A 65,962-nucleotide genomic window follows, 5' to 3' on the forward strand; every position below is an offset into this window, starting at 1 on the left:
GCTCAGGTACACGTAGGGCTTCCCAGGTGGCAGCAGTGGTAAAGAATCCGCCAATGCAGGAGATACAAGAGAGGTGGGTTGGACTCCTGGGTTGAAAAGATCTGGAGAAGGAAATGGCAACCCACTTCAGTATTCTTGCCTGGGAAACCCCATGGACAGAGGAACCAGGCAGGCTGTATCCCATGGGGTTGCAGAGAGTTAGACATGTCTTAGCACAGGTTCACACAGCATGTCAGAGGTGGCAGGGGATAGTCTCAGGGAGAGGTTGGTGGTGCTCAATCCTGTAACACTCTCTCTCTCGTCTTTAAACAGGCAGGAGAGAGTCTTGGCAGTTCATCCGGCTAGGATTCAAAACACAGCGCTGTTTTCACTGGGCCTGCAATGCTCGTCTCCTCTCATTCATCGATTCCGTACACTTGTCAGTCAACAAACATCTACCGTGCCAGGCATCTTCCAAGTGCTGGGGACCCAGAGTGCCTGAGACAAACAGGTCAGCTTTCTGGGAGCTGACAGATAATAAAAGAGGTAAATACATGCTCTTCCACCTCCGGCGGCCATAAATGAGGAATAAATCAGGAAGATGACAGCGGGGTGTCGAGGGTATTGTAATCATCATCATCATCAATTTACTGAGGAAAGATGGTTGTGCAAAGAGTTAGGGAGGAAGAGAAGGGGCCTAGCAGATCGGGGGCAGCAGGACTGGGCCAGTCAGCCCAGGAGGCTGGGAGCAGGCACTGTAGAGATAGGAAGGTGGACTTTCTATCTACCAATTTAAAAAATATTAAAAAAAAATTTTTAAGTTTTTATTTATTTGGTTGTGCCAGGTCTTACTTGCAGCATGTGGGATTTAGTTGCCTGACCAGGGATCAAACCGAGGGTCCGTGTACTGGGAGCACAGAGTCCTAACCACTGGACCACCAGGGAAGTCTCCCCCCAAAAATATTTTAAGTTGGAAAGAATTTAAAAAAATAGTTGTCACAGAGGCAGCTAAGAACAATGTCAGGAAGGAAGTACTCAATTCGAGAGATAGAACAGCTAGGGCACAGCCACTGTGATGCAGTTTCTTGGAAAGGCCTGAGGAGACCTTGGTTCTGATGACCTCCAATGAAAAACGTGCCCTCTGTGAACTTCGCCTGCCAAAGGCAGCGAAACCTCGGTGTCCTCAGAGCTCTCGTGCTGTAATTGCTCCCAGGATGAGAGGACAGCTGGTCCTTTGGTGCCCAGCAGGGGCCACTCCAGCTGTGACCTAGTTTGTGAACTCCAGCCTCTCCCAACGCAGGGCGGGCCTGTCATCTTCTCTGCAGGGGGTGGGCGGACTCGCAACTGGGCTGGCGCTGCCTCCCAGACTAGGGTTCTGGCCCCTCCATGGTGGGAAGGGATTCTGGGACCTTGACTGCCTCCAGTAGCTGCGTTCACTCACACTCCTGGATGTTGGGGCTGGGAAGTGGGAGAGCTCGGGGGAGGGCTGAGGGTGACAGAACTGAGCTGAGATGCCCAAATGCCCTGCAACCCTGCCGCTCTCGGATAATCAAGGGCCGGGTACCCTGAGCAAGTGAGTCACCCTCTCTGGGCCTGTTTCCTCGCCTGGAGGCCTGGGCTTTGCAATGGGGTTAGAAGGCCGGGTTCCCAGGCCCTGATTACGGTGCTCACAGTCAGTCGTGTCTGACTCTTTGTGACCCCGTGTCTGCAGCCCACCAGGCTCCTCTGTCCATGGGATTATCCCAGGCAAGAATACTGGAGTGGGTTCCCATTCCCTTCTCCAGGGGATCGTCCTGACCCAGGGATCAAACCTGAATCTCCTGCATTGGTAGGTGGATTCTTTACCGCTGAGCCACCAGGGAAGCCCCCCAGTTAGGCTGGGAGTCTAATTCTAGTCCCGCTTCTGCTGCTAAGTTTTCAGGGCATCAGGTCCACTTCCTGAAAGGCGGTGAGAACACCAGCTGTGGATGGTGGTGGGAAGGGCAGGCTGGGCAGGGAGGACAGGATGGGCAAAGGTTGTGGAGTGGGGGCCATGCTAAATGGCAAAGTGAGGCTGCGTGGACAGGCTGCTGTTGAGTCCACACTTTCTCTGCCCCTTCCCTCCTCCGTGAGGCTGTGGCCTTGGGGGAGGTGACCCCCACAGGGCTGTCAAGGTCCCCACCTGCCCTCCAGACCCTCCGTTTTCCCCCAGGGACCCGCCTCCTACCTGGGGCCTCACCTCCCGTCTGCTCAGGACTAGACACCATCTGCTCACTGATGACTCCCAGTCTTGTGTCTCTTCTGAGCTCCAGCCCCAGGGACTGGAGCCACATCCCTGACATCACCCGGAGGCCCTGCAGCGTCCCAACTTCAGCCTCCCCTGGCAGCTCCTTGCTCACACCCCCGGCCCATCCGTCACCAGGTGCAGTCAGCTTCACCTCCAAATATATCCCAGATCCACCTTGTTCTGCAGCTCTGCCACCGCCAGGCCCCCGCCTGCCAGCATGGGCTCCAGCTCACTCCCCAGCGTTCAGCAGACACCCTGCCTTCTCAGGCTTCAGTGTTCCTGCCTGCAGAATGGACTGGAGTTGTGCGAGGGTCTCTTGACCCTGCTGACCTTTGGGGCCAGGTCATTCTCTCTGTGTGTGTGTAGGGGTGCTGTCCTGGGTGCTGTAGGGTGTGGAGCAGCCTCCCTGGCCCCCACTCCCTTGACACCAGGAGCCCCCTAGTCGTGACAACCACAGATGTCTCCAGACATCAGCCAGGTAAGATCCATGTTGTAGAAGGTGCTGGACACAGAGCAGGCATCCAGCTGATGCCCCAAGAAGAAACAGGCTGATTATCTGTTTGTGTTATCAGTGAGGAAGCAGAGGTCTGGGGAGGGGAAGTGACTCACCCAAGAGGAGAGAGTACATGTGAGATTCAAACCCAAGGCTTCATACCCTCTTCTCCCATGGCTCTCTCTGGGTCAGGGCGAGGGGACCCCCAACTCTGTGGAACCCTGACTTCTGCCAGCTCTGCAGACCCAGGAGCTGCCCTGTGTCAGTCGGCCAGAAACGAGACACCCCAGAGCTGCCTAAGAGCATGGCTCCCTCCTCCCATGGTATGGAGGCTTTGGGGTCAGTGAGCACATGACCTGTGGCCGGGGTGGAGGAGGCCCTGGGTCCAGCCTGGCCGTTCCTGGGTCCCCTGCCCCCGTGTGGCTGCCAATGCCAGAAAAACTCCTCACCACATGATCGAACACTGCTCATGCTGAGCATGGTTAGACCAGATCCCCTGAATACTCAGGCCCCTATGCAGAGCCAGGGCCCCCTACACTCATTTTCCAGGCTTGGGATCCAGAGCCTGGGGGGTGGTGGCTGATAACTTACCCATCTCCTTCCCCAGCAAGGGGCAGGTCCCATGGGGGCAGGGCTCTACCAGCCACAGTCCAAACCTCTGTCTGTCCCTCTAAACCCCAGCGGGCCAAGCATGGGTGCTGGGGGCGCAGCGGCACCACAGCTTTCCTCGGCACTTTTTTCCCCTATTTCAAGTGTTCAGTGGTTTTTTGGTGTGTTCACAACTGTGTGTAGTCATCACCACTACCTAATTCCAGAACATTCCATCCCCAAAACAAGCCCTGTGCCCATCAGCAGTCACGCCCTCCCAGCCCCTGCCAACAGGAACCCACTCTCTGTCTGTGGAGCTGCCTGTTCTGGACGTTTCCCATCAGTGGAGTCACATCCTGTGTGTGCTTCTGTGTCTGCTTTTCTCACTGAGCATCGTGTGGGGCAGGCAAGCAGGCAAGAGATGCAAACACATCCGTGAAGTATATCGTTTGGGAGAAGCAGGGGTCTGCTATGGTCTGATGCTTTGTCCAGCATGGCTGGAAAGGTGTGTCTGAGTTGAGTCTTGAGTGGGGGTGGGTGGGCAGGAGTGAGCCTGGAGGAAGGCTGGGAGATGGTGTTCTGGGTGGAGGGGCCCACCAGGGGAAGAGCCTGAGGTGGGGGGGAAGGGCTGGTGCTGGGGGTGACTGGAGGCTGAGGGCACATCTGAGTTTGGGGCTGGGAGTTGGGGTTGGCAAGGGTGGAACCATGCAGGGTGCTGAACCCACAGTGAGGTGTAGGGACTTGATTCTGAGAGCGATGGGAAGGTTTGAGAAGGAACATGATGGAGCTGAGTTGGCATCTGAAGATGCATCTGGGTTTGTGTGTTCTGGGCCTGTCACCCTACATTACATGAACCCGGACAGTCAGTCTCCTGGACAGCGCTGTCCTGAGGGGGGGACCACGTCAGTCCCTTTACGCCCCACCACCAGCATGCACAGAGCTGGGTGCTCTGTGGGCCAATGAGGGAAGCAGAGAGATTCCAGCAACAGACGAGACCTCCAGGGTCCCCACGGGAGCCTGCCCCTGACTACCTTGGAAGAGACTTGTAAAGCACTGAACCAGCTTCCTGTTCTGCAAAAAGGACTCAGGTGACCAACAACCGCCCTCCAGGCGCTGACTGAGTAGCAGGTGAAAACTCAGAGAGAGAAGGTACTTTATAACCTGGGGCCTTCGGAAAAGTCTCCACTGGGTGCCGGCTGGGGTCAGGTGCCCTGAGTCCTAGGCCTTGTTCTGCTCTCAGCCATTCATTCCACATGCATTTAATGGGCACCTTCTGTGTACCATGCACTGTTCTAGTTCTTAAGGGAAAAATACAGACAGAATCCCTGCCAGTCATCCACAGGTGATAAAGAGAAGAAAGAGTACCAGAGGTGCAACAGAGAATAATGGGGAGGTGGGGCCTGTGGTCGGCCAAAGAACAGCCCCTCCAAAGATGCCCACAGCCTGACCCCTGGAACCTGCAAATGTTACTTTCTGTGGCAAAGAGAGATGAAATTAAGGATGCTGATTGGTTCACCCTGAGGTGGGGACAATCCTGGATTCCCCGGGGGCCAAGTGACATCACAGTGTCCTTATAAGAGGAAGGCGGAAGGGTCAGAGGCACAGAGAGATGGCAGATGCTGGGCTGCTGACTGTGAGGATGGAGGGAGGGGCCATGAGCCAGGGATGAGGCGCCTCTAGAAGCTAGAAAAGACAGGAGCCGGTGCTTCCCAGGAGCCTCCGGAGGGACCAGCCCTGCCCACGCCTGGGTTTAGCCGTGTGAGGCCCGAGCTGGACTCCTGATCTGCAGGATTGTGAGAGAATCAATGTGTGTGGTTTGAGCACTAGGTTTGTGGCAATCTGTGTGGCAGCACCCCTGGGAGCCCTGCGCAGGGTCTTTGCAGATTTGAAGAGGAGGTGGGCGGAGGCCTCTGCAGAGCTGTGCGCCCACTCTGGGGGCTGGAAGGGGGAGGGGGCCCTGCTCCCTGCAGTATCTGCCATCAGTATCAGCGGCAGTGCAGGAAGCTATCTGGGGGAGGAACCCAAAATCTGTCTGTCCAGGGCAACAGACAGAGAATCTCCTCTCCAGAGCCCCTAGCAGGCCTTAACCCAAATTTACCATGAAGTTCTTAACCCAGACGGTGGGGTGGTGGCTGGGGTTGCTGGGGCCCCGCCCCAGGATCAGAGGCAGCCCAACTCCTCCCTGCCCCACCCCATGGAGAGAGCTTTGCCCCCACAGACACATGGGACAAGTCGTCCCGTTCCCTCCCAGGCTGGGGGATGCTGAACACTGCTTTGGGTGAGACTGAGCCAAGCCCCCTGAAGGAAACAGCTAAACCCATAGGAGGATAGGGAGGGGGGTGAATAGATGCAGCTGGCCCCTCTGTCCCCTCCCCCTACTCCACCACAGCTGGGGCCAGAGGGACCCAGGGCAGTGTTGTTTGGTGGGCCCTCAGAGTGTTCCCTGTTCAGGCTTCCAGATGGACTTGGGAGGTGGGGACCGGCCCCAAGCAGCACACAGCCCTCTGAGGCCCGTTTTTGGGGACATACTGCCAAACCCCTTCAGGACTGGTGTATCCTTCGTCCTAGATCTGGCCCTTGCGGGACTTTCATCCACGACAATTCATTAAGCCCTAATTAGTCTCTGTCAGCCATTAGTCCCTTTTAACCCTTCAGGGGACTGGGGGGCCTCCCGACCCACTTTCCTTGGCCGCCTTCGGCAGGTGAGGCCTCTAGAACCACATTTTGAATGTGTTCCATCTACCACAGCCACTCAGCCACTAGCCCAGCCCAGCCCCGCAGGCGGGAACAGTGAAGCCCAGTTGGAGAAAATGAGACTGAGGGTCAGAGTGGTCCCCAGTTCACCTGGCAGCACTCAGCTTGAGAATCAACATTTGAACCCTGGTCCAATGCCAGCTCCCTTTCGCTGAGTCCCAGAGCCCTATTGGAAGGTCCTCTTCAGAGGCCCAGGATTGACATGTGGTGGTGGGCAGCTCGCCCTGGGCCCACCAGGAACGAGCTTTGCTTGGAGAGTTCTCTGAGAGGCTCTCTACCTGGTGAGTAGGTGATGACTCAGGGGCACCCAAGAATGACAGCCTTGTGGGAAGAGAAATCAAGCTGATGCCTGAGATCTGCTTTATGTTCCCACTAAGCAAGGTACCTTCAGATCCTGGGCGCCCTGTGGGGGTGGCTGGGAACAGCCACCCCCATTCTACAGATGAACACACTGAGGCCGAGCTGCTATGTTAACAGTGGGGATGATCATGGCTGCCCTGCCTTCACACAATATCTAGCTAATGGCAGCCCCATGCTGGGGGCACAATGCACCTACATTTCTTACACCCTGTGTTGATGTCCATCTCACGCAAGGGCTGTCTTTTGTCAGAAGTCACCAGCGAGGATGGGGAACAGAGAGGCAGGCTGAGGAAGTCTGGCTTTAGCCCTTTCGAGCCCTCATCCCATGGTGGGCAGCCCCTTCCCACCACTCCATGCCATCCAGGTAGAAGGAGGAGGAGCTGCAACACCTGTGGGGGAAGCCTACGGGGTCTTGCAACTCAGATCCTGTCTCAGATGGCTGCCACTCTGGCTCAGAGGGGGAATGGAGCAAGGCAGGACACTCACAGCCCAACGGCTCCAGACCTCTCCCTACCTGCCTGCACCTGGCTTCCACCAACCTCACCCACAGAAACCCCATGTGACCTCTGCCTCTGGGTACTCACACACCACAGCCTTCCCAGCCTCCACACCTCCTCGAGGGAGCCCTCCTGTGTTGCTCCAGGTTTTAGAGCCCTACTCTCTCTGAAAGTTCCCCCCCTCGCCCCGATCAAACCCCAGATGGTCCCTCTGTCTGCTGCCATGCTGCCGCAGACACCCCCTCCCCACGCCTCCGCCAGAAGCAAGAGGTTCTCAACCATCTCTGTACAAACGTGGATTCACCGGGGACTGCTTGTTAACAATGCAGGCTCCTGGGCACAAACCCCAGAAGTCCTGATTCCTCAGAACTGGGGGGCTGGGGTGCCTGTACTGTTAGTGCCTGGGGCACGTGGTCTGGAAAATAAGGACCAGGTCTTTTCCTGCACTGGGATCAGGGCACAAGGTGCTGCCCTCCCCAACTTGTTGAATGGGGCTCAGTGGCCTCCCGGGCCAGGCCCTGGGAGGCACCTATGCCAAGCTTCAGGGGACAGAGAGAAGCCCCCACCCCACCCCACCCCACCCTTGCTGCTGACTGGACACAGGCCTGCGGGGCAGGGGGCCTGGCCCTGCGCTCCCAAATCCTCCCACCTGGCTGGACTGTCCCCACCCCAGCGATGCAGCAGGTCCTAGTGTTAACGCCTCCTGCGCCTTCCTGGCGCAGCCCCCCAGGCTGGACCAGACCTCACCGGAAGGGAGGGCGGAAAGGCTCCGGACCCAACCGTCCTCGATTCCCAGACCCAGCCAGTGCCCTATCCTAACCCCCTTTGGAGGGGAGCGCATTCCTCCAGGCGTCCCCACTGCCTCCAGAGAGACGACCACTGGGCTCCTTGCTCCTCGGCGCCCCGGGAAGGGACAGGGGGACCTCAGCATGGCGAGTGGCCCCCCAAAGTTTCCAGGGGGAGTGCTGGGGGCCTGGCGAGGAGCAACGCACCCGGGAGGGGCGCTCAGGGAGAGTGGCCCCCCAGGCGAGGATGGGGGGCGCGCGTGGGGGCTACGGCGCGCAGGTGGTGCGGGGTCACCGGGCCCGGCGCGGACACTCACCTGGGCGGCTCCGCCGTGGACACGGCGCGGGCTGCGGCGCGGGGGCCGCCCGGAGCCGACAGGAGCCGCCGCCACCGCCGCCTCCCGGGTCCGCCGTGCGCGCCCCCACCGGCGCGTGCCCGCCGCCGCCCTCCTCGGCGCGCGGGACTGCGCTCCGCCGTGCGCGCGGCCCGCCGGCCGGGGTGCGCGGCGTCCCAACCGCAGGTGTGCGAGGCTGCAGGAAGCCAGGACACGTGCGCGCAGGTGCCGGGACGCGCGCCAGGGCGGCGGGCGGGGGCAGGGCGTCCAGGCTCTGGGAGCCTGTGCTGCCCCGTGCACACCCGCCCGCGGACCCAGGCCTTTGTGGACCTGCAGAGGCTGCGGTGCGGGAAACGCAGGGCTCCCCATCTGCGCTTGTCTGGCCTCTGCCCCTCCTCGCTGCCCCCACTCCTGGTCTCCAGCACCTGATACCTGGACCCCTGCCCTAGCCTCTTCCGCTCCTGCCAGCCCTTCAGGTCCATTCCCCATGCAGGTCGCAGAGGCTGCTTAACCACTGGCCTCTGGAATTGACTATGGCTCCCTGTTGAACCTGGATTCATGTCTAACCGCGGTGTCTGTTTCTGGATTTTCGTACCCGTGCCTTCCTCCCGCCGCCTCACTCGTGCCTCACTCCTTCCCCGGAAGGTCCCCTTGCTCCTCTTTGAACACACCAAGAGGGCCCTGCCGGGCTCAGGGCCTTTCCCCTTACTGTTCCCTCTGCCTTTCCCTGCATCCTTCTTGGCCAGTGTGTAGTTACTCGTGTTTATGCAGCAGTCTGCTCAGTGGATGTTAGTGGAAAGAATGACTCTTACTTTTACGTACTGTGATGTATGTAGTTTCCTGATCCCCCGGTACTGGGTCTGCCCAGGGTCGGCCCCGTTTAGGGATCTTATGCTGTGGAGGCTGGGGTGGGAGGTAGATGGTACTCCAGTGTGGGGGGGCGCAGGGGCAGAGGAGGGGGGCACCTCCCAACCCCCCCAACCATCATGCTAAGACATGATTAGTAGCAAGATTACTGAATGCTCACTATATGCTGGGATATATTGTGTGTGTGTGTGTGTGTGTGTGTTTATTTGGCTGCACTGGGTCTTAGTTGTAGCACGTGGGATCTAGTTGCCTGACCAGGAATCGAACCAGGGCCTCCTGCATCAGTAGTGTGGAGTCTTAGCCACTGGACCACCAGTGAAGTCCCTGGGCTCTGTTCTTAACATGAGCCCTCTGGTGCTTGCTGTAGCCCCACCCGTTACAGGTGGAGGCTAATTATCCCCATTTCACAAATCAGCAAGTTGAGGCTCAAAGATGCCATCTTTCCCAAGCAAGGGGCTCCGGGTGGGCCTGGCTGCTCTAGGAGGCTAGGTGTGTAACCTTGCAAGATCCCACCCCCAGCCCTTCCCACCCGCTATGCCCTCCTAGCTGCTCCCATGGTGGCTTGGCGTCAACTCAGCCACCTGTGACTCAAGCAGGCTCCGTTCCCAGACTGTCGCATTGGCCCGAGGCCCAGAAACTGCATCCCGGGAGGCTGCAGGCCAGGTGCCCAAGGGACAAGAGGACGGATCCCTTCCTGGCCTGCAGAGGTCCAAGAGGAGGACATGGGGTCCCCTCCTTGGTGGTTCTCCATCCCCACGGGCAGCCCAGCCCCCACACAGAGGAATCACTGCTGTAGAGGCTGTGTGATCTCGGGGTAGTCGCTTTCCCTCTCTGAGCTTCTGTCTCCTGTGAAATGAGGTTCTGGTAACTGCCACCCAGGGGCTCTTAGAGGAAAGTGTTTATTGAGTACCTACTGTGTACCAGGTCAAGCACCAGAAGGAGAAGATGCGGCAGGGGGCTCGCCATGGTCCTGGGGGAGCAGACCAGTGAGACAGCCACAAAAGGGTGTGGTGGGAGACTCAGCAGAGAGCTGGTACCCAATCTAGGGTGGGAGTCAGTGATGCTTTTCCAAGGAAGGGGCTCTTGAGATGAGTCCTGCAGGCAGCAGGGGTAACTGATGTGGTGGCCAGGATTGGAACCCACTTCCAAGCTGTGGAACTGTGGGAGACTCCCCTCCAGCCTCAGTTTCCATATCTGTAAAATGGGAACTCAAACTGTAGACCCATCTTCTAGGATAGCAAGGACTCCACTCTGACACAGGGGAAAACCAGGGCTCTCAGTGGCCCTGCCCAGCTCTCATTCATTGTTCCAGAAGCCTGGTTGAAGGGCAGGATGAGGCCTTGGATGCTGCCCACCTCAGGACCTTTGCATGGCTCTTCCCTCCAAGGCAGCACCTTTCTCCCAGCCACCAGCCCAGTTCACCCCTTTCTGACTCATGTCTCCACCCCTTGCCTCCTCTGTCCCCTCCCTGCCTCCTCGGCACTCTCCTCACTTAAGACACCATGTAATTTACTGATTTATCCTGTTAATCATGGGCTTTTCCTTCTTTGGAAACGGCTGTGGAACGGCTCCAGTAGATACAGAGTAGGTGTCCAGTAAGTGCTGGCTAAATAAACAAATGGTCCAGTGATGCTGAGGGCTGTAGGTTTTGCCCCTGGAAGTGGGGGTTCTAGGGGGGTCTGAGTGGGGAAGTGTCTGTTGCTGCCTGGAACCACTGTCTTATCATCTCTCCATTCCTGGTCAGTGTCAGCCTGCTCTGCCAAAAGGAAGCCTGGGAGCATGTAGTAGGCCCTCAGTAACCAGCAAGAATGTGCACATTGGCATTGCTGTTCTATTGCATTTAGCAGGGACATGGAGGTGGGCTCAGCCACTGAATGGCCTCTCTGGGCCCAGCATCCCCAGTGGGATGCTGCCGTGAGGGCAGAGGTGGGTGTGGGAACGGGGTGTAGCTAGGGATTCCAGCCTCCCAGGTGGTGGGGTGGCAGTACCTGGTTGCCAAGGTTACGAACACCTGCGATGGGGATGTTGCCATGGAGACAGACCCCTGGGAGGAGAGGGCAGCTCCAGATGGGGGAGCTGTAGGTTGGGCAGGGGGCCTGGAGGTGGCTGCCAGCCCCAGGGGCTTCCCTAGCACCCTGTGTACCGTGCCCCCAGCTGTGAGTGCAGAAGGGCCCTGACTCTCCCCATCCTGTGTCCTTGTACCTGGGAAAGCCCGCAGGAGCCCTTAGGCAGCAGTAATGATTTCTAAAATTAAAGGCCTTCTCTTCTCTCCTTTCTCTGGCGAGATGTGTAGGACTGGCAGTTGGGGCCGGGGGAAGCAGAGGTCACACGGCCTGGGAAGCTCAGCTGTGGTCTCAGACAAGTGGCTTTCCCACTGTAATGGGAGTGGAATCCTGGGTTTCTGGGAGACAAGAGTGCAGAGGGATTGAGGCCTTGGACTCCAGAACCCAGGGGCTACCCCAGGCAGGTCCCTGCTGGGACCTAGGAGGTTGACACGGGCCTGTGCTGTTTACAGGTCTGCCGGACCCACAATAAACAGTGGTGTTATTTACTTAGTCAACATTTCCTTGGGCTGTGCCTGGGGATGCTCCTGCTGAACAAAGGGGCCCTAAGCTAGCAAGACAAGCTCTCAGGGTTGCAGAGGGTGGGAACATCCCAACAGCGGAGAACCCAGTGAAGGCATAGGCTGGAGGGCTTCCCAGACACGGCACTGGGGCTTCTGCAGCTTTTCTGTGTGGCCACATAGTGGCCTCAAACTGACACTAACTCCTGAGTAAGGTGGGCCCTCGATGGCAGCCCCCAAGTCCCAAGTAAGCCTAGGTCCCTGATATGGTTATGATAAACAGTCCACTCAGGGCCTCCGTGCATGTGCCCCATGGAGCTTACCAAAACCCAGCTCTGTTTTGGTTGAATTGACCTACCTGACTGCAGCCAAGGGAACCCACAGCAGGCACCATCATGATCTAGCTGCAGGGTCCTGGGGCTTGAATCACCCACTAGGGCCTGGGGCCTGGGGCCTGAATCACTTGCAAGGATTTTCAGCAAGTAAATCTTGCAGTAGTAAGCAGTTTCAGATTTTGCAAATAAGCTCATCTTAGTTCCTCCTTTCTTCTTCTAAAAAAATATTTTTTTGGCTGTGCTGGGTCTTAGTTGTGGCTCATGTTCCTTGAGCAGGGATGGAACCCAGCCTCCCTGCATTGGGAGCATGGAGTCTTAACCCCTGGACCACCAGGGAATTTCCTTAGTCCTTCCTTTCTGATATTTATCATTAATTTCATTTTCCTGTCCTTTCATACTGTTCAGGCTAGTACAATGTCCAAGATGACAATGGACATCCTTTCCTTGCTCCTGGTCTTAGGGGGAAAGCTATCAGTTTTTCACCATTTATGGTGATGTCAGCTGTCAGTTTTTCATAGATGACCTTTATCAGGTTGAGGAAATTCCCTCTTTCTATTTGCCAAGATTTCAACCTGAATTGAGCGTTGAATTTTGTCAGATGCTTCTTCTGCAGATATGAAAAAAAATGGTCATAGGGTTTTTCTCCTTTCTTGTGTCAATGAGGTGAATCCCATTCACAGATTTTCCAGTGTCAAACCAAACTTATTATTCCTGGCGTTGGCCATACTCTGTGGTCATGACATACAATCCTTGGGATCCAATCTACTGATGTTTTGTGAAAGATTCTTGCATCTGTATTTTTTTAATTATTTATTTTTAATGGAAGGATAATTGCTTTACGATATTGCATTGATTTCTGCCATACATCGACATGAATCAGTCATAGGTACACATATGTCCCCTCCCTCTTGAACCTCACTCCCACCTCCCATCCCTTCCCACCCTTCTAGGTTGTTACAGAGCCCTGCTGTGGGTTCCCTGAGTCATACAACAAATTCCCATTGGCTGTCTGTTTTACATATGGTGGTGTATATGTTTCTGTGCTACTCTCTCCGTCTCCTCCTCTCCTTCCTCCCACCGTCCTGTGTCCACAGGTCTGTTCTCTATGTCTGCATCTCCATTTTGTGCTAAGTCATTTCAGCCACGTCTGACTCTTTGTGACCCCACGGGTTATAGCTCATTAGGCTCCTCTGTCCATGGGGTTCTCCAGGCAAGAATACTGGAGTGGGCTGCCACGCCCTCCTCCAGGAGATCTTCCCAACCCAGGGATTGAACCTGCGTCTCCTGCACTGGCAGGCGGGTTTCTTACCACTAGCACCATCTGGAAAGCCCCTGGGTCTCCATAGCTGCCCTGCAAACAGCTCATCAGTGTCATCTTTCTAGATTTCGTATGTATTGCATCTGTATTCACGAGGGATATTGGTTTGTGGTTTTCTTTTTCTGTAGTGTTTTTTGACAGATTTTGCTTATGCTGCCCTCGTGTAGCAGTTAGGGAGTGTTCCTTCCTCGCCAGGTTTCTGAAGCTGGATTAGTGTAATTTGTTCCTGAAAAGCTTTGGGATCAATTCTGAAGTAGAGTTGTCAGTACTTGTCAAGGGGGAGCCCAGGGTTTTTTGGACCTGGACTATTCAAGGAGTTGTGGGGATGAATCTTGGGGTGGGGATAGCTGTGGAGGCAGCCGGAGGAAGGGGGAGTGTCAGCTTGGGGCACGTTAATTTGGGGTTCCTCTAAGACATACCGTAGGTGTGGATGTGTACTTTGGGGGCGATGGGGGCCAGGAAAGGTCAGAAGTTCCCAGCGACAAGGTGGAGTCCAAAGGCATATCTGCCCTGATTCCAGGCTCCTGGTCAGCCTCCCCAACACCCTTATTTCCCTGCCCCTCCATACCCCCCCGCCGCCAACACACACACAGACTCCTACAAATCAGGAATGTTTTCTGTCTGGGCTCTTCATTCCTAGGTAAGCCCTGACCCCTGCTGGTCAGCATGGCTGGGGACAGGGTGGGTGGGTGCTGGTTGAGGGTGGGGAGTCAGGGAGCTGACCTGGGCCCTGAACATAAGCAGGAAGCATGAGAAGACATGTGCTCACCAGCAGAGGACATTTATTGAGCATCAGAGCCCACCCCCACGAAGCTCCCAGTCGTGGCAGGGGGCCCTATTTGTGCGGATAGTGGAGGCTCCAGGTGGGATTGGAGCTGCAGGGGGAAGCGGGAAGCAGGAGGGCCACACCCCTGGGGCAGGAGCATCGTCAGTCTCACCTGGGCCAGCCTGAGCTCAAACCAACAGCCCCAGGGATTAAAGACCCCTTCTCCACCCCACCCCCCATTTGCAAAGTTGACCAAAACTTCTTAATTTTATGTCCATGTCCACGCGGAACTGGAGTCCTCTCCTGCATCACTGGCTAGGAACCTGAGGGTGGCCAGCCATGCCCGGATCGCCCTGGGGGACTGCAGGGCTCTGCGGTGTCCCTGGTGCTCCGGGTTGGAGTGAGGGCTCCAGGGGCTGTGGGTGGCAGACCTGGATTGTGAGAGCAGGGGAGTCTGTTTCTTCCCAGTTCCTGGGACTGGGTGGGCAGGCAGCGCCTTCCCCTCCCAACATGTGCCCCCGTTATGCATCCAGTGCTTTCCCCTCCCAATGTGTGCCCCCCCCACATCCAGCTTTGGGTCTTACTTTCCGCACCCACATGATGGGCTTCAGAACACAGGAGGGATGTGGGGGCAGACGGTGCTGGAGGCAGCCCACCCCTTGGACTAGAATCCCAGCTCTGTGACCCAGGACACATTGGTCGACCTCTCTGGACCTTAGCTTCCTTGTCTGTGAATGGGGATAATGAAAGGGGTTTGGGATTGGTGGGGAGCTGAGTGAACCAGAGCTGAGTGAACCAGGTACACATCAGCCCACCCTGTCACTCAGGGGCCATTCAGGGGACAAGGCAGTGAGGGAGGGGCAGGGCTGACCGTCAGCAGGGTCAAGATCCTGTCCACCTTCGAGAGATTCTTGGATCTGCCATGGGGCGGGGTCCTGGGAATCTCGGGTTGGTCCGGGCTCCAGCTGGGGTCTGCAGGGGTCTCTGGTGATGGCCCCCAGAGCGGGGCCTCGGCAGACAGCACCTGGGGCCTCTGGGCCAGCACCTGGAATCCGTGGGCTGCGGTGACCGTGGGCACATGGAGCAGGGCAGGTCCCCTGTCTGATGGCTGCAGCCCCCGGCTGGTGCTCCGAAGGCGCTGACCGTGGGCTGGGAGCTGGAAGGGCGGGATCCGGGCCGGGGTCAGCGGGCTGCCTCTTGAGAGCATGGTGGGCTGGCAGGCGGGCTGGCTGGCCACTGGGGATTTATACCAGGGTGGCGGGGGAGGGGAGCGTAATATCAGTGTCACCAGCCAGGTTGCTGTGTCCTCGTTTCTCCCTGTCCCTGCTCTAGTCTCCGCCTCTGTATCTGCCTTTCCTTGTCTCCCTCAGTCTCTCTCTGCATCTCCCTATCTGCTTCTGGCCATCTCTTTCTCAAATTCCTTGTAAAATATTAAAATTTCCATATAACACTCAGTGTAAAATATTAAATATTAAATTTCTCCTTGTGAAATATTAAAACATTAAGGACAGTCTAACATCCATCTCTGATCATCATCTTCAATCCCGGGTCAGCAGGATCTCTCTAGCTCCTTCTTTCTATGTATATTTAAAAGCATAGAAACATAAGATTTTCTTTAAAAGGATCATCTTGACGAAATGGTGTTACACCACCCGCGTGCTACACTGGTATGTCAGCAAGTCCCAATGACCTGTCCACTGCGTAACAAACATCCCCCAACATAGGGGCATAAAACGTATTAATCCTCGTGATTCTGTAGGTTGGCAGTGAAATTATTCTGCTGGTGTCACCTGGGTTAACTCAGGGAATTTGTGGTTATATTTAATCCACCTCTGCACAGACAGCTCTGCCTCTCTGTAATACGTCACTTTGTGTGTGGCTGGAGGAACCTGTCGGGCACCTAGGTTATTAAAAACAAGGTCAAAGTGACTCTCCAGGGTGCATGTGGTTCAGTGAACAGGCTCATTTCATCTGCCTTTCTGCAGCGTTCTGCCTGAGCCCCCAGGAGGTCGGGGTCTCCCTCTCTTGGCCCCCACAGCATTGTTCCCATCCTTAGACTTGAGGGCAAACACCTGTACTGTTAACCAACTGGGCAGGGTCCCAGTGCCCGGCTGCAGAGTGGATATTCGATGGCTTTTCCTGAGCTTAAGAGGGAAGGAACAGGACCTCAGAGAGGTTGGGACACTTGCTGTCAGTCACACAGCAAGTGGGGGAAGGAGAACTGGAGCCTTGGACTTTGTGGCCACAGAGAACTTGTCTGTTCAGCTGGGAGGGGAGGGGTGGGTGGAGAGTGGTCTGAAGCCTGGGGGACTGCTGTGTAGGGGCAGAGGGTCCAGAGACAAGCCTTGCTGGGGGCTGGAAAAATCAGGCATTCTTGAGTTTCTGTCCTGGCCCTCGGCTACCTTGGAGGCTCTAAAGAGGTCTGATTAGCCTCCAGGCCTCGCTGTTCCCCTACCCCACTCCCACCCCACCCTGGGGCCCAGGCCCCTGGGCTCTCTGACCCCGAGTTCTGGGTCTCCGCCTTTGTATCTTGGTCTTAGACAGTGCAGGCTGCTCAGGTGCAGAACAGAGGTCCCGGTGCCTGGGTTCCCGGTCTGTCCACTGCGTGAGGCCCCTGCCTGAGTCCCAGGCACCAGCTGTCGATGGCTCCCCAAGACCAGAGCACAGGGGTTGGATGTTGGCAGGCTGGGTGTGCGCAGATTCTAGGTCACAGCCTTCCCCGGGGCTTCGACCCCAGCTTGCCCAGGGCCCCCGCCCACTGGCCAGGGGACGGGAGGAGGCAGGGCCGCCAGATGGCAGGGAAGTGGGGCAGAGGGAGGAGGAGCATGTGGGATTGGCTAGCGGCCCCATAGCTAATTCCCGGCAGCAGGGGCTAATGCTGCTGGGCCATGGCAGAGCTCAGATCTCTGAGATAAGCCAGCTGCTCTCCCGTTATTTGGTGGCGACAACGGAGGACAGGTAGCGAGGGAGTCATCCAGCCTGGTCTCCTTCTGTAGCCACTTCCAGTGTGTCCCCAGGTGTTGGTGGAGGGACCCCAGTTTAAACTTTCAGCCAGGACAACTCATGCTTACTCTCGGCCTCCCCCGTCCACCCTCATCAGTGCTCCAGAATGACAAATGAGAGACGAGCCTGCTGTCAGCAGGGATGGCCCCATGGGGGCAGGGTCCTAACAAGGACACTGGGTTTATGGAACGAGGCCAGGAGAAAGCCCTGCTCCTGAGGACAGGGACTGGGGACGTTCATGATGATGGCGTGGGGTCACCGGCTGAGGGGCAGGGGTGGGCTTGTCCTCTGAGATGAGCGGGGAAGACGTTTAGATCACCTCTGGGGTCGTGGGCCAGGTGGACAGCAAGGCTCCACCTAGTCTGTTCTTTGTGGGGTCATGGCTGTGCTGGGACATGAGAGTGGACCCGGCTCTGAAGGACCCCTCGGGCCAGAGCATGGAGGCACTGAAAGGACAGGACCCGCCGCTGAGAAGGCTGGCTGCGGTGTGCACAGAGGCAGTGATCCCTGGGGGGTCTCTGCAGAGGCATGACCTATTCCCCCGCCTGCACTACGCATGCTTAGTCACCACCAAGTCCCCGGCCAGCGCTCAAGCTCTGCCAGATGAACCAAATCCCCAGGTCCGGGTTTTGCCAGACCACGAAAGCTGAAAGGAAGATTCCAGGGCTCCTGGACACTTGAGGTTTGCAATTTTATTAAGAAAACAAAAATGTAAGTTATACAAAAAAAGAGTTCCGTTCGGACGGGTGGCCAAGTCAGGGGAGCAGTGGCCTGGCTGCTAGGCATCCTGCTGCTGGATGAAGGGGTTGGGGATGGCCTCCATGCCATCCTGCGGGCAGATGAGCACCACCGAAGTGCCCCTGCACACCACCAGGCCCAGCTGCCGCGTGTCCTCTGTGAGCTTGTACTGGTCGTCGGGGTCTGTGGGAGAAGAGGGGCGGCAGTGAGGCGGTGTGGGAAGGCGCCCAGAGATGTGCCTGGGTGGGAAGAAGTGGGGTGTGGGGGCCGGGGGGAGGGAAGGCAGGCCAAGCTCCCACCCCCCACCTCCGCTTTCCCCAGCCCATTGGCAGCTTCTCTGGAGATGGACGGAGAGGCTCAGGAAAAGCTCTGGAAACAGCCCTGTGCAGCCTGCCCTCCTTCCACAATGAGAACACAGCCCTGGGGAGATGGACCGAGTGCTCAGAGGGGTGGTGGGGAGAAGAAAAACCCATCTGCAGTATCTGGGAGTTCCTAGAGGGTCACCATTCACCCCCACACCACCGGGCTGTTCCCAGTGGAGGGAAGTGACAGCACATGGAGGAGAGCTTACTCTCAGAGATTACTGCATGATGGGAGAGGCTGAGCTGGGGTGCCACTCCCCAGTCCCAGGCCCTGCAGGACGACAGTTGTCCAAGCCTGCCCATTCCCTCCTGGAGCTGCCAGGATGGGTCTGGCTGGCTCTGGGCCTGGGGCTGTTCTTGGGTGAGGAGAGGGCAAAAAGTCGCTGGACCAGCAAGCCAGGACCCCATGTAAGTGCATGGCATACACCAGCTCATGTGGTTCTCCCAGCAGCCCCAAAGGGTGAGGCTGTCCTTTTCCAGAATGTCATCTGCCTGAGGAGGCTGGGCCAGGACCCCAGCAGCAGGACTCTGGGTAAACCCCAAGGGAAGAGAGAAAACAAGGGCAGGCAAGGGGCCCTACAGGGTTGCTCCTCTCACAAAGAGGGCCTCTGCCTGGTGGCCTCTGACACTTGTGTGTGGCCGCATTTACTCCGCACCAGAGTAATGTGTACTTCAACATCGATAGTCCCTGGAAGAGCGAGACCCTCTTCTCTCCTGAACCTGGGGGCTCCGTCATGCCGCACTCAGGCTGAGCTGGTGGGTCTGGAAACTTGTGGAGACGGGGATGGGAAAGGAAGGGGAGGGGACCCTTTGTCAGCAGCAGGGAATTGACAGATAGAGACAGCAGGAGAGAAGGGGCAGGATGAGGCCCCTGGAAGCCAGCTTTATTGCGGCAGGTGCAGCACCTTTCTAGCCCCACCAGGCAGACTTCAACTCCAGCAAGTGCTCAGGGTCGGTGACAAGTGAATCCGGAAAACACTCTACCCTTGAAGTCCTGAGGTGACAGTGTACTGAGCCCCACCAGGACAGTGGCAGAGCAAACACACCTGTCAGCAGTCTGACCCACCAGGCACCACATTCACAGTGGCTCAGCATGTGGGTGGCGGCCTAGAACAGTAAGGAAGGCCTGGCAAGGATGCTTCCAAGCCCTGCAGCTGCGCTCACCTCGCATGTACTCGATGGTGCCGTCCAGCACGAGGTTGAGAAGCGGGTCGAACCCTTTCAGGATTCCACTGGCTTGTCGGAATCACCAAGCAGAGAAGAGAGATGGACAAGCATAAGATCAATGGTCATTCTGGGTAAAGTGCGAGGTGCACGAGGGTGTCAGCACATGAAACTGGGGTGCCCTCACTGGTGAGGGGCCACCCCCCAGCCAGACGCAGGCGTGGCAGCAGCCTCTCCAGGGACAGGACAGATGCAGGACCAAAGGGGGAGCAAGGGAAGGGCTCCCAGGAGACGAGCAGTGACAGCTGACCCCCCACCCTTGCCACTGCCACAGTCGGCAAATCCGCCTGCGCCTGTTTTGTAAACGGTTTAACTGGAGCCCGGCTGCGCTGATTTGTTAAATGTTGCTGTGGCAGCTCAGCTGCTGCAATGGTGGAGTTGAGGAGCTGCGACAGAGACCGTCTGGCCAGCACAGCTGAAAATGTTCCCTGTCTGGTCTTCTGCAGAACAAGTCTGCCAGCCTCGCCTGAGTGTGAGGCCCTGGCTCTTCTTCCTCTGCTGTTTACAGCCCTCCTCAACCCTGTGACGGTGCTCACCAAGTGGGGTGATGGAGAGAGACAAATCCAAGAATCCATCTGGGCGCTTGACCCCGGGTGGGGTAGTGAGCCCACACCTGTGGGTCCTCCCTTCTTACTGGGGGAGGTGCTACAGCAGGTGGGTGGGATTCTCAGATGAATCCAGCATTCCCCCACCCCTCCCTCTGATGTGGGATGGGACCCTCGATCAGACGTCAGTCTGTGGTCAGGCTGTAACAGAGGGCTTTGTGGATGTGATCAAGGTCCATGGGTCAGTCCACTCTTAGTGAATCTAAAGGGAGGCTCTGCTGGGTGGGCCTGACCTACAGGTGAGCCATTAAAAGGATGGGCCCTTTCTGAAAAGAGAAGTTGAAAAAATGAGATTTTTCTGCTAGCCTTGAAGGAGTCAACTCCCATGCTGTGGACAGTGTCTGTGGCAGAGTCAGTGGGCAGCCTCTAGGAGCCCAGAGGGTCCCTGGCCAACACTTGCCAGAAAACGGGGACCCCGGGCCTGAGATACAGGTTCCCAGAGACACTCCCTTACTGCAACCTCATCAGAGACCTGAGCCTGAGGCACCCAGAGTCTGGAACCACAGGTGCTGTGAGATAAAAATGGGTTGTTGAAGCATAGAAAATGAACAGAAGGGACTTCCCTGGTGGTCCAAGTGGTTAAGAATTCATTCTGCAGTGCAGCAAATGTGGGTTCCATCCTTGGTCTTACATTCCATGGGGCAACTAAGCCCATATGGCATAATTAGAGAGACCTGGCCTGGCATCTGAGACCTTATGCAGCTAAATTAATTTAAAAAAACAAACAAACACAAGCGCCTTGAGAAGCAGGAGCCCCATCTCCTTGTACATCCCAGAACTGGCATGGTGCCAGTGTTTGTTCAGATTCAGAGCCTCACTGGGCTGGATACTTAGATGGGTAGGCACTGTGTTTTTAGCCACTCTGATGCTACCCAGGCGTCCACATCTCAGAGGAGGAGGAGTCTGAATCACCATCTTACGAACAAAGAAACTGAAGATCAGAGATAGCTGAATAAGTGAAGCACTGGGTGCTCACTAAGTGTCAGGAACTTGGCTAACAACATTACCCTTTAATTTCACCACCACTGCTGAGGTAAGTGGAGTTAACAGCCTCTGACAGATGAGACAGACTCAGAGATTGTAGCGACTTGCCCAAAGTCCCACGTGAGCTGGGGCTCTGCCCTGGACTGCACTCTCCACATAACCTTGCATCATCTTTCCTGCCAGTCTCCTCACCAGATCGCAGAGGGAGATGCAGTTAAAGCCTCATAGTAACTGAAAAAAACCTGCCAAGCCCTGACAGCTGTTACCAGGAGCTTATACCAAAGGACCCTGACTTGGGATGCAGAGTCAAGCAGAGCTTCCCAAAGCAGCTGAGAGCTGCCTGCCTCACTCAAAAGCAAAAGGCTCATTCTTTACCCTGGAACAGTGGTGAACAAGGAGATGAGGTTTGCTTTCAACAGGTGCCTCAGGTGGCTTCGTGTAAATTGAGTATAGGGCCTGGGTTCTCAACTGGGGCAATTCTGCCCCTGCCAGGAACACTGGGCCAGGTCTGGGATGCCTGTGCTCATCAGGACTAGAAGGCTCCTGGAATCGAGTGGGTGGGACCAGAGATGCTGCTCCACACCCTACAGCGCCTAGGACGGACCCCTACAGAGAACAATACGGCCTTAATGTCAGCAGTGCTGAAACTGAGAAACCCTGGTGCTGAAGGGCCCATGGGGGGCTGGGGCAGCCGCCTGGGTGAGACAAGACCCAAAGGAAGCAGAGACCTGAATCCTAGCCCCTGTGGCTGCGGGCGAGGTTTGGGCCCCTTTGCGTGCCTCAGTTTCCCCACCTGCAAAAGGGGTGTAACCGTTCCTACACGCCGGCGCCGGCAGCAGGCCGGACGAGTTGTCCGAGCCAAGCGCCTAAAGCGCGGCCCAGGCATCCGTTACCGGTACCGCCTCCCGTTACTCCTCGTGGACCGTGGAGGGGGAGGGCAGCGGGGCCTCACCTTCTCTGCCTCCCTGGAACTTCACTCGGATGGTCTTGTCGATGTACTTGGATAGATCCAAGATGCTCTCTTTCTTTTTCTTCTCTTTGTCCTGCAGGGGATGCAGAACGCTGTGAAGCGGGGAGCACGGCTGGACTCTCCCCAGTCAACCCCATCAGCCCCGCGAACCCCGCCAGCCCGGCGAACCCCGCCAACCCCACCAGCAGCGCCGCACGCTCACCGCCATCTTGTCGCGCCGCGTCGCTATGCGCAGGCGCCGCCACTGCGCCCTTTGTACCTACCCCTGCGCGCATGCGCGAAAGACGCAGGGCGCCTGCGCGGCGCTCTGCGCCGGGGCGTTGCTGGGAAACATCTGCCGACGCCTGTGGCGGGGACCGGGCGACATGGCGGCGGCGGCGGCGGCGGAAACGGCAGCGGCGCTGGCGCGGCTCGCAGCGGCCTTCCTTCTCCTCGCGGCCCAGGTGAGGGCGGCGCCGACCCCGCTGGCCTCGCCGGCCGCGGTGCCCCGGCTCCTCACCCCTCCCCGGCCCCGCGCAGAACCCCGCCCTGACCGGCCTGGGGCCAGCTTAGGGGATCCGCGCCCCTGGTGCCGACAACCCGTGGGCCTGGGGCCCGGCCGTGACCTTGCGGGTCTGTTCCCCGGCCGGTCTCCCTTCCCTGTCTGGACGCCGTTCCCAGCCGTGGTGTCACTGGGTTCCGCCCGGACCTAAACTTTGAGGTCCCACTACCCCGCTTCCGCCCCGGCCCCTGCTGGTCTGTCTCGGGGTCTCCAACCGCCTCTGGGACGCCCCTCTCTGACTCCGTGGCCTTAGCCGGGGGCTACCCCTCTCTGACCCTGGCATCCCCTTGAAAGGGATACTACCCCCATTCCCCGTGGTTGTAGTCAACTGTCCAGCGTGGCACCCAGTGACTGGCGGCGTCCAGAAGCGTCCAGGAGCCCAGCCCTGGAGTGGGGTCGAATCGCCGCCCCATCTTTTTCTCCCGTGACCTTGGCAGGGGAGTTCCCGCGTTGAGTTGGTCGTCTGCAAAAGGAGGATAAGTGTACAGTGCGCAGTCAGCGAGATGATGTAGGGGATCCCGGACGTGGGGCATGCTACTTGTTTGTCACTTAACCTCAAGGGTCGCCACTGGGGGACAGACCTGGAGATGGTTGATGTACGTTACCTTGAGTGCATTTTTTATTTTCCAAACCCTCCCTCTCCCAAATTCCACAACTCCGGAAATGGTGCCCCCCCCACCGCCCCCGGAACAGCCCTACAAACTGGGCCATTAACCTTGCCCTTTCTGTGCCAGCCCCCCAACCTCTGCTTCAGGCTGCTGGCCTCTCTCCAAGGCCGCTTTTGTCCCCCAAACTCCCAGTTCATTTTCAGCCCTGCAGGAGGGATCTCTTTCAGTGTGTCAGATCTTGTGTCCAAATGAGAGCTTTCTGGTGCCACTGACACATTCAGGAGGACTCTGTGATCCGGCTGACAGGAAACTATCCTTTGCTTCCAGCTCTAACATATTAAAGGCACTTTGCTCGCTGGGCTCTGTTTCCCTGAAACCTAACTCCCCCCAACGTTGTGTTTCTGGTCTCAGCTTAGGGGTGCCACATTCCAGCAGCTTTCTGACCCACCTCCTCCCCAGGTCCTTTGCCAGCCCCCTGTAATTCTCCCAGCCCTCTTCGCTCGTCTTCCTCAGCAGTCTGACCCATTGGAAGCAGGGATTTTGAGCTCTCTAAATATTTAGAAAAAGGAAAAAAAATGGCAAAGCGATAGGTGGGCGAAGGGTCACAAAAACACCACAGAAGGAACGGCGCGGTTGGCCTGGGAATGATTTTCAGAAGCAAGAAGCAAGGGTACCAGAGGGGCATTCTGAAGGATGAGTAGGAGTTTGCTGGGTCAAGAAGGTGTCCCAGGGAGAAAGTTGGCAGGTGACGAGGGCAGGGCTGGAGGTGTGAAATCTGGTGATTTTTATTTTTTTTAATAGCAGATATTTATTTAATTTTTATTGGAGTATGGTTGATTTGCCATATTGTGTTAGTTTCAGGTGTACAGCACAGAGAATCGGTTATATATATATGTATATATATACCGCTTTTTAGATTACTTCCTATACAGGCCATTACACAGTATTGAGTAGAGTTCTCTGTGCTTTACAGTAGGTCCTTGTCATCGTTTAGTCATTAAGTCGTGTCCAACTCTTATGATCCCGTGGACTGCAGCCTACCAGGTTCCCTGTCCATGGGATTTCCCCAGCAAGAATACTGGAGTAGGTTGCCATTTCCTTCCCCAGGGGATCTTCCCGACCCGGGTTCGAACTTGAGGCTTCTGTATTGGCAGGTGGGTTCCTTACCACTGAGCCACCCGGGGAGCCCATGCGGTAGATCCGTGGTAGTTCTCTATTTTATACGTAATAGCGTGCATGTCAGTCTCATTCTCCCCCTCACCTCCTGAGAGCTGATGATTTACCTGGAGATGGTGTGGGTCCACTATAGTGGCCCGTAGGACGCTCCGGTGGTTATACCCGAGGGAGGCGGAGGCCTGGCAGTCGCTCTGGCAGGCGGGGCTGTGGGGGGAGCAGCAGTGGAGCGGCTCCAGCATGGGGTAAAGGGCAGGTGGGGCGTGCGGCCTCCTTGGGCTGGGCTCCAGGGGAGCGGACTGTGCTGGTCGGAGCAGGGTGCTGGGGTGTTTGGACTTTATTCCCAGCTGGTTGAGGGTTTTGAACTTTACCCTGAGTGTGGGCAACCAAGGAGAGTGTGGGAGTGAGTGAGGAGGGCAGCTCCTGGGCCAGCTCTTCCTAGGACAGACCCCTGGGCATGGTTCTTCATGGCGCCCAAGGGTATGGCCAGCTCTCCATGGGGCCAGAGGATGCCTCCTCACCACTGTGAGCTCACTTCCGATCATTCTGTGACTCTGGACGAGGCATTGGACACCCTTACACCATTGGTACAAGTTGTGTATATAATGGCCAACATGGGGCCTGTTACTCAGCTGATCTGAACGCGTGGGTGCCTTCTCTGCCCCTCACCTGCCCATGTACCCCTCCACCATCCCCCAACCTGTCCCCACCCCTCCCCTCCTCACCGCCCCCGCATCTGCCCCTTCACCCCTCCACTGCTCTCCCCTCCTCTCCTGCTCCCCTCCCCCACCATTCCTCCACCTAAACATCTTTTTCTAAGCTTCCCAGGTCCTGATTACCCCACTCTCTCCTAGAACTCACCAAGTGTTACATAGACGGCTCCCCATCTGGACCCCTTAGCTTCTCACTAAGCACCCTGGCATGGATGCCGTCAGTGTCATCTTGAAGCATAATTTCCCTTGAAGTTCCTGAACCTGCTTTGTGGTTGTAATGCATTGGGAGGTGGCCTGTCCTTAGTGGCTTTTCTCATTCTCCAAACTGGAATGGGCAGTGCTGGAATGGGGGGAAGGAGGGGCACTGAGAGCTCTGGGCCCTTTAGAATACCTGCTCCCAGTCCTGTACCTCCCCTGGGAGGAGACCGTATCCACAGCAAGACTGTGCTCTCTGGGCTTTGCCACAAGCCCAGGCTGATATCTTAAGGGAAAGCCAGCTGTGCACATAGTGGTGGGGCGGGCGGGCCGGCTGGGACATGTGCTCTCGTGCTTCTAAGTGACCTTTTTAAATTAAAAAGAAATGCTTCTAGCCATTCCCGTGTTACACCAGCAACTCTGGGCTCATAGACCAGGGGTCCGCAGACATTTTCTTAGAGCTTTTGGGCCACATGGCCTCTGCTACAACTCCCTGGCTCTGCAGAAAGCAGCATAGGCTCTGCATTCAGGAACCAGGAGCCATGTTCCAGTAAAAAGTTATTGACAAATACAGAAGGTGGGCCGGATTCAGCCTGGGGGTTGAGGGACGACGGACTCCCTGCAATGGCCCAAGGTGGGGGCGTGGCAGGGGCTCTGAGTGGGGCATGGTGGTGGGGAGAACCAGGAAGCCGGGGCTCCTTCTCCTGCCTCAGGTAGAGGGAACAGGGTTGGCTGGGCAGGGGCAGGTGCAGGACGACACCGACCTTCCCTCCCTCAAGCGCTGGTGGCAGTGCCTGCATACCCGGCTTCTCTGGTGCCCCAGCCCTGTAAACACAGCTTTGCCGAACACTGGACCCAGCAGCTCCAGGTGACACACCAAGACGCAGGGCCAGCTGGGGACCCCAGCCCCTCTCTGCACCACCACCAGCTGACCCTGGCCTCTGTTCACAGAGGACCCGGCCTTCTGAGAGCCAGTCTGTCCCAGGCATGCTGTCGGGGCCATGGCCCCTGGGGACCCCTTGCTGAGTCAGAGCCCCCCGCCCCCCAACTACAACACATTCTGGGGTGGGTGTGGGTCTGTCACCAGCACAAAGGGGCTCCTGCCTGTTGTCTCTGGGGAAGATTCTAGGGGGATACTGAGGGGTACAGTCTGTGTCTCGCCTCTGGGTGGTACAGAGAGATGGACCCTGGAACTGGTGTGTGCAGAGCTGGGGTCCCATTGGGCCCCTCTGGCTCCAAGAAGCCAAGGGGCTGGGGTGGGCCCAGGCCCTGTGTGTGTGTGGCGTGGCTCTACTCCTCCCTTGTGTCCGCCTGAGCTGAGGGCCCAGCTGTGCTGGCAGAAGGCGGGACCATCCAGAGCTGAGCGGGCGGTGGGCCAGCCCCTGCCTGCTCTGACTCCACCCCCGTCCAGGTGGCCTGTGAGTACGGCATGGTGCACGTGGTGTCTGAGACCGGCGGCCCCAGAGGCAGAGACTACTGCGTCCTCTACAACCCGCAGTGGGCCCACCTGCCGCACGACCTCAGCAAGGCGGTGAGTCCAGCAGGCAGCCTTTCGCTGGGGCCCCCCATGGGCTCACCACCCAAGGCACCTCTCCCTCCACTCCTGCCCTGGGTCCCTGGGGGAACTCTGGAGGATGGATCCTGGGGAAGGCCCCTGAGGATGGAGGAAGGGCTCTGCTGGGAGTCCAAGGAGGGACGTGGCCCCAGAGGAGCTCCCAGCCTCTCTGGGCCCCGGTTTCCTCGGTTGTAAGTCAAAGATTGGGGCACTGCTGCGGGATGTCCCCTGTCTGGGGCATCAGCCACCTCCCATTCCTCCCACCATGCTGGGCTGGGGTGGCTGGCCAGAAATCCTTAGACGAGTGACACAGAGGTCTACCCATCCTTGTCGCTGGGGCGGCCCAGACATGCTGCTCCCTGGTCTGGCCTGACTCCTCCCAGAGAACATGGATGCCCAGCGCCTGGTTTAGCAGGTGGATCGATTGTCATCACTGAGGCCAGAGCTCCTGCCTGCCCTGTGTGGTGTCTGTGACGGGCTCCAGATGCCCCGGTCTGCCTGGTGATTGGGGTCTGTGTGTTGTGCGTCTGTGTGCACACGTGCATGCATGTGTCTGTGTGTGGTGTGAATGGTGTGTGTGCATGTGCGCATGGGTGTGTTTTGTGCAGAGCGTGGTGTGGGGCTGGCCCCCAGACCTTGCAGTGAGGCAGCGTGGGGGTGGCAGTCACTGGTGGCCCGGGTGCCCCGCGGGGTCCCTGCCACCTGGCTGCCCGGGCCACCATCCCCTCTGCCTCTCTGAAGGCCTCCCTCCCTCAGTCTCTCCTGCAGGTGCGGGACTGGACCAGCTCCGTGCTCTGCTCTCCTGCTGACCTCCCCCCAAAAGGCTTCAGCAACCAGATCCCGCTGGTGGCACGGGGGAACTGCACCTTCTACGAGAAAGTGCGGCTGGCCCAGGGCAGCGGGGCCCGAGGGCTGCTCATCGTCAGCAAGGAGGCGCTGGTGCGGCCCCCAGGCCTTCTGGGCAGCTTGGGACCCTGGGGGCGGGACCGGGTTAGGGTTTGAGGCAGGGGTCTGGGTGGAGGAGACAGGGAGCTTGGTTTTCTGACTTTGGTCTGGAGAGGGTCGTATCCCAGAGCTGTGCTCAGGGTATGACCAGGCCTGGGGAGGATCTCTGAGGAGGTGGCTGGCGTGGGGCACGAGCCAGCCTCTTCTTCCTCGAGACTGACTGGTGCCCCCAGCCCAGCCCTGGGGGAGAGGGGCTGAACCCACAGGCTAGCCCTCCTGGCCCTGAGGACCCCGACACACATGCAGGACCCTCCCGCTGGCTCCGAGGGCCGGCCGGCTGTCGGTGGCTTGCAGTGTCCCACCCAGGGGCAGTCATCCTCTCCTGCCTCTGGCCCCACAGGTCCCCCCGGGAGGCAACAAGACTCAGTATGAGGAGATTGGCATTCCCGTGGCCCTGCTCAGCTACCGAGACATGCTGGACATTTTCCAGGTAGGGCTGCCCACTTGCCCCCCACCATCTGCATCTGGACCAGGGCCTGGGGAGGTGGGCCCGCAGTGCTGTGAACCTCAGGAGAGGAGACCCCGACCCTGCCCAGGTGCGAGAGACGCTAAGTGCCAGCCCCCCTTATGCCCTCCTGCCCTGGGCTGACCAAAGGCTTGGTCGGGTTTGATGTGGGGCATTGGGTCCAGAGCAGGTGAGCATCAGCACACGAGTGAGGTGGGAACAGTCGAGGTCCCACTCTAGGCTCCCCGTCTCCCCACGGAGGGACCTACTGTCAGCCTCCTGGCTGCTTCATATCCCCCTGGTTAGCTTGTCCCAGCAGGGCCCACTTCTCCTGGGTCAGACGTGTTGGGCGAGGGCATGGGGTGGGGCGAGGTGGGGTCTCCCCAGCCTTAGCTCTGTTGTGCTCTCCGAGGCAGACTTTCGGCCACGCAGTGCGGGCGGCGCTGCATGCCCCCAAGGAGCCCATGCTGGACTACAACATGGTCATCATCTTCCTCATGGCTGTGGGCACCGTCGCGCTCGGGGGCTATTGGGCTGGGAGCCGGGATGTCAGGAAGTAAGTGCCCCGTGTGTGTGGGTGGGTGGCAGCCAGGCACTGGGCAGGGGACCGCAAGAGGGGCCTCTATAGAAAGGCAGCATGACACCCAGGAGAGCTGCTGAGAGGCACCCGGGGTTCTGGCCTGGCCAGACAGGGGCGTCCCCAGGAAAGCGTGCCTCCGCAGCCAGGGCAGCCTGTGGGACAGTTGGGGCGGGGCCAGGGCAGCCCCATGGGACCCACAGCCTTCCTCCCAGAGCACCACCACAGCCTGGCCCAGGTGCCAGAGCCCCACCTCCGGTAGTCCTCCCTGTGAGGACCACAGCTCCCGGCGCCCTCCCGTGAGGTCCTGGGGGCCGGGTCCTCCGTCAGGGGGACCCTCATACACACGGCGGGCCTGGACGGGGGCCAGGTACGCTGTCCCTCGGCCTGCCCCTCCCCATGCCTGCAGCCCCAGGTGCAGTGCCGGCTGCAGGGTGCCCCTTGACCGGCCGTCTTTCCAGGAGATACATGAAGCACAAGCGGGATGATGGGCCCGAGAAGCAGGAGGACGAGGCCGTGGACGTGACGCCTGTCATGATCTGTGTCTTCGTGGTCATGTGCTGCTCCATGCTGGTGCTGCTCTACTTCTTCTATGACCAGCTCGGTGGGTCCCCTGCCTCAGCCCCCAGGGCTGTGCGCTGGGGGAGGAGGCTGTGGTCCCTGCCTTCAAGGAGTGCCTCAGGCGGGGGCCGCCCCTCCCTTCCCTTGGTGCGCCCCCTGCCAGGGGAGTGAGGTGCAGAGACCCCCTCAGCCTCTCACTGCCCGCCGCCCTGCAACTCCCTCCAGTCTATGTCATCATTGGCATCTTCTGCCTGGCCTCCTCCACCGGCCTCTACAGCTGCTTGTCACCGCTCGTGCAGAGGCTGCCGTTCTGCAAGTGCAGGTGAGCCCCCTGCGGCGGCCCGCACTGGCTCTACTCGAGGGGGTCCCGCTCTGCCACCTCTCGGCCTCTCCCCTCCCCGTCCTGCCTCTGAGGCGGCACAGCTTGTGTGAGGTTGAGGGCCCTTTCCAGAGCCCTCGGTCAGTCTGGCGCGGTGCAGGCATATGGCAGGTGCCCCCTCAGTGCTGGCTGGGGGCTCCTGGGGAAGTGGGGATGGCTCTGAGCCGGCCTTCCTTCCCCCACATCCCATTCAGGGTCAGGCCCCCTGGGATCCGGGTAGGGGTGGGGGGGCACCAGGTAGGGCAACAGGGAGATGAGATGGGAGGCTTTGGGACAGGAGTTGAGCCAATCCCGCAGTACTGGGCAGACAGCGCTGTGAGGATCAGAGCCCTGATGCCCCTGCCTGCCTGCAGGGTCCCTGACAACAGCCTGCCCTATTTCCACAAGCGCCCTCAGGTCCGCACACTGCTCCTGGCGCTGCTGTGTGCGGCTGTCAGCGTGGTGTGGGGCATCTTCCGGAATGAGGACCAGTGAGTGCACTGCCGCCGCCCCAGGGGGGAGGGCGGGCAGCAGGGTGCTGTCCTTGGGTGCTCTGACCTCCCTCGCCTCCCTGAGCTGTCTGACTCGGGCCCTTGGATCCGGGCCAGCTCCCAGTTATGAAAAGCCCTGCTGTCAGTGCTCTGGACGCAATGACTGCATGCTGTCCAGGTGCCGACCAGGCTCAACGGATGGCTGCCCAGCTCTAGCTGCCTCCTGGCCTGTCTGGTGCCCTGGGGTCTGCAATTGCAATCTGGGCGGAAGATGCTACTGGCATTGCTGCCCGGGCGTAGAGCCATGGGCTCAGCGGCAGCCTGGATGTGGCCTGGCGCCACCAGACCCACTGCTCTGCCTCTGCAAACACCCGTGTCCCCTGGGCAGCCTCCCACCAGAGGCAGCCACTGCCGGTCCCCATGTCCCCGCCCCCACTGTCACCGACACCATCTGGCACTTTCTCTGAGCTTCTCCGGGGCCGTTAAACACTCTTGGCTGTGCTGCCTTTTGGAGCCACAACAGATTTAACTGGCAGAAGGAAAACGTGAAAATATTTGGAGTTCTCTGTACACAAAAAGAATATGAGCTCTCAAGATTAAGTCCCAGCCAAAAGGCCCACTCCCCCGCTTGAAATTAGAACAGGCCCTGGTTTCTACCACGTCTGGGCACCCACGCAGCCTCAGTGAGCCTTCACTGTTCCCACCAGTGCCCTGGCCCAGAGACTGTCACCCTGTGCTCAAATGAAGCTCTGAGGAGTAGGGGCGGGGAGGGTGGAGCAGGTGGTGGGGCCGATTTCCCCAGTACTGGGGCTCCATCAGAGCATCAGCTTGCAAATTTGGAAGTGGCCCTGTCTCTTGGGGCTCCAGACTGTGTCCTCAGAACCCCAGGCCTCTATTTCCCAAGAGAGTCTGTGTGGCACCTGGCTGGGAAGGTGGGGTGTGTGTGCGAGTTTTGTTTTTCTAAATCATTTAAAAGATATTTTTGAAAAATTTGAATCTGTAGTTGTAGAGCTCCCCTCCCCTCACCCCCTGCCCCGTCCTGTGCCCCAGGTGTGAAGGCCACTGTTGCAGAGGGATGGGGCCATGGCACTTTGTGGGAGGCTGGGCACCGGTGGCTTGGACCTGGTGGCCGGGGAGGGTGGGGCCGCCCGGTGGAGGCTCTCAGGAGACCCTGCCCGAGGATGAGGCTGTGCTGCATTCCAGGTGGGCTTGGATCCTCCAGGACGCGCTGGGCATCGCCTTCTGCCTCTACACCTTGAAGACCATCCGCCTCCCCACGTTCAAGGTGAGGGTCCCCCAGGTTTCGTGGAGCTCTGGATGAGGGGTGGAGCCTCGTGTCTGCCTGCTGTCCTGCCACATGGCCTTGCCCAGGGCCTTCTGCTCTGAGCCTGGCCCCTTGTAGGTGGTATGGTTTTTTGCTTTTCTGTCCCTCTGGCCACCTTGGGCTTGAGGATTAGCACAGGGTTGCCTCCCAGCGTGGCTGCCGCAGGTGACTGCTGGGCCAAGGGGATCCTACCTGGTGATGGTGCAGTGCTGGTGAGGTGAACAGAGGAGGAGAACCAGATGAAACCCACAGGCAGAAGGATGGGGCTCTGCCTGGAGCACCAGGCTGGCACTGGGACCCCGGCTGAGGCCTGACCCCACAGCGGGAACCTAGAGGCAGGGAAACAGGAAGATGGGTGTCACCTGCCCAAACACGGGGCTGGCCAGGCACGACCGTGTGTCTCTCGAGTTTTCTATCAGAAACTCAGAAGCGAAGGGGATTCCCTGTTGGTCCAGAGCTAGGATTTGGTTCTCTCACTCTTCACAGCCGGGGTTCCATCCCTGGCTGGGGAACTAGAAATTCCACAAGCTGAACAATGCTGCCAAAAAGAAGAGAAGCCCAGATCTTGGCTCTCCCTGAGCCTCGGCTGCCCATGCTCTGATGTTCTCGTCAAGGTGGCAAGATGTTCCTTCCCACAGGGAAAGTCTGAGCCTTGGCCGGGGTTGCTGATGCATCCTGGAGGGTCTGTGCGTCAGCACCCTGTGCGGGGGTGGGGGTGGGGCAGAGCTGGCGGAGGTCCCTGAGTGGAGGGCAGCCCTCCGGACGCCTGGTCCATCCGTCCATAGGCCTGTACACTGCTGCTGATGGTGCTGTTCATCTACGACGTCTTCTTCGTGTTCATCACGCCCTTCCTGACCAAGGTGGGCCCTGTCGCAGCCCATGCCCTGCCCTTGCCTGTCCACACCCCACAGCCCTGCCCCAGTCTGCCCATGCCCTGTCCCCTGGTCGGGCTGCTGCATTCAGCCCCTCCTGACATGGCACCCCCCTTCTCTTAGAGCGGGAACAGCATTATGGTGGAGGTGGCAACCGGGCCTTCGGATTCAGCCACCCACGAGAAGGTAGGAGTATCCTGTGGCGAGGTGCTGAGTGTGCAGGGAGCAGGGCTGACGGGTACTGGAGACACTGCCCCTCTCTGCAGCTGCCCATGGTGCTGAAGGTACCCAGACTGAACGCCTCACCGCTGGCTCTGTGTGACCGTCCCTTCTCCCTCCTGGGCTTCGGGGACATCCTGGTCCCAGGTACTGGGACTGGGCTTGGGTGGCCTGGGAGTCCCTGGGGGTGCCGGACCAGAGGGGCTGGTGGGTCAGTGAGCAGAGGTGGAGCTTGCCTGGATGGGCCAGGACGGAAGGGAGGTGACTCCACGGAGGCATGGTCCCAGTTGCACAGACCTCCCGTCCTCTCCAGCTGCTCTATCCCCAAGGTCCCCCCCGCCTCAGGTGGCTCCTCAGCAGGTGGGCGCCGAGCTGAGGTTTGCACTGGCCTGAGGTCTCAGTCAGCTGCCAGGAGTCCAGGGCGGCACCAGGCCAGCTCTCTCCTGAGCTGAGGAGGAGCGCTTGGTGCCCCGTCCCTTCGTGGGAACACTGTTGCCTAGCTGGGGTGCGGCCAGGCCTCTGCCCACAGCTTCCGCCCACGCCGGTCTCTGCAGGGCTGCTCGTGGCCTACTGCCACCGCTTCGACATCCAGGTACAGTCCTCCAGGGTCTACTTCGTGGCCTGCACCATCGGTAAGCCCATTGCCCGGTCTTCCCCCCGCGTCACAGCCTCCTCACTTTACACTGTGGTGGCTGTTTCTCTCTTCTTTTTCGTCTTCTTTCTCTTTTTCCTTTTGTCTTCAGTTTGTTTCGTTTCCAAATTTATTGACACTGACAGGTGCTTCCTCATTTTCTGTCGACCCTGGTGGTTTCTAAGATGGTCCAGACCATTTCTCTTGTCCCACTGGGTCAACTCTTCAGGATGAGCTGGGGTGCAGAGAGCACAGGCCCTGCCACAGCCACCAGTGGGCCAGGTGGACGCAGGCTGGCCTCCCAGGCCGGCGTAGTTTTGAATCACTGCTTTCCGCCCTCCCCTGGGTTCCTGAGGTTGAGACCTGTCCTCCATGCCAGCCCCTAGGGTCAAAGTCCCCGGGATCAACCTGTCCACATGCACCCACAAGGTCCTTCCCTTTGAACCACAGTGTGTCAGATTGTCCTGTAGTTCCTGTCACTGAGATCCCTAGTTTGTTTGGATGGATTACTTCAGGATACGCAGAGAGTCCACAGTCGATAATCTGGACTCTCCCAGCACAGTCCTATTGCTCAGTAACATGGAGGCGTGAGGGGCAGGGCAAGTGGCCCGGAGTGGAGGCCTGTGCTGGAGATGGGGCTCTTGGCCTGGAAGAGATGGTCCAGTGAGCCATCTTTCTTGTAACTCTTGACCTGGAAGTAATTGCACTTGTGCAGTTGCAAGGTCAGTACAGTGGTCAGTACAGTGCCGCAGCCTCTGCTGGGCTCAGGCCGACCCTTGTTAACCCCTCATCACATTTGCCTGTTGTATGTCCATCTTCGCGCGATCCCTGCATGGCTGCATTCACACAGCCCTAAATAACACCGTCTATTCTGGATGACGGTGCCAAGTGTAGACGCCATCTGACCCTTCAGGGCTTTCATGTGATCACTCAGGAAAGATTTCCTAGTTCTATACCGATGTTACTTTGGTTCAGATTATTCTTGATAAGAGGTTTATAAAACCGAGATATTGGGACACCTCTGCAGCTCCTTCTCAGGCACTGCAAGGATTCCAGGCCCTTCCATGGCTGCCCCCCTAGTCTGGGGGCTGACCCCTGCGTGGGCTCTTGCCTGCCCCAGCAGGACGGTGGGGCATCTCCTGTAAGGTGGGGAAGATCGACTCCTGGTGCGTCACAGTCACCATGGGGTGACATGCTGCCCGTCTCTGTCCCTGCAGCCTACGGCATCGGGCTCCTGGTGACGTTCATGGCGCTGGCCCTCATGCAGCGTGGCCAGCCCGCCCTCCTCTACCTCGTGCCCTGCACGCTCGTCACCAGCTGTGCCCTGGCGCTCTGGCGCAGGGAGCTGGGCGTGTTCTGGACGGGCAGCGGCTTTGCGGTGAATACCAGTTTGCTATGACTGTCTGCGAGCAGTAATAGCCTAATAAGCCCTAACTAGAGTTAAAGTTGAGTAAGACCTCCTAGCGTTACACCTAAACCCTGCAGCGCCCGCTCCGGGTGCTGTGTTTCCTCCTCTCCTGCCACCGCTGGAGGTGGGGAGGCATGCGGGGAGGGGTACGTGTGCGGGTGTCGCTGGGAAGCCGGTTTCCACTTGGGCTTCTCGCTGCTTTGGGGTGGGCGAGGCGCAGGCTGGGCCCCGTTCTTGTCTGAATCCATAGAGGAGTGGGACCGAGGCCGTGCCCTGTGCAGGACTGGTCGACCGTTGTAGTCCTGTAACTCTGGGATGGATTGCTGCCCCCTTGGGAAACCCCCTCCATCCCCAGGGCCTGTCTCCCGGGCCTCCCAGCTCCCCCTTCAGTCCGCCTACAATTGGACCCTCCCCCAGCCTCTCGGGAAGGCCTCTGGGGCTCAGTGCCCACCATCCTCAGAGCTCTCTCCCTAGGGCCTTGCCTGGCCCAGAGGGGGTGGGTGGGTTCTGGAAGGTTCCCGAGGGAGAACAAGCCAGAGCAGTCAGGTCGCGGCCTCCCGGGGTCTCTGTGGTGGTGGTGCAGTTCCTAGCGCAGCCCCTCTCCGGGTCTGAGCCCACCCTCTGGGGCTCCCCTGCCCTCCCCTCCACCCCGCGGCCCCGCCAACCCGCGGCCTCTCCTTCGCAGAAGGACCTACCTCAGTCGCCCTGGGCACCCGCCCCCACCGACGGCCCGCAGCAGCCCCATGCGGACCCCGACGCGACCCCTGCCCCCGTCCCAGGCCAGCAAACTCCTGGCGAAGACGCGGTCCCAACCCCTCCGCCGGCGGAGCAGACTCCAGAACAGTCTGCGTCCGAGGAGAAGCTCGGGGCAGACGCGCCCCCACAGGAACCCGAACGCCTCGCTGCCCCACCCGGCCCCTCGGCCTAGGGGAGGGCGCAGACTCGGCGCCGCGCCCCGGACTGGACCCGCGCGGCCCCCAACTTGGTGCTCTGGTCTGGCCGATGCGCACGTCCTCCTCCAGCCCGCCGGCCGCACCCCGGCCCCCAGCCCTGCTCCGAGCTCGCGTAGCCGCGAAGTCCCCGGCCGGTAGAGGCCACCCCCGCGCGCGGTCCTCTTCCTGCGCGGTGGAGTCCTGGGGAGGGCAGAGCGGCACCTCCGCCGGTGGCCTCGGACACGCCCAGTTTGGTGCTTACCCTGCTGCTGTTTCCCCGGGGGTGGGGGCGGAAGAGGGAGAGGGAGGGGCTCTTGTCCGAAGGGCCTCCGGGGCTTGGACTGGGGCTGTCACCGGTTCGGTGGGGTTGGGGCCCCGCGGTGAGCGCCCAGCGCCTGTGCTCCAGTTCCTCCATATTTTAATAAATGGCCACGACTTTTTGAGATCTTGGTAGTGTCGCCTCTTGGGGTGCGAGCCCCTCGGAGTGCTCCTCCGGAGCACGGGGGTGGCTGGCGCCAGGCCGGTGGCTCCATTTTGCCTTTCCGCTTAGAGGAACTCGGCCCCCACCTTCGCCGCGGTCACCTGCACGCTCAGCACCCCATCAGTGCACGCACCTGGGCCTCCAGCTACCGTGGGCGGGCGAAGAGCTTCCGGAATGTGGGAGGGGGGGCTCTGGAACTGGCTTACGTCTTCTACCTCACAGACAGGGTTCTCTGAACCTCAGGACGGAGATGCCGCCGCCCCCACGTCGGGCTGGCAGGGAGCCACCGCCCGGACAGGCACCGGGGGCTGTGACCGCCAGGGCCCCGGCCTACTCCTCCACGTCCACGACGAGAGGCGAGGCCCAGACCCTTGGACCCCACACCGGCTCCGCGTCCCTCCCGTCCCGCCGCTCTGCTGCAGACCGGCGGGGGCCGAACCATGATCCATTCCAAACGATACCAGCGCCAGACTCACGTCTCAGCCACGCCTCCGAGGAAGAAACCATGTTTGTTTGTGAAAACAAAACAAAAAACCCAGAAGACGTCTTCCACCTGTTTCTGTGTTTCCTAAAAAGAACAGGTGACCCCGCGGTTGGGTGGGGGTGGCGCAGCTGGACCTGCCCCGCCCCACCCCACGGGAGCCCCTGGCCTTGGAGGCAGGACGGGGAGGCAGCCACAGGGCAGGGGGTAGGGGAGGGAGGGTCTGAGGGGACCCCGTCCTTCCCCGGAGGACCACGCCTTCCTGTAAGCCATTTTGTACGTCGTCAATGTTCGAACGCGGGTGGAGTTTCTCTTTTTTTTGTTTTTGTTTCTGAAGTTTGACAAATGTCAAGGAATTCAAAGCGGGATATTAGTTCCTGAAGTTTCCGTTTGCAGTTTCTGCCTTGCTTCTGTTTGAATCTTGTAATTAAACACAGCTTTTGATATTTACGCCAGCGCCTTTGACTTTTCTGTGGTTCAGTGGGTTGGGAGTAAATGGGCGGGGGGGGGGGGGTTGCGGGGCGGGGCGGGCGGGGTAGGGAAGCTGTGAAGCGGAGCCTGTGGTGTGCCGGGCCCAGGAGGATTTGGTCCTGCAGTAATTGCTGTGTGGAGGGACAGGTCCTGAGCAAACCCGCAGCCTATGTGGGTAGTGCCACCCAAGCCAGGTTTCAGCTTTGCCGCTGGACAGCCACTTGTTCTGATGAGCGGGGGCCCTCATGTAGGGAGGGGTGAGTAGTAGGGTCTGTTGCCTGCGTTTGATGCTATCAGCTTGCCCTGCTGATCTAAGAAGCAGGGACGGAATCACCCATGGCAGGAACCTCAGACTGTCAGTAAAGAACCAGGAGATCATTGTTGGAGCCTTTTAGAGCCACATGGTCTCGGTCATGACCGGCAAAGTCATCAACCCAGTGATGTAACCAGAAACATCAGACAACAGTTAAGCAGACAGGTGTGATTGTGGCCAAAAAGTTGGTGGACACCAAACGTGTGTTCATGTCATTTTCACAGGTCCTGACATACTCATTCACAATCAAAGGAGAGGGTGGGATGAATTGAGAGAGCAGCATTGAAACATATACATTACCATATGTAAAACAGTTAGTGGGAATTTGCTGTATGATGCTGGTAGCTCAGCCTGGTGCTCTGTGACCACCTAAACTGGTGGGATAGGGTAGGAGGTGGGAGAGGACATCTATATACCTATGGCTGATTCACATTTGATGTATGGCAGAAACTAACACAACATTGTAAATCATCCTTCAATTACAAATAAAAGGTTGTTGTTCAGTCATTAAGTTATATCTGACTCTGCAACTGCATGGACTGCAGCACGCCAGGCTTCCCTGTCCTTCACCATCTCCCAGACTTTGCTCAAACTCACTTCCATTGAGTTGGTGATGCCATCCAATCATCTCATCCTCTGTCCTCCTCTTCTCCTGCCCTCAGTCTTTCCCAGCATCAGGGTCTTTTCCAATGAGTGGACTCTTCAGGGGTCCCAAATATTGGAGCTTCAGCTTCAGACCTTCGAATGAATATTCAGGGTTGATTTCCATTAGGATTGACTAATTTGTTCTCTTTGCAGTCCAAGGGATTGTCAAGAGTATTCTCCAGCACTGCAATTTCAAAGCATCAATAAAATAAAATATAAGTAAATAATAATGCAAATCCTTTGCTTAGCAAGAAGCTGGGCAAAGACAGGCAGCAGCCCCAGTCATTAGACCCCTGCCTGTCCATGGGAACACTGGGCTTCCCTTGTGGCTCAGCTGGTAAAGAATCCATCTGCAATAATGCAGGAGATCTGGGTTCAATCCCTGGGTTGGGAAGATCCCCTGGAGAAGCGAAAGGCTACCCTCTCCAGTATTCTGGCCTGGAGAATTCCATGGGGTCACACAACTGAGCGACTTTCACTTCACTCACTGCCTGTGGGAGCACTGGAGTATGTCAGCTGATGCCAGACACTCCTTCAGGCTGCAGGCCCAGCTCCTCCAGGCTCCCACCAGGCTGTACCTCTCACCACACTGACAGCAGCATCTAGTGTTTGAGCTTCGATGCAGACCTGAGATAGCAATTCTCTCCTACTAAGCAGACCAGATCTTATGCATTTCTCATCCATCCACCTGCCCATTCATTTACTGGTTCACCGCATGTCCGTTTTGTGCCAAGCCCTCTGCTCAGACCTGGGACATGTCTGTCTATGAAGGCAGTGGATCTGAGGGTCAGCAAGGGAGTGGCCCCCAGCTCTATCCGGCGGGGGGCAGGTGGCAGGGAAAGCTTCCTGAGGAGGTGACCATCCAGCCTGAGAGACACCGGACAGTCTGTGTGGGGCTCTGATGGGGAGGTGACAGGAGACTGGACTGTGGCCTGGAGAGGGGTGGGAGTTTCCAACCAGGTGGGCAAGGTATATCACCTGCAGGTGAGGGGACTAAAGTTATAGAAAGCACTGAGGCTGGAGGGAGTGGAGCCAGGGTCAGGGGCTCCTCCTATGGAGGAGCTCCAAGGGGAATGCAAGCGGCAAACAGCTCCCTGGCCAGCCAGTTGTAGCCTAAGGGATTAGGGAATATGGTTGGTAACTGTGCCCACGAACCAGCACGCTAAAGCAAGCTGTCAGGAACGCGGGGACCTTGGACCAAGTATGTAGGAGCTCTCCATACTATGTTCAGAATCTCAAAACTCTGAAACCATTTTACAATGTTAAAGTTCATTTAATAAACTACCCTGGATATTCACATACACACCCCTCCCCCCAGCTCTCTGCTCCCCTCCGTTGCTCTCTGTCCCAGGTCACCTGCCCAGGCCACACCCTCTACCTGGACCGAACTGGCCTCCCCAGCGCCCAGAAAATCCGAGGGGCCAGAACCGGGCGCCCCACGTGGCTCCCGGGGCTCCCGGGGCTCCCGGGGCACCGGCTGCCCACTCCCTCCCTCTGCCGGCCCAGCTCCTTCCTGGGGTCCAGCTGGGCTCCTGACCAGGTGCGCAGGACGGCCCACACCCAGTTGTCCTTTCGGAGCCTCGGGGAGCCGGGAGCGGCGCGGGTGGGTATCAGGTGAACAGGGGAAGGGGTGCCGCGTGGGGGGCGGTGATGGGGAGAGGGGTACCTCGGGGGGAGGTGATGGAGGAGGAGGGCGGGCAGCCCACGAGTTGCCCGGGTCGGGGGAGGGCGGTGCTCACACCTGGTGCCGCCCTCAGCCCGCCCCATCCCGAGGCCCGGTTGATTGTGGAGGGAGCCCGGTCGCGCTCTGCAGCCTCGGGCAGAGAGCGGTGAGTCTGGGGTCTCCCGATATGAGGTGTCCGCCCTCTCCACACGCCTGGGTTCAGGCTGTGTAGACGGAGCAGGTGCGGTGCGGATGTGGCCCGGGTTGTTGGACGCGTCGGGCTGCGTAGACGCCCTCGGGGCGTGTGAATGAGGCCTTGCTCCGTAGACCCGGCCGGGGGCCCTGTGTTTTTCCCCATCCTGAGGGCTCCCTGTCCCCAGTGGCCGCTCTCCTGCTAGCTCGACTGAACCCGCACCGGGCGGGGGGTGGATGGGGCGGCGGAAAGCGGGGCTGGGGAGCTGAGAGAGGGTTTCCAGGGCTTTGGGGAGGGCTCCCCTGCTCTCCTCCCTGTGGCTTCTTTCACCAGTCCCTTGCTAGGGCGTGAGAAACCGACCAGGATTTGGGGTGGGGTGCTCACAAGGTTTCGAATGAGGTCGTAGTCAGCTACCTGCGGCACCTGTGGTGCGTGAGCCGATTGTACGTAATTGTGTGCTCTCAAGCGTGGGGTTGCCTGTGGCTGTGTAGGGTGGTGTTATTGCCTGTACGTTGTGTGTCTGTGTGACCGCGGGTGTGCGTGGCCGTGTGTGTGACTGCACTGTGAGATCCTGTATGATTTTGTGGGTGGTTGTGTCTGTGGACCCCCTTCCCAGTTTGCTTGTCTGGGAAGTGGGGACGGAGTCCCTGGGACCCCCCCCCGCCCCCAGGACGCCACATGTAGCCCTCCGGTCCCACCAAATAGCCAGTCAGGTGTTCTGATTCATTGTGATCTGATCAGGTAAAGAGTCTGCCTGCAATACGGGAGACCTAGGTTCGATACCTGGGTTGGGAAGATCCCCTAGAGAAGGAAGTGGCAACCTGCTCCAGTATTCTTGCCTGGAAAATCCCGTGGACGGAGGAACCTGGCGGGCTACAGTTCATGGGGTCGCAAAGTCGGACATGACTGAACGACTTCACTCTCCCGTCTCTTAACTGTTGCTACTGAGGCGCCTGCAGTGAGGGACTGGAGGGGCGGACCCCACAAGCCACCGGAGAGGAGATGTGTATGTGTTTAAGGCAGGATTCTCAAAGTTCAGAGTATAAAGTGTGGAACTGGAAGAACCTCAGAGGGAGGCGAGCTGGGTTGCCTCTGGTTAAGTCTGGGCACCCCACTCAGCACAGGATTCGTGGAGAAAGGTCTGCTCCTGGTACCACAGACATGGGTGACAGGAAGGAGACCCTGGGGGGAGCCCACAGCCACACACAGGGGAGTGTGTCCTTCCTGAAGGAGGATGTGAAGGTCTGGGCATCTGCTTCCATCCGTGGAGTCCAGGAAAGAGAGAGAAACCAGCAGCAGGGAGGTGGGAAGCGCCTGTGGGTCTGTGGCTGGCTCCAGGGGAGCTGAGGCCTGGACCCAGTCACTTCCCCATCTCTCTTTCTGCCCTGGGGCACGGTTTAGAGCTCTCGGTCCCTGTCCCCATGGCTCACCTGCTCTACCTGACTGCAGGGTCCTGGGGAGCCATGCCCATTTCGTGATGGAGACCCATAGACAGGGTGGGGGACATTGCTGAATTCCAAGAACTCAGTGTGTGTGTAGGCACGGTGTGGGGGAAGGAGACAGAGATACCTAGAGAGACGCAGAGACAGAGATGTGGAGAGGCAGAGATAGAGACAGATACAAAGAGGTAGAAAGAGGGAGAGAATGACAGAGACAGGTAGGAGCTGTCTCTTCAAGCCACAGTGTCCTCATCTGTAAAGTGGGGATAATCCTGCTGGTCCCCTCCCTGTGGGGGTGCTGGGAGGCTGAATTAATTGACTTGAGGCTGTGAGCCCCACACAGATCTTAGGCATGACCTTTCTGCTCCTGGCTGCTTCTCTTTGGTCATAAGCACATCCCACGGATATAACAGTGGGACCAGGGAAACAGCTGTTCCCCATTATCTGAATATGTGTGGCTCTCGAGTAAAGCAGAGGATAACATGTTCCGGGTGGCTGGCTCATGTCTACATAAGGCTTTGCTGTTTTCCTCACTTTACCTCTATTAACTAAGAAAGGTGATTTCAGAACCCTGTTCATTGGAAAGATGGCACAGAGTGTCCTGGTACACCCTTCACCCAGTGCCTCCTAGTGTTCAAACCTTGCTTTGCCATAGTGTAGTGATCAACATTGAGAAAACTGACATTAGGGGCCATCCTTGAGCTTCCCAGGTGGCGCGAGTGGTAAAATACCTGCCTGACAATGCAGGAGGTGTGAAAGACATGGGTTCGAGCCCGTGGAGGATAGCATGGCAGTCCATTCTCCAGTATTCTTGCCTGGAGAATCCCATGGACAGAGGAGCCTGGCCGGCTATATAGTCCGTAGGGTTGCAGAGTCAGACACGACTGAAGAGACTTTTTATGCATGCCTTGGTGGACCAGGGGGTGAGACTCTGCACTCCCACTGCAGGGTGCATGAGTTTGATCCCTGGTTGGGGAGCTAAGATCCTACATGCTGTGCAGTGTGGCCAAAAGGGAAAAAAAAAAAAAAGAAATTGACATTAAAATGAACATAAACACTCACAATCAATTTTGCCTAGATTTCCCTGTTTTTTTGCACTAATGACCTTTTTCTGTTCTGGTATTTAATCTGAGATTTCCCACTGCACTGAGAACCTGTACTTGTTTTAACTGTACAAGTCACAAGTGATTGGAAGTTTCTTTTTTTCATGTACATGTCTGTATCTGTTTCCCTGGGTATCGCCCATGTTTATCAGCTTCTTGCCTCAACTGCCTCCCTCCACCCACAGGCTCTCTGACTCTCCTTTCCTCTGTGCACATTAAAAAGCTACAAAAACATGAGATATCATCACTGCAAATAGTTCTCTCACAAACACCTCTTCCTAGGAAAACCTAACAAAAAGTCCACAGACAAAAAGGAAAAAAAAAAGGACCAAGCTTATTAAATTTCCTAAAGGCTTGCTGAGTGATTGATTTCATGAGGTTGGGGCAGTGGGGGAGGGGCAGTGTCCCGGCTGAACGTGAGCCTGATGAGTGGAGCCAGGTGGGGAGAAACAGGAGAGGTCGCAATGCAGATGAGAGAAGCCTGTTGTATAGACCAGCGCTGGCTGCCGTGGAGGCAAAGATGGAAGACCAATGGGATGGAAGACTGTCTTGGATGAGTGAAAAAAGTTATACAGAGAGGTGGGCAAAGAGTTGAGAGTAAAGAGGGAAAGAAATGTAGGAGCCCGGGAACAAAGCTGCGGTAAGGTTTGGGTTTTTGCTGAAGTTGGTTTTTTTTTTTTTTAATTTTAATTTTTTGGCTGCACCACAGGACATGTGGGATTTTAGTTCCCTGACTAGGGATTGAACCTACCTACACCTCCTGCATTAGAGGGGCAGAGTCCTAACCACTGGACCACCAGGGAAATCCCAAGGCTTTGCTAAGTTGATAGTTGACTCTGCTTGGAAAAAAGTGACCCCAAGCCCCTTATTTCCTCTTAGAGAGGCTGAATTATGGTTTGAACCGATGAGATATAATTGGCTGTTAAAGACAAGCAAGGAGGGACTGCTCCCAATGCAGGGTGCCCGGGATCCATCCCTGGTCAAGGAACTAGGTCTCTCACAGGCCAAACTAAAGATCCCACATACTTTAACTAAGACCTGGTGCAGCCAAGTTTAAAAACACTCACAAGATGAAGATTCACGCAGAATGGTGTGGAACACCAAGAATACAATGTGTGCTTCCTGAGAAGAAAAACTGAAAGCCAGGCAGAAAAGCCCTGGGGCCTGGAGTCTTGTGTATCAGTTCTCAGTTGCTGTGTAACAAAGTCTCCCCGAAGTTCACACATGAAGGTAAATGTTTATTATTCCAATTTCTCTGGGCAAGAATTAGGGAGTGCTTTGTCTGGGGATTCTGGCTGAGAGTCCCTCACAAGGTTGTTGTCTCTGAAGGCCTGATGGGGACAGGGGTTGGCGCTTCCAGGAGGCCCCTCACATGACTCCTCCCCAGCAGGACCTCCCATGGTGCTGCTTGAGCCTTCTTACTACATGGTGGCCAACTCCCCTAGGACAGGCAGGGGAGAGCCTCAGTGCCTTTTACGACCTACTCAAAGGTCTCAGGCCATTGCTTTAGGCATTTTTATTCAGTAGGCATGAGTCAAGTCTAGTCCACACTCTAAGGGAAGAGAATTTTGTTTAGTCACTAAGTCATGTCCAACTCTTTGCAACCCCATGAACTGCAGCACACCAGGCTCCCCTGTCCTTCACTGTCTCCCAGAGTTTGCTCAAATTCATGTCCATTGAGTCGATAATGGCATCCAACCATCTCATCCTGTGTTGCCGCATTTCCTCCTGCCTTCTGTCTTTTCCAGCATCAGGTCTTTCATAATGAATCAGCTCTTCACATCAGGTGGCCCAAGTATTGGAGCTTCAGCATCAGTCCTTCCAATGAATATTCAGGGAAGAGATTTAGGCTCCACCAAAGAGAAGAGTGGCAAGAAATCTGTGGACCTCCTTTAGAACCGCCCCCCATGACCTTGGGCACGTGTCCCAGCTCCTGTGCCTCTGTTTCCTCTTCAGTCAGAGTACATTGGTCTTGTAGGGCGGTTGTGATCATAGATTAGGTAACATGTATAAATATCATTTAGTGCAATGCCTGCCACATAGACTTCCCAGGTGGGCTTCCCAGGTACAGCCAGTGGTAAAGAACACACCTGCCAGTGCAGGAGACACAGGGATCAACCCCTGGGTTGGGAAGATCCCCTGAAGTAGGAAATGGCAACCTATTCCAGTATTCTCGCCTGGGAAAGAGGAGCATAGTGGGCTGCAGTCCATGGGGCTGCAAAGTTGGACACAACTGAGCAATTGAACACATACATCTATCTGCCATACACGCTTGTTGACTCACTGAAGGCATTTCCCCAGTGCATTTCCATTCTCTTGAAAAATGATGTATAACCTGGAGCGATCAAACTAGAACTCCCTGGCACTTGCGGTCAGGGTGGAGAGTAGGATGACTTGCTTTCTTCATACATATTGGGCTGTGTTTGTTCTTGTCCTGGCTCCCTTTCCAGTACTTGGCCACTTCTTCCAAAGGGACTCCAGGTTCCACACCTTGGCAGATACCACCTTAACTTCTACTGTTACTGGTACAGTTTGGCACCCTTTCGGAGAAAACCCACACAGCAGGGGATGCAGAGGGGAAGTGGAGGTAATGGCCTTGAGGGTGTAGACAAGCTCATTGGATAGAAGGCACAGACTGCGCAAAGTTCCTGGGGCAAGGCTGTGTCGGTGTGTTTGAGGAACAGCCAGGGGGCTGATGTGGCTGGAACAGGAGGAGGGAGCTCAGGACACACAGCAAAGAGTGGGTGGGGCTGGGTCATGAGGGGCTTATGCCCTGAGTGAGAGCCAGTGGAAGTCTAGGATGCGGCCTGGGTCAGATTTCAGCAGGCAGCCCTAGGACAGGGTCTGGGAGATCTCTGCTTAGCCCAGGGCAGAGGTGGTGCAGGTAGTAAAGAATCTGCCTGCCAAAGCAGGAGACATAAGAGACATGGGTTCAATCCCTGGGTTAGGAAGATCCCCTGGAGGAGGAAATGGCAACTCTCTCCAGTATTTTTGCCTAGAGAATCCCATGAACCAAGAAGTCTGGTAGGCTACAGTCCATGGGATCACAAAGAGTTGAACACAAATGGAGTGGCTTAGCACACCCAGAGGGAGTGCCGGCAGCCTAATCCTAAGTGCACTTCTAAAATGTGACTTTTAATGGGTCTTTTAAAAAATGCGGACCATTAACAAATTATTAATTTCTGGCTGTGCTGGGTCTTTGTTGCTGCGAGGGCTTTTCTCTAGTTGTGGTGAGTGGGTGCTCCGCTCTAATTGTGGTGCGTGGGCTTCTCATTGCGGGGGCTTCTCTTGTTGCAGAGCACAGGCTGTCGGGCACACAGGCTTCAGCAGCCGCGGTCCTGGGCTCTCGAGCACAGGACTGATTGTTGTGGCACCTGGGCTTAGCAGCTCCAAGGCATGTCGGATCTTCCTGGATCAGGGATCGAACCTGAGTCTCCTGCATTGGCAGGCAGATTCTTTACCACTGAGCCACCAGGAAAGCCCTAATGTGGACCATTTTAAAAGTCTTTGTGGAATTTGTTACAATGTGGCTTCTGTTTTATGTTTTGCTTTTTGGCTGCCAGGCATGTGACATCTTAGCTCCCCAGCCAGGGATCAACCCTGAGGCCCCTGCATTGGAAGGGGGAGTCCTAAACACTGGACCGTCAGGGAAATCCCCCATGTGCATTTTTGGAGGAGGCACTGACAGCATTATCAGGCAGACTGGATGGAGGCTGCGAGAAAGGCCTCAGGAGGACCTCAGGCGTTGGTGGTCTGAGTGCTGTTGAGCATGGAGTTTCTGTCTGAGGCGGGGAAACCTGGGAGGAACAGATATCCTTGGGGCTGAGAAGGGCTATCAGTTGGGCGTGTGTCAGACCAAGACATTTGTCAGTCACTGGCCTGTGGTAACAAATAGCCATCAGTTGGGCAGCTTGAGATGGCTCATGTCTATCATCTCCTGGTCTCTGGGGGTCAGGAGTCTGGGCATGGCTTAGCTGGGACCCCTACTCAGGGTCACACAAGGCTGCGGTCAGAAGGCTTGGCTGGGCTGTGTTCTCATCTGAAGGCTGGATAGGGAAGGATCCACTTCCTAACTGGTGCAGGTGACCAAGGGTCTGGCTGGTGGGCACCCTTAGCTCCTAGAGGCACCCAGAGCTCCTCCCCACACAGGCTCTTCCAATAAGCTCACCCTTTCAGCAGGCCAGCCAGGAAGGTCTTCAGTGTGCTAAGATGGGCGTCTTATATGATATAATTTAGTCCTGACAGTGATGTCACATCTGCCATATCCTACTGCCATTTTTTTTTCTTTTGACCACGTGGCTCATGGGATCTGGTTCCCTGACCAGAGATTGAAACCAGAGAAAGAGTGAAGTTCTAACTGTTGGACCACCAGGGAAGTCCCCACTTTGTTGTTGTTCAGTTGCTAAGTCCTGTCTGACTTTTTGTGACCCCATGAACTGCGGCACGCCAGGCTTCCCTGTCTTTCACTATCTCCTGGAGTTTGTTCAAGTTCATATCCATTGAATCGATGGTGCTATTTAGCCATCTCATCCTGTGCCACCCCCTTCTCCTCTTGCATTCAATCTTTCCCAGCATCAGAGTCTTTTCCAATGAATCAGCTGTCTGCATCAGGTGGCCAAAGTATTGGAGCTTCAGCATCAGTCCTACCAGTGAATATTCAGGGTTGATTTCCTTTAGGATTGACTAGTTTAATCTCCTTGCAGTTCAAGGGGCTCTCACAAGTCCCCATATCCTACTGCTAAGAAACTTAACACAAGTCCTGACCACACTCAAGGGGAGGTGATCACACAGGTGTGGGGGTCACCTCAGGTCACCTGGAAGGAGGTTCCAGAAGCTAACTCAAGTGGGGCATTCAGAAGATAAATCTGGCCTGGAGCTTGGAGATGTCAGGGTATTATTAAAACCACAGACTGGATGGGATCATGGGGCAAGGTGCATATCGGCAGGTAGTCCGTGAAAATATTTATTTAATATTCTTTAAATGGTCTACCTTTTTCCTTTGATTTTTTAAAATAACAGCTGTATGGAGATATAATTCACATTTCATAAAGTTCACCAATGTAAACCAGTTCAGTGGTTTTGGATATCTTCACAAATATGTGCAACCATCCCCACAATCAATTTTGGAACATTTTCTTTTTAAATTTTTAAAATTTATTTCTGTTTTCGGCTTTGACTTCATCGCTGTGTGGGCTTTTCTCTAGCTGTGGCGAGCAGGGGCTACACTTCAGCTGTGGCACAAGGACTTGTCAATGCGACGGTCTCTAGCGTGCAGTCTCTAAGAGGGCACGGCTCGTTGTGGTGCACGGACTTAGTTGCTCCGAGGCATGTGGGATCTTCCCAACCCAGGGATGGAACTTGTGTCTCCTGCGTTGGCAGGCAGATTCTCACCCACTGGACCACCAAGGAAGTCCCTAGAATGTTTTCTTTTTTAATCTGTGAATCTACTTTTTAAACCTAAAAGCTTTTTGAAAATGGAAACTTAGTTGCTGACATGCACCTACAGAAAACGAGTAAGAGTGGAACTAAAAAACAAAATGAGGAAAAAGTCAGACAGTGCTATTGAATCGTGACCATCCTTGGGGGCCCAGACTGAGGGATGGTAAACAGGACCCTCACCTTTGGCCCAAAGTTTTAGGGAATGCCAAGAAGCTCAAGATCAAGAGAAATGATATCACAATGCAATAATGGACACACCCAGTGAACGAAAGAGAAAGCCTAAGAAGCAAAATACCAACATTTGAAGCAAAAATGATGCACGGAGGGCTGGGATGGGGAGGAAGAGAGAAAGGTGGGTGAGTGAGTGCAGTGTGGGAGCCTGCCTTTATGTAAAATGTTGCTGTTTGATTGGTCATGGATTTCTTGGTGTTACTTTTGAGTTTTGATTTCAGAAAAAACTATTGATCTTTAAGGGCTTCCCAGGTGGTGCTAGTGGTAAAGAACTCACTTGCCAGTGCAGGAGATGAAGAGATGTGGGCTCGATCTGTGGGTGGGGAAGACCCCCTGGAGGAGGGCATGGCAACCCACTCCAATATTCTTGCCTGGAGAATCCCCATGGACAGAAGAGCCTAGTATAGTCCCTGTATGAAGTCACAAAGAGTTGGACATGACTGAGCATACACATAGTTGATTTACAATGTTGTGTTAGCTTCAGGTGTACAGCAAAGTGACTCAGTTAGCAATACACATATACCCACTATTGTTCAGGTTCTGTTCCCATACAGGTCATTACAGAGTATTAAATGGAGTTCTTTGTGCTGTGCTGCTGCTGCTGCTAAGTCGCTTCAGTCGTGTCTGACTCTGTGCGACCCCATAGGCGGCAGCCCACCAGGCTCCGCCGTCCCTGGGATTCTCCAGGCAAGAGCACTGGAGTGGGTTGCCATTGCCTTCTCGGCTGTACTGTACAGTGGGTCCTTATTAGTTAATCTGTTTTCTGTGTAGTCATGTGTGTATGTCAGTCCCTGTCATCTCGTTGACGGAGGAGGTGATTGGTGTCCCCTGAGGCTGTTGTCTCATCACCCCACCCCCGCTCAGCCTGGCTCCTTCCCGGAGGCTCTGTATGTGAGGTTTACTCTCGTTGGAAACAGGCTCTGGCAGGCATTTGAGAGGCAGTGAGAACACATTGGCTTTACACTGAGCCACTTCGCGGCACATCGGGAGGCTGGAAATAGACACTGTTCCTGCCTCATTCACGAGGACAGCTCAGCTCTTGGGGTATGCTGGCTGAGCCCTTCCATGTGTGTGCGCGTGTTCAGTTGTGTCTGACTCTTTGTGATCCCATGGACTGTAGTCCACCAGGCTCCTTTATCCATGGGATTCTCCAAGCAAAAATACTGGAGTGGGTTGCCGTGCCCTCCTCCAGGGGATCTTCCCAACCCAGAGATCAAACCCGCATCTCCTGCATTACCAAGAGCGCCACCTGGAAAGCTCAAGCCCTTCCCTGGGAACCCCTAGATGGCTCCAGACCTTCCTTGGCACATGAAGACAGAGGGTGAGTAGGGTGACCAAATGTCCTGGTTTCCAGGTTCAATCTGGAAGAGCCCCAGGTGACCTGGGGTGATTTGTCACCCCATATTGGTCACCCCATCACTGCCTTGGTGGGGCGAGAGCTGGGCTGTGGGATGACAGTGGTGTATGTTCCGGGGAGGGGGCTGGTGCAGCTGCGAGCTCAGCTGGGGACCTGGGTGCTGAGCTTCACAGTTTGGATCTGCAGTATCTGTGTTCTGATAGTAGATTCTACCCCTTTTTCCTTTTTTAAAAAATTTCTTTTTTTAACTTTTTTGTTTTATATTGGAGTCTAGATGATTGACAATATTTGGCTCAGTGGTAAAGAATCCACCTGCCAATGCAAGAGACTCAGGAGACTCGGGTTCAATCTCTGGGTTGGGAAGATCTCCTGGAGGAGGAAATGGCAACCTACTCCAGTATTCTTGCCTGGGAAATCCCATGGACAGAGGAGCCTGGCGGGCTACAGTCCAGGGGGTTGCAAAAAGTCAGACACAACTGAATGACTATCGCTAGTTGATTGAAATATTGTGTTAGTTTCAGGTGTACGGCAAAGTGGTTCAGTTATACACATACATATACCTATTCTTTCCTAAACTCTTTTTCCATTTAGGTTATTACATAATACTGAGTACAGTTCCCTGCACTACACAGTAGGTCTTTGTTGCTTATCCATTCTATTTTTTAAAGTGTGTCGATTTTTAAAATTGTACTAGAATTTATTTTTGGTTGTGCTGGGTCTTCTCTAGTTGCAGCGAGCAGGGGCTACTCTCTAGTTGTGATGCTCGGGCTTCTTTTTGCAGTGGCTTCTCTTGCTGCAGAGCACAGGCTGTAGGGTTGAAGGCTTCCGCAGCTGTGGTTCAGGGGTTTAGTTGCGGCTCAGCACGTGGGATCTTCCTGGCCCAGGGATTGAACCTGTGTCCCCTGCATTGGCAGGCAGATTTTCATCCACTGTACCACCAGGGGAGTCCACATGTATCTCTTCTTTCACAAATTCTCTACCCATTTAGGTTGTTATATGGTATTGAGCAGAGTTCCCTGTCCTCTACCATAGGTCCTTGTTGGTTATCCATTCTATTTTTTAAAATATTATTTATTTATTTGGCTGCACAGGGTCTCAGATGTGGCATGTGGGATCTAGTTCCTTGACCGGAGATCACACTGGGGCCCCCTGCATTGGGAGCATGGGGTCCCAGCCACTGGACCACCAGGGAAATCCCCTATGTAGTCCAAATATAGCAGTGTGTACATGGCAGTCCTGAACTCCCTGACTGTCTCTCCTCCCCAGCCCTTTCCTTCTCTGTCCCTGTGTCTGGGCTCATGTTTCGGGTCTCAGAGCCAGTGCAGATCCTTTTGGAAGTTTTCAAGGATCATTCCTGTAACTGGGGATGGCGTCTCCCACCTACTCATTTCTCTTGCTTCACTGCCTCGGAGTCGTTCTTCAGATATGCCTGGGGTGTTTTCACGTATCTCTCAAGCCCAGGTGGTAACTTATCCTCCAAAGTTGCTTTTAGAAAACTAAATTGGGCTTCATCCTGTCAAGGGTGCTCTCTCAGCCCGAGGTCACCGAGTGGAGCCAGCAGTCTCCTGTTCCCTCTTATCTTCCCTCCTTCTACTCTGCTTTTGTATTCCACCCCTGATCTTTGCAAAAAATAAAAATGAAGCCAATTCTAGAAGATATTTGGCTGTCTGAGATTAGGGGCTCGAAGGATCTTCTTGGATCTTCCACCTCCTTTGCCTCTGTCCCCAGTGAAACACCTGCTTGTCCCAGCCAGGCTGTCTCCATTACATCTGAGTGAAAGGGAGGAGAGACATCCAAACAGCTTTGTTTTTTGGTCTACCCAGCCCCAAATAATTTGTCTAAGCTGACTTTTAAAAAAAATCCTAAATGGACTAAAGTCCATCTTTTTTTTTTGGCTGAACAGCACAGTATGTGGAATCTTATTTCCCCAACCAGGATAGAACCCATGCCTCCCTTGCAGTAGAAGCACAGAGTCCTAACCACTGGACCACCAGGGAAATTCCCTGGACTTGACATCTTGCTCAGAACTTTATTTCAATTTAGAAATATAGGTATTTAGGAAAAGCTGGGTTTCAAATGGACTTTACATGATGACTGAAGACAAAATTCGCTGGCGATCAATCCCACCTTCAATTTTTATACCTCAACATTATATGGAGTGTGTACATGTATATTGGAGAAGGAAATGGCAGCCCTCTCCAGTATTCTTGCCTGGAGAATCCCATGGATGGAGGAGCCTGGTGGGCTACAGTCCACGGGGTCGCAAAGAGTAGGACACAACTGAGTGACTTCACTTATTATATGGAGAGGACTTCCTCGTGGTCCAGTGGCTAAGACTCTGTGCTCCCAGTTCAGGGGGCCGGGGTTTGATCCCTGGTCAGGGAACTAGATCCCGCATACTGCAACTAAGACCTGGAGCAGCCAAATAAATAATTTAAAAAAATTATATAGAAGATAAAGCAACCCAGAGATGTTGCAACTTGGAGGGCTTTGGTCCACTTTTTGCAGAGCTAATCAGCAGCTACCCGTTTCTCCTTTGGTAAAACTGTCAGCTTTTCACTTGAGCAATAAACGCATTTTCAGGACTTCCTTGTTGGTCCAGTGGTTAAGACTCCACACTCCCAATTCAGGAAGTCCAGGTATAATCCCTGGTCAGGGTACTAGATCCCAAATGTTGCAACTAAGACCTGGTACAATCAAATAAATAAAAATTAAAAATATTTTTTAAAAGTAAAGAAACAAACACATTTTCTGTGCCAACCATTTGCAAAGACTCGGCAGGGAGATGAGGTAAGGGACAGGTGTGGAGGTACCAGGTCTGTCCTTGAGTTGATGAGAGTCTGGAAATTTCTCTGAACTGGGAGTACCCACCTGGTACATCTTCACGTCAGGTGGCCAAAGTATTGGTGCTTCAGTATCAGTCCTTCCAATGACTATTCAGGGTTGATTTCCTTTAGGATTGACTGGTTTGATCTCCTTACTGTCCAGTGGACTCTCAGGGGTCTCCTCCAGCACCACAGTTCAAAAGCATCAATTTTTCTGTGCTCAGCCTTCTTTATGGTCCAGCTCTCACCTCTGTACATGACTACTGGAAAAATCATAGCTTTGACTAGATGGACCTTTGTCGGCCAAGTGCTGTCTTTGCTTTTTAATATGCTGTCTAGGTTGGTCAAAGCTTTTCTTCCAAGGAGCAAAGCATCTATTAATTTCATGGCTGCAGTCACCATCTGCAGTGATTTTGGAGCCCAAGAAAATAAGGTCTGTCACTCTTCCCACTTTTTCCCCATTTATTTGCCAGGAAGTGATGGGACTAGATGCCATGATCTTAGTTTTTTGAATGTTGAATTTTAAGCCAGCTTTTTCATGGTCCTCTTTCACCTTCATCAAGAGGCTCTTTAGTTCCTCTTCATTTTCTGTCATTAGGGTGGTGTCATCTGCATATCTGAGGTTGTTGGTATTTCTCCCGACAATCTTGATTCCAGCTTGTGATTCACCCAGCCTGGCTTTTCATATGATGTACTCTACAAATAAGATAAATAAGCAGGGTGACAATATATAAGCTTGAGGTACTCCTTTCCCAATTTTGGACCAGTCTGTTGTTCCATAACCAGTTCTACCTGTTGCTTCTTGACCTGCATATAGGTTTCTCAGGAGGCAGATAAGGTGGTCTGGTATTCCCATCTCTATAAGAATTTTCCATAGTTTATTGTGATCCACACAGTCAAAGGCTTTAGCATAGTCAATGAAGCAGAAGTAGATGTTTTTCTGGAACTCTCTTGCTTTTTCCATGATCCAGCAAATGTTGGCAATTTGATCTCTGGATCTTCTGCCTTTTCTAAATCCAGCTTGAACATCTGAAGTTCGCGGTTCACATACTGTTGAAGCTTAGCTTGAAGGATTTTGAGCATTACTTTGCTAGCATGTGAAATGAGTGCAATTGTGTGGTAGTCTGAGCATTCTTTGGCATTGCCCTTCTTTGGGATTGGAATGAAAACTGACCTTTTCCAATCCTGTGGCCACTGCTGAGTTTTCTAAATTTGCTGGCTTATCGAGTGCAGCATTTTAACAGCATCATCTTTTAGGATTTGAAATAGCTCAGCTGGAATTCCATCAGCTCCACTAGTTTTGTTGGTAGTAATGCTTTGTAAGGCCCATTTGACTTCATACTCCAGGAATCTGGCTCTGGGTGAGTGACCACACCATCGTGGTCAAGTCATTAAGACCTTTTTTTGAACAGTTCTTCTATGTATTCTTGCCATCTCTTCTTAATATCTTCTGCTTCTGTTAGGTCCATACCATTTCTGTCCTTTGTTGTGTCCATCTTTGCATGAAATGTTCCCTTGGTATCTCAATTTTCTTGACGAGATCTCTAGTCTTTCCCATTCTACTGTTTTTCTCTATTTCTTTGCATTGTTCATGCAAGAAGATGGGTTTCTTATCTCTCCTTGCTATTCTCTGGAACTCTGCTTTCAGATGGGTATATCTTTCCTTTTCTCTTTTGCCTTTTGCTTCTCTTCTTTTCTCAGCTATTTGTAAAGCCTCCTCAGACAACCATTTTGCCTTTTTGGATTTCTTTTTCTTGGGGATAGTTTTGATCACTGCCTCCTGTACAGTGTTAACGAACCTCTGTCCATGAGAGAGGTGGCACCCTAGAACTCAGGAGAAGAGGGGTAAGAGGTTTGTCAGGGGAGGATCCCCCACCTCGGGGACATGTTGAGCTGCAGGGGGAGATGTCCAGGTCCAGGTCAGTCCTGACTGAAGCTCCAGAGCAACTTGAGCTGGAAATTTCTGTTAATACTTGAAGGTTGTCAGTGGATAAGTGATCCTTGCTGTCGTGGGCTCTCCTGGGGAGGAAGAAGGGCTTTTGCACAGACTGTGGCAGGGGTGCCACTTACAAATCATTTGACAGGCTTTATTTTGTGACTGCTTATGCTGTTCATCAGACTTCCCTGGTGGCTCAGACGGTAAAGCGTCTGCCTACAATACCGGAGACCCGGATTCGAACCCTGGGTCGGGAAGATCTCCTGGAGAAGGAAATGGCAACCCACTCCGGTATGCTTGCCTGGAGAATCCCATGGACAGAGGAGCCTGCTGGGCTACAGTCCATGGGGTCACAAAGAGTTGGACACAACTGAGCGACTTCACTATCTATCTATGCTGTCCATCAAGATTTTGCCCAAAAGGAGGCCAATGAATGAGAACATGAAGACCTGACGTGAGGCTCCTTTGTCTCCAGGGACCCTTTTCAGACTTGGATGGTGCACTTAGCAAGGAGGTTCTCTCCTGACCATGGGCTGTGTATGGCTCTGCCCAGGCCTCATGGGAACATGATCCCTATGTATGCAGAGGTGACGCCATCTAGAATTTGGATAAATCTGATGTCATGTTGATCAAGTGGTCTCTTTTTTTACAGTGGTGGGAGAGGTGGTGAAGGGCTGTAGGGTCCCTGTAGAAGTTATGGCTCCCTACTTTGGTTTGTCCAAGATTCATGTAAGAGAGACAACCCCAGCTTGAACTGTTCGAGCCAAGTTTGGCTCCTGTGCCTGGCCAGTCCAGAGAAGACCTGGCCCCAGGCAGGGCTGAGTCACTTTGTCTCGTCCCCTGAGGTCCTTTCCTGGCTGTGCTCCCTACATCCATCCAGCCTCTTCCTTCAGAATTGACCGCATCCTCCTGCCGTTCTTTTGGAGGTCAAGATGGCAGTCGATGGCCTCAAGCCTAGCCATGGCAGCTAAAGAGCCCCACTGGGAAGAAGGCTGCGCCCTCCCTCCTGTTGTTAGTTGTGTGAATGTGTTAGTTGCTCAGTCAGGTCCAACCTTTTGCGACCCCATGGACTAGAGCCCACCAGGCTTCTGTGTCCATGGAATTCCCCAGGAAAGAATACTGGGGTGGGTAGACATTCCCTTCTCCAGGGGATCTTCCCCACCCAGGAGTGAAACCCAGATCTCCTGCATTGCAGACAGATTCTTTACTGTCTGAGCCACCAGAGAAGCCCCTATGAAGTTGATCATGTCCTATTGTTTTTGGCAATTTCATACCATTGAAATTCAGGGAAGAAAGTTGGTTGGCCTGCAACCCTGGTACTGTGATTGACAGGTCCAGGTCCAGGATGGGCCAATCACTGATGGGGGTGGAGGATTGGTTATTGTGATTGGCAGGCCTGGGTCCAGTGTGGACCAGTCACTACTGTGATTAGTGTAGTGGGTGGGCCATATGACTGGAGTGGACTTTCCCCTTGGAAAAAGAATTCTAGGAAGACAAAAAGACATGGTCAGTCGCTTGCTATCGATAATTAGAACTAAAGGCACAAAGCCAATCAACGACCAGCCAGTAACTGAGGCCTGGAGAGGTTCACTGCCCTGATGGGGCTATGGAACTAGTTGGGCTGAAGCCAGAATGCGGTCATTGGTCTTCTGGCGACTAGCAGTCCTTGCACCTGACCAGAGAGGGCAGTGGGGAAGGGGCAGTTCCCATTTTCAAGGTGTTCTTCCTACGAAGATGCTCTTCCTATGAAGATGCTCAGTGCCCTCGCTTAACACACAACTCTCTTGGCTGAGCACTGTGTGGCATGGCCTGCAAAGAGCCTATATTCGCTTCCCGTTGCTGCTGTAACTTAGGGAGCCTCACGGGGGCTAAATCCCTCTGTGAGCAGGGCCGGGCCCTCCAGAGGCTCCAGGGAGCACTGGCTCCTGCCTTTTCCAGCTTCTAGAGGCTCCGCATCCCCAGACCGCGGCACCCCCCTCCCTCCTCACAGCCAGCAGAGCAGCATCTCCCGTCTCTCTGCCTTTGACCCTCCCCCTCCCTCTTACAGGGGCCCGGTCTCAGGGGCCTTAATCCCACCTGCAGAGTCTCTTCTGCCCTGTGACATGTCCCCATGGTCCCAGGACTAGGACGGGGGTGTCTTTGTGGACATTATCTTCTCTGCTACAGTGTCCAGGCAAAATGCTGTTTCTGTGGAAGTGCCTGGAGACACTGTCGGGTATTTTGGATCAAACAGTCATTGTGTTTTCTGAGCTTCGCTTGGTTCCAAGGCAGATTTCAGAGTCTGATTTTTATCTGCCCTACACCAGACCTGCCAACATCTGGATGCGGTTTCTGTGCCCTTCTAGGAGGCCGCTTCAGGGTCGTGCTGGGGCATGAATGCGCTGGTGCGTGTCCAGGTCAGAATTTGTCGGACTCCTAGCTGGGGCAGGGCTGCCGGCGGCCTGTCCTGTCCTGGGTTTCCTCGTTTGCTCACAGATAATCCCTCTTGGCCTTCACGTTCTGGGTGTTTCTGACTGTGAACAGTTTTCCCTTCTCACTTCTCTACTTCTGGCATATGTCAGTTCCTCTCTCAACTCCTTTCTATTTTTATTGGGGTAGATGATGTGTGTGTGCTTAGTGGCCTGATTGTGTTCGACTCTCTGCGACCCCATGGACTGTAGCATGCCAGGCTGCTCTGCCATGAAATTCTCCAGGCAAGAATACTGGAGTGGGTTGCCACACCCTCCTCCAAGGGATCTTCCCAACCCAGGGATCGAATCCAGGTCTCCCACATTGCGGACGGATTCTTTACCATCTGAGCTACCAAGGTAGATTATACATAATGTAGAATTCACCATCATAACCGTTTTTAGGTGCACAGCTTCGTGGCACTAAGCACATTCACATGGCTGTGCAACCATCCCACCATCACCTCTAGAACTTTCTCATCTTCCCAAGCTAAACCTCCACTCTCATTAAACACTGACTCCCAGTCCCCTCCACCAGCCCCTGTCCCCATCACCTACTTCCTGTCTCTGTGGGTCTGGCTCCTCCAGGACCTCCTGTGAGTGGAATCAGTATTTGTCTTTCTGTGTCTGCTTCTGTCACTGAGCATCATGTTCTCAAGGCTCATCCAGGTGGTAGCAGGTGTCCGAATCTCCTTCCTTTTTAAGACTGAGTAACATTCCACTGTGTGGATGGACCACATTGTGTTTATCCATCATCCACCAATGGACACTTGGGTTGCTTCTACCTTTGGCCAGTGTAAATATGCTGCTGTGAACATAGGTGTGCAAATATCTGTTTGAGACCCTGCTTTTTGTTCTTTTGGGTGTATGTATACCCAGGAGTCAGCTTACTGCAGCAGATGGTTGTTCTGTGTTTAACGTTTTGAGAACCCTCCAGACTGCTTCCCTGTTGGCTACACCGGTTTGCGTTCCCAGTGACAGTGCATGACGGGGCTAATTGCCCCACATCCTCGCCAGGGCTTGCTATCTTTTGGTTTTTGATGATAAGCATCCTAATGGGCATATACCCTCTCTTTTTAACACTTTTCCTTTGTGAGGCTGGTGGGGAGAACTGCACGGTCAGAGGTCACAGTCTCTGTGCAGGACTGTCCTCGATTCTGAGGTCATTTGCAAGTTGAGGGATGTACTGGGTGAATGTGTCCCCACCATTGCTGTCCTAACCCCCAGCACCTCAGGAGGTGCCCTCATTTGGATATAGGGTCTTTGTAGATACAGTCAGGTTAAAACGAGGTCATCTGGGTGGGCTTTAATTCGATACAACTGCTGTCCTTATACCAAGGGGACGTTTGGACACTGGGAGAAGGCGGTGTAGAGATGGAGGCAGCGACAGAGTGATGCTGCCGCAAGCCAAGTGACATCAGAGGCCACCAGCCGCCCCCGGAAGCCTGGAGAGAGGCTGGAACAAGTCCTCCCTCGTGGCTGTAGAGGGAGTGACCCTGCTGACATGCTGACCTCTGATTCTTGACCTCAAGAACTGGGAGTCAACAAGCGTCTCTTATATAAGACCCCGTGCTTGTGGTGCTTTGTTATGGCCACCCCAGGAAGCTAATAAGCAGGGGTGGTTCCCAAAACCACCATGAGGTTTCACTAGAAAGACTCAGAAATCAGTAAGTGCTGTGGTAGTCACAGTTATGGTTTAAGATTAGCTGTAACAGTTAGAGGGATAAAGATTATGGATTAAGGGGTTTCCCTATGGTTAAAGACCTTGATGCTGGGGAAGACTGAAGGCAGGAGAAGAAAGGGGCAACAAAGGATGAGATGGTTGGATGGCGTCAATGGCTCAATGGATATAAGTTTGAGCAAACTCCAGGAGATGATGAGGACAGTGAAGTCTGATGTTCTGAAGTCCATGGGGTCACAGAGAGTCAAACACGACTGAATGACTGAGCAACAACTGGTGGTCCAGTGGCTGAAACTCCATGCTTTTAATACAGGGGTCCTGGGTCCATCCCTGGTCGGGGAGCTAGATCCCACAAGCCACAAGTAAGACCTGATGCAGCTAAATAAGTTAATAAAAATATTAACAAAAATAAGATGATGGATTAAGATCAACTAAAGGGAGAGAGACATAGGACTGAGTCTAGCTGTCTGAGTCCCTCTGGGCTGCCATTCCAAAATACCAAGACTAGGCAGCTGATACACAACAGACATTTATGTCTGAGTACTGGGGGCTGGAAATCCAGCATCAAGGCACTGGCAGGTCCAGTGTCTGCTGAGGCCCTGCTTCTTGGCTTATCGATGGCCATCTCTTTGCTGTGTCTTCTCATGGCAGAAGGTCCAGGGAGGTCTCTGGGGTACAATGCCATATTAGTTTCTGCTGTACAGCAAAGTGAATCAGCTATGTCTATATACATACTGGTGGTCCTGGTGGTCAAGAACCCACCTTCCAATGCAGGGGACATTAGAGATGAAGCTTTGATCCCTGGGTCAGGAAGATCCCCTGGAGGAGGAAATGGCAACCCACTTCAGTATTCTTGCTGGAGAATCTCCTGGACAGAGGAATCTGGTGGGCTGCAGTCCATAGGGTTGCAAAGAGTCGGACACAACTGAAGCGACTTAGCATGCATCCTCTCTTTTTTGGATTTCCCTCCCATTTAGGTTACCACAGAGCACTGAGTTCCCTGTGCCATACAGTAGATTTTCATTAGTTATTCATCTCATTTCTTTAAAAAAATTTTAATAACATTCTATTTAGCCCAATATAGCCTAGATATCTTTAACATATAGTCAGTATAAAGACTGTAAGATGTTTTACACTCTTTCTCTCTCTTTTTTTCACACTGTCTTGGACTCCATTTTTTGCTTATAGCATACCTTAACTTATTTCAAGCGCCCAGTAGTCCTATGTGGCTAGTTGTTCTTTCGTCACTAAGTTGTGTCTTGACTTTTTGCCACCCCATGGACTGTAGCCCGCCAGGCTCCTCTGTCCATGGGATTTCCCAGGCAAGAATGCTGGAGTGGGTTTCCATTTTCTTCTCCTCTGGGTTCCCTTTATACGGGCACTAATCTCACTCCTGGGGAGCCCCACCCTCATCACTTCCCAAAGGCCCCCACCTCCAAATATCATCCCGTGGAGGGTTAGGGTTTTAACATATGCATTGGGAGTGGGGGACACAAACCAGAAGTTCCATGGCCTCTCCCTGCAGTCAGGATGTGATATTCTCCCGGCATTGTTGTGAGGCAACACACATGAAGCGTTGCCAGTCAGGGTGGTTCCCCCAAGCTCCAGGGCGCAGAGCTTTCACTGGGCACAACCGACTCACTGACTGACTCATCAGTCATCCACGTGGGTGACCTCAGTCTCCCAGAGACCACTTCCTAGAACTGGTGGCAAAGGCCAAAGTTTATTTCTGTTTGTTTTTAGAGTGTTCTATTTTATCCACCCCCCTACACTGTTTTGTCATTAAGTCGTAGAATAGGGACTTCTCTAGCAGTCTAGTGGTTAAGACTCCATGCTTCCAAAGTAGGGGATATGGGTTCAATCCCTGGTCAGGAAACTAAGATCCCACATGCCATGTGGCACAACCAGAAAAAAAATAACAGTCATATAGTATGAGGATAGCTTCTCAGATGGTGCTAGTGATAAAGAACCTGCCTGCCGATGTAGGAGACGGAAAAGACAGGTTTGATCCCTGGGTCGGGAAGATCCCCCAAAGGAGGGCATGGCAACCCACTGCAGTATTCTTGCCTTGAAAATCCCACGGACAGAGGAGCCTGACAGGCTACAGTCCATGGGGTCGCAAAAAGTCGGACATGACTGAGCGACTAACACTTTCACTTTTTACTTTCATATTCACTATCATTCAGTTCTAAATGATTTTTTAAACCTTCAGTTCAGTTGCTCATTCATGTCCGACTCTTTGTGACCCCATGGACTGCAGCAGGCCAGGCTTCCCTGTCCATCACCAACTCCCGGAGCTTGCTCAAACTCATGCCCATCCAGTCTGTTATCCAGTCTGTTTTCAATTATTTTATGTCTGAATGGTTTTAAGTGTATAAAATATTGTCATATATATTGTTTTATAATTTCAGATGGTTTCACTTTCAGAATGTCTTCAGTATCTAGTACTGTCTTTTTTTTTTCCTGCTGACTCTTGCTGATTTTTTTTTCTTAGTGTGTTTTGCAATTTTGAGATTGAGAACTTATCCTTAGCACACTTTTATCTGTTGGAATCCTGCAGAATCTAAGATGAGGGTGTGTCTCTCCTAAAAAGTTTTGTCTAACTTTGTTTTTCTGCCCTTTATCCATTGGGTTTGACTGCTTAAAAGCAGAAGAGTAACTGGGTTTTCCTGGTGAAAGATCAGTCTGGCTCTAGTGTGGATAATGAAGTGGAGAGTCCAAGTTGTTGCAATAATTCAGATTTGAGGTGGTGACAACTTGAACTAGGCAGTATGGATGAAGACAAAAGGTGAACCCTAGACCAAGGGTCACCATATTATGGCCCTCAGATTAACCCCAGCCAGTTGCCTATTTCATGGGAACATAGCCATACCTGTGTGTTTACGTGTGCCTGATGCTGCTTTTCAGAGAAGGCGATGACACCCCACCCCAGTACTCTTGCCTGGAAAATGCCATGGACAGAGGAGCCTGGTAGGCTGTAGTCCATGGGATTGTGAAGAGTCGGACAGGACTGAGCGACTTCACTTTCACTTTTCACTTTCATGCATTGGAGAAGGAAATGGCAACCCACTCCAGTGTTCTTGCCTGGAGAATCCCAGGGACTGGGGAACCTGGTGGGCTGCCGTCTATGGGGTCGCACAGAGTCGGACACGACTGAAGCGACTTAGCGGCAGTAGCAGATGCTGCTTTTACGACGTGACAGAGTTGTATTAATAGTAGACTGTGGGCTACAAAGCTGAAAATCATCCTCTGGCTCTCTGTATGCGAAGTATAGTGCCCCCTGTTCTAGAGACGTGCAGGATATTGAATCTGCAGGACTTGGTGATAGACACAGTCTGAAGAGACTAAAAACACTCATCCCTCACTGTCTGAGGGACACTGAAACCCAGAGATGCTCAAATCCCTTATATAAAATGACTTAGTGATTGCATACAGGGGCCTCCCAGGTAGCTCAGTGAAAAGAATCCACTTGCCAATGCAGGAGACACAAGAGATGCAGGTTTGATACCTGGGTCAGGAAGATCCCCTGGAGGAGAGCATAGCAACCCACTCTAGTATTCTTGCCTGGAGGATCCCATGGACAGAGGAGCCTGATGGGCTACAGTCCATGAGGTTGCAAAGAGTTGGACAGGACTGAGCAAGTAACACACACTAAGATGTGGGGCTTATGTGGCTAAAACAGAGAAATCCCAGGGAAACTGAGACTTGGTCACTGTAGGTGTTGGCAAGATATCTAGAGGGAGAGTCAAGAGGGAGCTGGAAGTGCTTTCTGAATTTGTGTGAAGCTCAACAGCTCTCTGTTGCTGACAGCAGCCCCTGGCTGACAGCCAGCAGAAAGAGGGGGCCTCAGCCCTACAAGCACAAGGAACCAGATTCTGGACACAGCAGGGAGCTTGGGTGTGGATCCTCCCTGGTTGAGCCTCTGGATGAGAATGCTACCCAGCTCACACTTTTTTTCCTGCACTGCACAGCTTGTTGGATCTTAGCTCCTCTAGCAGGAATTGAACCCATGGCACAGCAGTGAAAGGTCCTAATCACTGGACTTTCAGGGAACTCCCCCAGCTAATGCTTTGTTTGCAGCTGAGTGAGACCCTGAGCAGAGGATCGCTAAAACGTGCCAGCTTCCTGACCTGCAGAAACCATGAGATAACAAACATGCATTGTTTTAAGCAGCTATGTGTGTGATAACTTGTTACGTGGCAGCAGCTGACTAGCACACCTCCTCTAAGAGGGCCCTGGCTTGCCCCCTCCTGCCACAGGGCTTTTACCTATTTTGTTCTTACTGTATGGACATCTATTGCTTCCACCAGGCACTGGCTGGATTCCTGTTTATCCTTCAGAACTCATGTAACTCAACCCTCCATCAGGAAGCCTCCCCTGACCGCTGTCTAGATCAAAGCTTCCTTTTGACAGAGACCCAAAGCCCCATGGATGCAGCCATTATTGTAGCCACAATTTTAATTTACTTGGGTCTCTGTCACTAAGATTTATGCTCTGTGAGCTGAGAATCACATCTGTCTCATTAAGGGCTGGGTACCCAGCACAGAGCAGCCAGGCCTGGCCAGTCGTAAATATCAGATGGATGGAGACAGTGAATGGAGCTTCTATGTTCAATGCTAAATAGCAGCGGGGCCCCTTTGTGCCCTAATGATGGTGATGACAAGACAATTTGGAGAACACAGGAATCCTTAGAAAACCCAAGGGGTAGGGGGTGACAGGGCCAGCTGGGGTTGAATGAACGTAGTGTGTGTGTGTGTGAGAGGGGCTGTCAATGAGCTCATACACTACATTCGTGTTTCCAGCCCCAATCTCAAAAGTGAATCTTGGTGTCTTTGTCCTTAAAACATTTCATCAAGTGATTCTTAGAGCTTCTCTGGCTCCTCAGACAGCAATTCAGCTCAAGTGTAAGAATAAAGGGGTGAGCATTGTACGACCTTGCTCCCCACCCCTGCGCTACTCCCCTTTCTTACCAACTCTGGGTGGGTGGTGAGGTGCAGAGAGGCTGTTCCCAGCAGGACGTGTTACCTTGATCGGATAGGACATTCTGGCTGGGCCCCGGGGTGGGGTTCCAGATTTAACAATAAACATACAGCACACCCAGATAAATTTGAATTTCAGGCAAACCACAAATACATTTCGGGGAGACTTCCCTGGCAACCCAGTGGCTAAGACTCTGTGCTCCCAATTCAGGGGGCCTGGGTTCGATCCCTGGTCAGGGAACTAGATCCTGCATGCTGCAACTGAGATCCAACATAGCCAAATAAATGACTTGAATACAAAATTTTAAAATGCTTTTTCTTAAAAAAAATAAAAAAATAAAAAAAAATAAAATGCTTTTTCTTAACACAGGTATGTTCCAAATTTTGCACAAGACCTGTTAGGGACTGTGTGAGTCAGGTTCTCTAGAGAAAGAGAACCAGCAGAATGAAGAGGAAGACAGGCCGGAATTAGCTCAGTCATGGGAGCTGGCAAATGCAGAATCTGCAGGGCAGGCTGGAGACCCTGGGGAAAGTTGATGTTGCAGCTCAAGTACAAAGGCCACCTGGAGGCAGTATTCTCCCTTCTTTGGGGGGAACCCTTGATCTTTTCTCTTAAGGCCTTCAACTGATTGGATACAGCGCACCCACACTGCAGAAGCTCATCTGCCTTACTCAACATCAACTAGTTAAATGTTAATTATGTCTTCACAGCAATGTCAAGAACCATCTTTGGTCAAAACCCGGCATCATGGCCCAGCCCTATGGACACATAAAGTTAATGTCACAGGATGTTTTTGTCATGTTTTTTGTTTGCTTGTTTGTTTTGGCTGAGCTGTGTGGCATGTGGGATCTTAGTTCGCTGACCAAGGATCAAACCTGTGCCCCTGTACTGGAAGCTTTGAGTCTTAACCACTGGACCACCAGGGAAGTCTATAGGTGCTAGTGGTCAAGAACCCGCCTGCCAGTGCAGGAGACATAAGAGATGTGGGTTCGATCCCTGCGTCGGGAAGATCCACTGGAAGAGGGCATGGCAACCCACTCCAGTATTCTTGCCTAGAGAATCCGATGGACAGAGGAACCTGGTGGGCTACAGTGCGTGGGGCTGCAAAGAGTTGGATACAACTGAAGTGACTTTGCACGCACACACTGTATTTTATCTGATGCGCAGACACACCATCCATCCATACGGGCCTACAGAGCAGCTCCATTCCCCCCAGAGAAGCACCTGGCCAAATGCGCACCTTCATGGAGCCCTGTCAAGGGAAGTAGAATGGGATTGTCTCCCCGCTTCCTTCTGGGTGGCGTTCAAACGGGGAAGAGTGTGTCAGAGGCCAGATATGAGTCATTTTCTGCCCACGCAATGGAGGCAGCATCCATGCGGAGCAGGGGTGGGGGTAGGTAATGAGATCCACCGCTGCAGAGCCATAAAGGTGACTCATCCCTCCTAGACAAAGGCTTCTCTGCAGGCTGGAGGTTTAGAGCAGAGGTCTGCTCAGGTCTCATGAACGGAAGGGAATTATCCAGCCAGGTCGGGGGCAGGGGTATGCTGTGAATGGGGAGGGCTGAACACATTCAAGGCTCTTGTAGTTGCAAGGAGCAGAAGCCAACTGCCTTAAGTGAATTTGTTGGCGCTTCACACAGAGACACTTAAGAGGCAGAAGTGCCGGAGTTCAGCCTGTCACTACCTCTCAGCTCTGCTCTCTGTGAACTGAGTCTGAGATCCTGGATCCTGAGAGACAGGAATTAGCCAGATGGCAGCAGGCATTGTCTTCTGCCCATTTAACAGAGGAGGAAGCTGGAGGCCAGAGCTGTTAGATCTCACAGCTTATTCTTACCCTTTGTTGTTTTAGTCGGTTAGTCATATCTGACTCTTTGCAACCCCATGGACTGTGGCCCAGCAGGCTCCTCTGTCCATGGGATTTCCCAGGCAAGAACACTGGAGTGGGTTGCCATGCCCTCCTCCAGGGGATCTTTCCAACCCAGGGATTGAACCCTTGTCTCTTGCATTGGCAGGTGGAATCTTTACCACTGAGACACCATCCTCCCTAATAAGAGATTTAAAAAAATATATATCATTAATTGTTATGATGGAGAATCAGCCTAATGTTAAAATTTTGCATACTCATAAAAATGCCATTGTTGTAAAGCAACTATACTCCAATAAAAATTAATACAATTAAAAGACAAAACAAAACGGGACTTCCCTGGTGGTACATTGGTTGGGACTTTGCCTTCCAAATGCAGGGGGTGTAGGTTCCATCCCTGGTTGGGAAGCTGGGATCCCACATGACTTGAGGCCAAAAAAACCAAAGCATAAAACAGAAGCAATGTTGTAACAAATTCAGTAAAGACTTAAAAAACATTTTTTTTAATGGACTTCCCTGGTGGCACAGTGGATAAAACTCCACCTGCCAATGCAGGGGACACAGGTTTGATCCCTGATCTGGGAAGATCTCCTATGCCGCAGAGAAGCTAAGCCCGTGTGCCACAACTACCATGCCTGTGCTCTAGAGCCGGGGAGCCGCAACTTCTGAAGTCTGCATGCTGTAGAACCTGGGCTCCACAATAGGAGAAGCCACTGCAATGAGAAGCCCGAGCACCGCAGTGAAGAGGAGCCCCGCTCTCTGCAACTGGAGAAAGCCCAGCAATGAAGACCCAGCACAACCAAAAACAGAATTTAAAAAAACTTAAAAGAATGAAGCCATTGGGAATTCTCTGACAGTTCAGTAGTTAGGATTCTGTCCGCACTTTAGCTGCCACGGCTGTGGGTTCAATCCCTGGTTGCGGAACTAAGGTCCCACAAGCTATGTGGTGCAGCCAAAAAAAACAAAAAACAAAAAACTAAAGCCATTAGTTGACTTTCAAATAGCATTTAATG

The 65,962-nt window shown here is 54.6% G+C and overlaps 2 protein-coding genes across 3 annotated transcripts; one reads left to right on the plus strand and one right to left on the minus strand.

Annotated features, from left to right (window-relative positions):
* Nucleotides 1-17,581: 17,581 nt before the first annotated feature.
* LSM7 (LSM7 homolog, U6 small nuclear RNA and mRNA degradation associated) lies at nucleotides 17,582-22,058 on the minus strand. Its single transcript, XM_040241872.1, has 4 exons — nucleotides 21,995-22,058; nucleotides 21,775-21,865; nucleotides 19,174-19,245; nucleotides 17,582-17,830 (listed from the first exon to the last, which is right to left on the minus strand). The coding sequence occupies exons 1-4, from the start codon at nucleotides 21,998-22,000 to the stop codon at nucleotides 17,688-17,690; spliced, it is 312 nt and encodes a 103-aa protein (XP_040097806.1). The 5' UTR covers nucleotides 22,001-22,058; the 3' UTR covers nucleotides 17,582-17,687.
* A 68-nt stretch (nucleotides 22,059-22,126) lies between these two features.
* Nucleotides 22,127-36,812, plus strand: SPPL2B (signal peptide peptidase like 2B). Of its 2 annotated transcripts, none has more exons than XM_040241874.1 (15): nucleotides 22,127-22,235; nucleotides 26,434-26,553; nucleotides 27,334-27,516; nucleotides 27,923-28,012; nucleotides 28,444-28,583; nucleotides 29,066-29,208; nucleotides 29,391-29,487; nucleotides 29,898-30,014; nucleotides 31,218-31,299; nucleotides 32,124-32,198; nucleotides 32,334-32,396; nucleotides 32,477-32,576; nucleotides 32,984-33,061; nucleotides 34,278-34,505; nucleotides 35,154-36,812. In XM_040241874.1, exons 1-14 carry the CDS (start codon nucleotides 22,158-22,160, stop codon nucleotides 34,457-34,459), a joined length of 1,548 nt encoding a protein of 515 aa, XP_040097808.1. In that variant the 5' UTR covers nucleotides 22,127-22,157; the 3' UTR covers nucleotides 34,460-34,505; nucleotides 35,154-36,812. The 2 variants fall into 2 exon arrangements, with proteins under 2 accessions (XP_040097808.1, XP_040097807.1); XM_040241873.1 differs by having other exon boundaries at nucleotides 34,278-34,438.
* The last annotated feature ends 29,150 nt before the right edge of the window (nucleotides 36,813-65,962 follow it).

This window comes from Oryx dammah, unplaced genomic scaffold, assembly GCF_014754425.2.
Source record: "Oryx dammah isolate SB20612 unplaced genomic scaffold, SCBI_Odam_1.1 HiC_scaffold_5, whole genome shotgun sequence".
NCBI lineage: Eukaryota > Metazoa > Chordata > Mammalia > Artiodactyla > Bovidae > Oryx > Oryx dammah.

Excerpts from the sequence above, each read along its gene's own strand:
- LSM7 (XM_040241872.1), bottom strand. Across the intron at positions 19,246-21,774 it reads GTTCCAGGGAGGCAGAGAAG|CCAGTGGAATCCTGAAAGGG; the intron begins GTGAGGCCCCGC and ends GATTCCGACAAG. Across the intron at positions 17,831-19,173 it reads CACCATCGAGTACATGCGAG|ACCCCGACGACCAGTACAAG; the intron begins GTGAGCGCAGCT and ends CTTCTCCCACAG.
- SPPL2B (XM_040241873.1), top strand. The coding sequence starts at position 22,158 with ATGGCGGCGGCGGCGGCGGCGGAAACGGCAGCGGCGCTGGCGCGGCTC. Across the intron at positions 26,554-27,333 it reads CGCACGACCTCAGCAAGGCG|TCTCTCCTGCAGGTGCGGGA; the intron begins GTGAGTCCAGCA and ends TCCCTCCCTCAG. Across the intron at positions 31,300-32,123 it reads TCCGCCTCCCCACGTTCAAG|GCCTGTACACTGCTGCTGAT; the intron begins GTGAGGGTCCCC and ends ATCCGTCCATAG.